This window comes from Patagioenas fasciata, chromosome 17 (assembly GCF_037038585.1).
Source record: "Patagioenas fasciata isolate bPatFas1 chromosome 17, bPatFas1.hap1, whole genome shotgun sequence".
NCBI lineage: Eukaryota > Metazoa > Chordata > Aves > Columbiformes > Columbidae > Patagioenas > Patagioenas fasciata.
Genome location: NC_092536.1, coordinates 7,680,194 through 7,746,587, shown reverse-complemented (window position 1 = coordinate 7,746,587; position 66,394 = coordinate 7,680,194). Strand labels below are relative to the sequence as shown.

The 66,394-nt window shown below is 48.4% G+C and overlaps 2 protein-coding genes across 6 annotated transcripts; both read left to right on the top strand.

Annotated features, from left to right (window-relative positions):
- Window positions 1-8,711: 8,711 nt before the first annotated feature.
- Window positions 8,712-50,652, top strand: SEPTIN5 (septin 5). 5 transcript variants are annotated; one of them, XM_065851425.2, is made up of 12 exons: window positions 8,712-8,852; window positions 8,986-8,996; window positions 40,059-40,155; window positions 40,614-40,700; window positions 41,249-41,372; window positions 41,545-41,679; window positions 42,290-42,407; window positions 42,751-42,852; window positions 43,739-43,835; window positions 44,851-44,986; window positions 46,875-46,977; window positions 47,159-50,652. In XM_065851425.2, the coding sequence occupies exons 1-12, from the start codon at window positions 8,810-8,812 to the stop codon at window positions 47,213-47,215; spliced, it is 1,110 nt and encodes a 369-aa protein (XP_065707497.1). In that variant the 5' UTR covers window positions 8,712-8,809; the 3' UTR covers window positions 47,216-50,652. The 5 variants fall into 5 exon arrangements, with proteins under 5 accessions (XP_065707497.1, XP_065707499.1, XP_071672009.1 ...); XM_065851427.2 differs by lacking the exon at window positions 8,986-8,996 and having other exon boundaries at window positions 8,747-8,852; window positions 47,159-50,610; XM_071815908.1 differs by lacking the exons at window positions 8,712-8,852; window positions 8,986-8,996 and adding an exon at window positions 9,291-9,365 and having other exon boundaries at window positions 47,159-50,624.
- Window positions 50,653-50,819: 167 nt separating this feature from the next.
- GP1BB (glycoprotein Ib platelet subunit beta) lies at window positions 50,820-54,924 on the top strand. The gene is made up of 2 exons (XM_065851634.2): window positions 50,820-52,511; window positions 53,276-54,924. Exon 2 carries the CDS (start codon window positions 53,436-53,438, stop codon window positions 54,048-54,050), a length of 615 nt encoding a protein of 204 aa, XP_065707706.1. The 5' UTR covers window positions 50,820-52,511; window positions 53,276-53,435; the 3' UTR covers window positions 54,051-54,924.
- Window positions 54,925-66,394: the final 11,470 nt, after the last annotated feature.

Sequence of the window (66,394 nt, the reverse complement as noted above, 5' to 3'; positions counted from 1 at the left end):
TGCTGGTCTTCTGGAATGTAAAGCTTGAATAAAATGGATTATATTATCCCTTATGACCCTGTGGCAGCTGCCAACATTCCAAGCCTAAAATAAGGAGATTTTTTTGTTGCCTTTATTTGAACCTTTGGTCTTCCTGTTTATATAAAACAAAATAAGAGAAGAAAAAAGTCTCCTAAGAAATAAACTTATTCACTGGATTCTTATTTAAACAGAAGTTGATGGTTCTGCTGGTATGTGCACTGTGCTCTTTGAGTTAAGTAGTTAAGGGGGGAAAAAAGTAATTCAAACTCAGGTTTCTTACTGTCACAGTTCCAAGTCTTGCAGATAGAGGAGCCTTCACATCGTGTCTTCCAACTTCCATACTAAGATGTATTGTCCTAGGGCTGGAAATGTAAACACTGAGGGTAATTTTGTGGCTGACCATGCAGCATATGCAATAGTGGTGTCTGACATAAAGCTCTCACTTTCTCAGACAGGAGCTGGTCATTAAGAAGCCTGCTAAGTATTTGACTCTGAACTGAAGGTCCCAGGTTTGCATGGTGGCTTTGTTATCCTGCAACCAAACTCTGACCACGTGTGAAAATGGCTGTTTGATGCAGGAAACGTATATAATGTAAATTATATTACTGTTTGCCTTTTTTTTTTTTTTTTCCGCAAAAGAGCTCAATTCGTTCTGTGGCTTACAAATCCCGTTTGATCACATAGCATCCTTTAAACCAATACTCTGTAAGGACCCCCCCCTAAATCTAACATGCTTGTCTGTAGCTGTTGCTTGCAGAGCACAGGATGGCAAATGATACAGATATATTCAGAGCTCTTTCTTCAGTTCCTACATCCTGGATTTGCTGTGAAATCAGTATCTGAGGGCTAATGGTGCGCAGGATTCCCACCAATGTTTAGCCAGGAATGGCACCAGGTTCTCTGTGTTTCACAGCTTCTGGCAATACTGGACATGGTATTTATAAAAATGAGTTGGAGCATGGTTTGTCCCAGGCTGAATTTGCAGCCATGGATACATAAATAAACAGAGTTCTGAGCGTGCTCATGTGCATCCAAGTGAAATGTTATTTTATAGATACTTTACATTGCTAATCAGGAATAAATCTCAGACCACTAAATGTGTTAAGCAGGAGAGCTTTGCATATTTAGCTAAGTGTCCGCATGATCTTGTTGTGATTTAGTTTCAACTAACTCTTGAGAAAATTAATTGGTCTGAAATATTGAACGTGACCAAATTTGAGAAGGATATGAATGAGATCTTCATATGTGGAGGTCCTGCTGTTGTTTTTTTGGAATCTGCTAAACAATATTTCTACAGCTGCTATGGAAATCATATTGTTCAACAACTTGCTTTCAGGAAAGACTCTTGAACCTTTTTTACCCTTGAGATATTGATAGATAGCCAACAAATTATTCTAAAAGTCTAATACGCACAGTCAGATCTGTAACTGCAGCCCTGCTGAACTGGAGCGTTGCTGTATGAACCTGTCAGCATGTTGAAGTGACTCCTCACCTGGAGCTTGGCCTTAGGGGAGTTTCTCTCGTGCACGTTAACTGACTTTGCAGTTTAGGAGGAATGATGATTTCAGCCTCCAGCATTCCCATCAGATTTATTTGCTGTATTTTATTGAACTCACTATTTCCAGAGAAACGAAGAAACTTCTAATGAACACAGTAGTTAACAGAACCAAACTGCTAACAAATTTTAATATACTTGATATCAATCTTCTTGTTTTATCACAGCTTATCTTGAACATGTCTCAGGCTCTAGTCTTACAAGAACTTAAAGGATCAACTCTGCTACTGAAAGCACAGTCTCTCCTCCAGCTGCTCTTTTGCACCTTTATTTATCTTTCTGCTGAGAAAAATATGTAACTTAATAGATAATTTATGTAGAAATTAACATTTTCACTCTTTTTATTTTAAATATGCACTTACCGATTTTCTTCAAAAGTCCCTTAAAAATAATTTCCCCTTCATAAAGCACAGATAAAAGGATGTTTTCAGATATTTGGGGAAAAGTATGGTGTAAATACCTTCATAGATAAGACCTGGAGAGTGAATAGCAGGATAATGAAATGTGGTAATATCCAAATATGTGAAATACTCCTGTTTTCAGATGTATTTGCTGAAAGCTTTAGGGTTTTCTGGGAAGAGTCTGGCATTGCATAATGATTAAGAAGTGCTAAACTCAAATCCTTGCCAAAAAGACTAATGAATCTGTATTACCATAAAGTGCTACACAGATGGGATGACTGGAAGGTCTGTTTTGCCTGTTCATTTTTGAGTGGGGGCATCTTTAAAGGCTTAATGGAAAGAGCAAAGGGAGAATTTACTTCAAGCAGTTTCCTTTACTTTCAAGGCTAGAGTAAGAGAAGCATAATGGGAGTGACAAAGGCAAAGATTATACGCAGGAAATGTTCAAAGTTTCCAAAGAGGATGAACTGATTTCTTGCTGTAGAGAAGTGGAAACCTGAAGGGGGGTGAAAAAGGGCACTGGTGGAGATGGGGTTAGAAGTAGGAAAGGAAGACGACTTTGGAAACAGTAGGGACCACTGTGCCAGCTGCAGTTTTGGACAAAAACCTGTGAGTACAGACTTATTCTGACCCTAACAAGGTGTGTTAACCTACTTGTCTTGTTTCCTCTAAGCATTTCATGGCTTCTGTGTACAAGCAATGTGTGTGGAGGTGCTTCTAAGCACAGTGCTGTGAAGTATAGGAGCTTATTTCTCTTATATCTGAAGGTTCCAATTGAAGGATTAGAGAGGAAGGACAGGGAGGGGTGGAATAAGTTACCAAAGCAATAACAGATTTAGGTTTGTTTGGATACTCCAATAACAGATGCTTTTGAAATACGTCTGCAGTAATTCCAACAGCACATTTACTAGTTTCTGAACTCATCCACCTCAGATGAGCAATTATTACGAAAAGCTGGAATTATTTTTTCAAGTGAAATGGTTATTGATGGGTGTTTCTTCCTTTTCCTTCTCTGTTTCTGGAAATGTATCTCTTTGCAATCTGTTTTCCTCTTGTTGTTCTTGCAAATCTGGATTGTCTGTCTTCCACTCGGCTTCAAGATCATACTGGGACAAACCAATAACAGAAGCCAGACTATGGAAAACAGATATAGCCAGCTGGAAATGTAGTTACGGTTAGGGAAATGTGTTCAGAAAAAGAAAGGAGAGCATCTTGCACTTATAATATCTGTAGGATGTTGAAAATTCTTTTAATATAGCTCATGATCTCCACAAGTATTTTAAAGCCTCCTGAGCTCACTAACGCTGTTCTGATTCTTGATAAGAACAGTATTAAAGGCACCAAACAACTGGTTCTTTATACCAATGAATTGACATCATTTAACAGAACACCACAAAGGATTGTCATAGCAACCAGCCTTCTAAAACGATGCTGCTGAATTGATCAGAAATGTCACTTAGGGAAGATTATGTTGTAGTTTTTGGCAGCTGAAATTGAGAGTCTAGGGAATACAAAGCCTGGGCAAATTTAGAGTATTTGGAACAATTGCCTGGCACTGCCAGGGGCTGTTTCTCTGGCTAGAAACTGGAGGAGAAGACCACCCACCATCGGTCTCCCGGTTCAGCAAACATTGGGGGCTTTGGAAACTCTCACAAATGTGGGATTCTGAGCTGTGTGACCACGTGCATGTGGTGCTGGTTACGCCACTTACTGGGAAAATTTTGTTTTAATGACATGCTGGAGAAATGGATTGTCTTTCTTAAATGATGGTATGAATTCACGTTGTAGATTGAGGGGCTTATTAAACCTGTGTATCAGTAAAAGGAGTATAGGGGACTGATGTTAGTCTAATAAAGCTGGAGATCAAATTTGTAAAGAATGGTATCAACCTAGTAGAACATACTGTCTCATAAGGAGATTAGGAAGAAAGAGCAGGGGAATGAATCCACACTGAAATGCACAGGTGTATTTGCCCAAGTGTGTTCACTGAGCATATAAAATGTGGATATTATGTTGCTAATATTGGTAACATCAGCGCACAGCTGTGCTTATAAACCCAAACCTTCATGTTTATTGGAAATTCCAGCCTTTTTGTGAGTCTGAAACATGGGATATGCTTTTCTCTTGAGGGATCTTCTCTCAGTTAGGCAGGCAATGGCAGAAATTGAGGGGTTTTTGTACTCAGAAGTAGCAGTGTAGCACAATTTGGTTAGCAATGTGTGAACTCTGGCTTTAAAGCCTTAAGGCTGGCTTGCTTGTTCTGGGACTTAATGGCCTCCTTAAAATGTTAAGTAATTGTGTATTGGGCAGCTGTGAGGATGATGCAGAGCAAAGGACCCTGTTGTCAGCTTTCTCTGCTCCTTATTCCCCCTGTAATCAGCAGCTGTAGCCTGAGTGCTTCACTGGACTTGACAAGTGAGTTGACACAACAGTGTTTGTTAGGATATTTAGCTTTTCCATCCAGATGAATGTTTAGATTAAGCTATTTTTTCCCATTGGGAATGAGTAGTTTGGGGACTGGAGAATTCAAGGCGTCTCCCAAGTTCCAAATCTGACACAGCTTCTTAAGCAGGGTCCATTTTCCAGGGAAAGCTGGAATTCTGCTTTCTGTGTAGCAGCCTGTTTGAATGGCAGACAACTAGAGACATCCAAAACTGGTACTTATTTTGGAATTACAGACTGATATCCCTTCTTTCGGCTATATGAATGCTGCTGTAAGAACGTTTGGAAAAAATCTGTTTGATTTTCTGTTTTACCTAAGCAGTGTCATAAGTGTGTTCGTGCACAACATCAAACTCGCTACTTGCTTTTAACCCAGTGTAGATAAGCGGTTTTCGGTTTCCTCACCAGCAGTAACAGGCGGACTGAGGTTGGTTTCTTGCATGTGTTAGAGTTGAGATGAGCTGTAACGCAGTTCTTGTATTCTTGCAGATGGAGGGGGCTGTGGGTGTTTAAGAAATTGCATAGGTAAAAATAGATTCTAATTTATGTGCTTGTATTAGACATTTGTGGTAAATATTTGGGGCCAAACTGCCTCTGACTCAGCCGACCTAGTGGAGGTCCCTGAGATGCTGTTTCTGGATGATGCTGCGTTGCTCAGAGAGGCTCAGGCCACCTCAAACACTCCGGCACTGCTCAGAGTTTGTCCTTTCTAATGCTCTTTGTTTTCCACTTCTGTTCACAGCAGTATACGGTTCTCTACGTGGATGGGTGCTCTGTTTTCTTTGACCGCATGGTAACGTTCAAATGCAAAAGCTGGATGCTGCAGATCAAGACCTGCGTTAAAACGAAGTCTGAAGATTGTGTTGTAAAACGGCTTGTTTTATATCTTCAATGTTAATCAAGTTATAATGTATCTTTTTTGATTCTTTTGGTAATGCTGTCTTCATACTTATAAATGTGGTTTTATTATCCTTCCTATACCTTTTATACCAGAACTGATAGAGTACACTGTTTGGACTAGTAATTGTGGTGGGTTTAAGGAGTTAATCATGTATCTGCTACGTTATTCTGAACAGTTTCATAATTAATAGTAAAAGATATTGTGGCCTGTTTACAGTAAACGTATGTGTGTTTGCACAGTATCATAACTTTCACTTGCCATTTTAAATCATTGTGTATCGTATCAGTTTTTCATAACTTTCTCTGTGCTTTGGTTGCTTTTGAAGCTTCATCTCTGGTGATGGATATTTGTGTGATGTATGAGACAATGTACAAAACACTGATGATTCACCAGTGATGCAAGAAAGCTGACTTTTCTAAATCATCGTGCCTTAACGTATCATAAACACTACACACGCCAACAACTTCTGTGGATGCCTCTGAAGATTTGTCTTCAGGTCTCAAGTATTGATTGCAAGAACTTCTGTCACAGGCATTTTTATCTGTCAGCTGAGCGACGGCATGTACTGAACTTTTTATATACCACAACACTAATTTTCATTGAAGTTTTGTAATAAATTGTACGAATGTGGAAAATGTTGAATTTTGGGGTAGTTTTTCTTGGTTTCTGGATTTTGGCTATTTTAAGCTAATCTGTGAAATGTTGTGATGGCATCGTGCACAGTGCATATTCAAAGGAATTTTGATGATTACCCTCGGGAATGAAGGTGATTTCTAGAATTTGTCTACATACAAACTGCTTTGATTTCATATCAAAACAACTTTAAGAGTGTTTTAACTGGAAGTTAGGTAGCAAGACTTTGCATCCACTTATTTTTTTGTTTTGCAGAGTTCATTAGGCGCCTACCGACATCTTTTACATGTGTAAATACCTTTGAAAATCTGATTGCATATCTTAGTTTATAAATTCATGAATGTTGCTGTTTCCTTTGTTATTACCGAGTGCATAGCTCTCTTCTGCATGCTTTTGTAGTCTTGCATGTATTATATATGCATAAGCATAAATTATTTTGCAAATATGGGATTGAGACACTTTGTCTTCTGTATTAAGTTAGGGTGTCTTCCTGTAATGATTGCCCCAAATTTGCTGTGCAGCAATGAGTGCAGGATTAACAAACAATGTGCATCACAGGGATGCGTATTTGGCTTGTGTTTGGAGTTGAACTGCATAAAATGGACATTGTTATCTCAGTAGCTGCTGCAATGAAGTTGAAAGAAGAAATGAAGTGACAGATTTGTGTTCATACAAAGTATCTTCAAGTTTTATGAAGGTTTTAATTGTAAGGATGTCTGTCAAGAGGGCTGAGGTGAGAGATTTAACCGTAAACATTTTGTCATGGATTGTGTGCCATTGTGTGCACCTTCCTTGTTGTGTTTCTTCCAGAATTTTCCATCATATTTTGTAACCTTCTGAAAATGATGTGCTGTCCTTTTGTGCTTGTGAAAGCACAGCCCCACCCCTCCTGAGAACCAGGACTTTGGTTACATACATTAGTACATGCTGGATTAGCTCTGTGAACAAAGGTAACATGAAAGGTTCATCTTTCAGAGCAAACCAGGACAATGGGGAAGCAGGCTTTCAAAAGCATCTAGTTCTTAATTTTATTAAAATCAGAGCTTTTTTTCCATCCCTCTTTTCAAAGCAGGGCACCTGAAGTCACTGTGACAATTCTTGTGTATGAAGCCTCAGTGAGCAGATTTTTACTAGCAGATGCTGATTGATTGTCTCTGCCTTCTTTGGGCTTGTGGATTCCAGCTGGAGCACTTTGGCTCAAACCTGAGATCTATTTTAATAATTGTCTAAGAAGGACTTGCAGTACTGCTGATACTGTATGCGAGTACTTTCCTTTCAACATACGCTTCATTTTTATGCCTTCTACCACTTCTTTGTTGTTTGATGTTGTTATAATCTTCAGTTACATTTGAACTCGGTTTTGTTAAAATTTTTGACAGCTACTGTAAACCTACTGATGGAGGACCCTGGCTGGAGTCTAATTTCTGATGTTGCATTTCCATGCCTGTCATTCAGCGCTACTGAGGCCATGGAAGACAGGTCCTGTTCTCTGGATTCCATCCTGGGCTTCTCAAGGCTCACACTTCCCTGCACTGGGCCAAAGTGCCCACATGTAACTATTTTAATGACAGTTCCACAGGATCAGGAGCAGGTGACTGCAGTCCTGTCGGTCTTCGTGAGATTTAAAACACTGGCAGGTGATAAAACAGCTCATGAAAGGTTGATTTGCTTGTTGGTGCCTTTGATTGTGGTGTAGTCTGTAGTGGTCTGTGGCGCTCTAGCATTTAAAAACAAGCAAATATGCTGGCAGTTACCTGATTTATATTTTTCCTGATGCTTTGAATCAATGGCTAAAAGTGGACTCAGGATGAGTTAATGGGTTTTTAAAACACACGTGCCTGGGATTGCCAACCTGTGGTTTTGGAAGTGTCTCCTCATTTTAGTATGAGGCATGTTTTGAATGAGATGGTGGAAGAAATGGCAAGATAAGCGCTGCGGTGACTACAATAATTTGAAAAATTAGTACTGTGGCATCAGTGTCAGTTTTGTGCCAAGGCAGGGGCTTGTCCTGGCATTTGTGCACCTGTCACCATGCCAAGCTTATCCTGTCCTGCGTTCAGGAGAGTTTCAAGTCTGATAATTTACCTGTCCTTGAAATGTAGAAGACGTGACCCCTCCCTGCAGCTGTGGAAGGAGCTGGGTGTCCTGATGCTTCACATGCCCCTCTGCTTGCTCCTTCACTGTTGAGCTGAGGTTCCTCTAAGCTGTGCTTAAATCATGTGCTATACTGTTTTTGGAGTGTTTAGAATTCATTTGAGTTCTGTGCTGCCTTTCCTTATGCAGTTATACTGACAGCTTTTACCTAAAATAACTTTCTGTATCACCTCTTTAAAATGCTTTAATGGAAATGGAGCACACATGCCTTCTTTGCACAGTACAGTTGCAGTATGATTCAGGGCTTCCCACTGTATTTTGAGATGCTAAATCTGGAAACACATTTCCTATTTATTCCATTTGTGTTCGGTTTATTTTTTTTTAATCGGTGTATTCCTTCTTCTGAGTGTTGTGTTTCTATCCCGGAGCAGGGAGTGCTTCCTATTGCGGTGTTTTCAGGTGGGTGGACACAGCCGCGATTCGGGGAAGGGCCGTGTCCATCCCCGGGCCCTGGCCGTGCTGTCCGGGCGGTGCAGCGGGGCCGCTCCGGCCGGCGGGCGCTGCGGTAGCGGGGGGTCGGCGCTGCCGCCCCCGGCCCGGCTGTCGCCCGGCGGGCAGGGAGGGCGGGGCCGGGGCGGGGCGGGCTCCCGGGATTGGCGGCGCCGGGCGGCCCTCGCCGCACACACGCTCACACACTCACACACTCACACTCGCACACGGCGCCGTTGTCGCTCCCGGGAGGGCCGGACCGCTGCCGGCACCATGAGCACCGGCATGCGGTACAAGAGCAAGCTGGTCAACCCAGGTGAGGCTGCGGGGACGCGCGGCCGCTCTGCCCCGCGGCCCGGCGCACCGCGCACCCCTCACTCTCTCTTCTTTTCTCTCCTCGCTGCCGGCTCCTGCCGCGGGCATCCCGCCCTCGCCGATCCGCCCTGCAGACGAGAAGCAGGTAGGTGGGTCTGCGGCCGCTGCAGCCCCGGCCCTGCTGGCTCTGTGCTCTCCCGTGGTGCTGCGGCAGTGGGGGGTGTCCTGCTACCTGGGCACAGCGGCGTTTCAGCCTGGGGACTGGCGTGCTGGCCCCTTTTTAGCTGGATCAACCCGGGAAACAGGCATTTTGGCAGCTTCGCGTCCATGGGTTTTGGGTTGGGTTTCTCCTTTTTTCGGTGCCTTTGGGTGTGTCGAGTAGGTTCGGGTGGAGAAAGGCAGCGCAGGGGCTGGCGAAGGCATTTCAGTATGAGGAGCACGTCTCCCATCGCTCGCTCTTCCCTCCGCAGCACAGATGCGCAGGCACAGCCCCGGTCCCCGGCTGCTGTGGCAGGTCAGCACCTCGCCGGCCGCCAGCATTTGGGCGTTGGGGAACGTCTATTTTGCTTTGCAAAGCTAATAGCTATTTGGAGAGATACCTTTCAGTCCTGGAGGTGGGGGGGGTGTGATGCAATCGGATGACATCGACAGGCTTTTTTGTTTGCTTTTGGTATTTAGAGGGATTTAGGGTGTTTGACAAGAAGAGGAATCCTCCCCTGCTGAGCTTGAATGTCTAGGTAGGAGGTTATCAGCAGGATTTCATGTGTTCCTTAGCACCCATCATCATGATGTAGGCAATGTCTGCTGTATATGGAGGAGCTCTTCTGTCTTACAAAGGTGGGGATAAGGTGATGGTTACCAGAGCAGGGCAGTGCAATGGGTCCCTGCAGTGGGAGATAGTGCACCCATTCACAACCTGGCTTGCGCTTGCCTTTGGGTCCAGTCTTTCTCTGTTTGGGGCTGTAATTCCTTATGCAGCAAACACCTTCCTAGCGTAGACAGTGGTACTGGACAGCTGTTCTGGACCACACACCAAGCAAACCAATTTCGTAGCAACTTGGGCATTCACCTGGCCAATGCAGGTGATGGTGTTTCCTTCTATAGTGCAGACTTGGGCACTGTGAAAAGACACCTGTGCATTTTTTTTACCCGCTAATTGTAGTGATGACAGGAACAGAGTAAATCCAGGAGCAATAAGATAATGGGGTCGTCAGGCGCATTTTTCCTAAGCTACTTAGTTTTGCTAGCATTTTGTAGTTATTTGTGAGTATTGCTGTTAATTTTTGTTTTATTTCTGGGGGGAAACAATCCAGAACGTGTTCTGAAACTGTAGAAAACTCAGTGTTAGCTGTGAACACCCCAAAAACATGCTGTTCTCTAGTTAATTTGTTTTTAAATAAAGTGGGAAGCATGTTATGTATAAGGCTTGTTTCTGCTCGTTCCCCAAGGGAAGAAGTAAGGTGGAGATCAGAGTAGTCTGTTGTAGATATTACCATAATTCCCAAAGGCCTTTGTCACACCTTATAGGGGAAAAGTGGGCTGGAGTCTTTGCCCCAAAGAGCTCGTGTCAGCAGGAGAGCGTAGTGTTCTGCTGGGGCAAAGGAGGGGCTTTGTCAATGTGTGTGTGTCCGTGGATCTTGTGCTGAGAGTGTAGAGTGGGTCTTGCATGACAGAGCACAGTTCATTATGAATTTGTGCCAGCCATGTTACTTGTGGATGGCGGAGGGAAACCAAGCTGTGAATAAAAGCAATCTGTTAAAATGAAAGTGAATATACAAAAACACAAATGGTCTTTCTTTAGCATCCTTTGAGATCAGGGATTTTCCTCCTGTGCTGCCTTGTTCCAATCCACCCTCATCTGGCAGCAGGTAACAATTTAAAAGGGTTACTAAAGCTTTAATTCTTGCTTGAACCAATTTTTCAAAATTTATCATAATAGCTATGTTTTATGAATAATTGAGAAATGAAGTGAGCTTCACTACAATAGATTGCATGTAAGTAGAGTAGCCTTCAGTAAAATCTTAATCATATTGATGGCTTGTGGAGACCAAAAAATGGAACAATGTAGTTTCAAAGAATGTCTTCATCTTCCCTCATTGCCTAGTCAGGGCTGATGCACTGTCTGGGTCCAGGAAACTCTGATTTGCAGGTTGAACTCCTAATTGGTACCATTTATGAAGAAAAAATAACGGTAGATTCTCCACCTCTCTGATTTCCAAGGAATGATCTCCTACTTGGTGTATTTGGCGTGGAACTCGTGTCCCATTGAAGTCAGTGGAGGTTTGATACTGGTGCCTGTGTGCAGAGCATCCAGCTTTCCAAGGGGAAGGGCTGTGGTTTAAGACCCCGGACTGGGGGAACCAGTTTCTGGTTTGATGCTCTCCAGCAGGTCACCTGGTGAGACAAAGCTCCTTAGTCTCATTATACCTCAGTTCAGCACCTCTCAAAGAGGGATGATTTCTCTCCTGGCAATGTATATACCACTGGAGCCCTTAGAGGGATTCTTGTGGTGAAGCTCAGTAGGCAAAAGAAGCAATGACTAATGTCCCATGTGCAGAAAAGTATGCCCTGTGTAAGGAAAACATAGCAATTTGTCAAAAGAGTATTGACTTGAGAACCAAACAGGGCAAGTGCAGCGGATGGATGCTCTGCCAAAGCCTGAGGTGTTGCTGTGGGAGGAGTACTGGTGAAACCTCCCAAATACCTGGTTAAACTGGAGTCTCCTGGCACACTTCCGCAGAACATGCCTCCTAGCTCCTGTTGTTGGCATGTGTTTGTTTGGGGTGTTACATGCCGTGGCTCTGAAGCCAGCTCCTGCTCGCTCAGGCCCATGTCTCTAATGTTCTTTGAAGTCATCGTTTCTTTTTAAATCGGGAGGATGGGAACCTCTCCATCCCAAGTTGATCTCTCCCCGCCCAATCAACTTACAAAGCTGTTTGGGTGTGGGAGCAGAGACTACCTGGTGGATCCAGTTCTTTCAGTGGGTTTGAAATTACAGGGCTGTGCCTTTTGCATTAAGCTTGGTCCTTTTTTCTACATAAGCACATTTTGAGGTGGTCTGCTTGTCAGTAAAAATATAAATGGGGGGGTACTGTGTGTAGAGAAGATGCTGTGCAAAAGGTAGTTTGGCTGGGGGGAATGGTTTCACCGTGATTCTAGGTATTGAGAACTTCTGAATTCATTGCATTTGTGTCTTGGTTTTTGAGAATATGGGGTTTATATCTTAAAAACTCAATTGAAACTCCTTTGCTTCCTTCTTAGAAAAAAAGAAAGAAGCAGAGATTTCCTGGAACAGTAGATATTACAAGAGCAGAGATGTCTTCCATCCTGTGCATGTGGAGAGATAAGCCCAGATGGACTTCAGAGAAATGTTTAACCCGCTGAAAAGGCTGTGCTATGCATGGTGCAGAGGTACCCGAGGTATTTCTAGATGCTGCCCTTGACACACTGATGATGACTCCAGTGCTGGCAGCTGCTGATGACAAAGAGCAGATTAAGAGGAGGAAGGAGTGGGGATTCCTGTGTCTTGAGCTGGTTGAGGATGACCTTAGTGTGACCCACGATTTCTGTGTAGACACCTACGTGGTGAAAATTGATTATTTTGTGAAATATGTGGTGAAAAATATAAACAGGTTCCCTTGCAAATTGTTCAACAAAGATCAGGTCCTTACAGAATCCCCTCAAAGTGTGCTGGAGCAGCTTGGAGGATTCATACCTGTATTAAATGTTTATAGTGTTGCCTTCTTTCATCTATTTTCCTTAGATTAACACTTCTTGTAAGGTTGTGACTAGGGGAAAGTTCTTTCTTGTGCTTATGCTTGTGCAGAAAAGCATGGAACCTGAAAGGCAAATAGTACCACTCGGAGTTAAACCAATTATTTTATAGTCCTGGTTCTTTGAGCCGCTGGGAGTGGCAGTATGGATCTGTGCTCCCCTGCTGTCTGTTGTGCTCTGTATCAGTTCAGGCAGGGTGGTTGTGGTGAGGTTTCTTTCACTAGGGGAAAACAAAATTCTATTTGCAGCTGGCGAGTGGGATATTTCACCACAGCTGGATAGTCTCTCACTGTGTCATAGATCGCCCTGGGTGAGGCTGTTTCTCTTTGACTCCCCACGTTAATGTTTCTTCCAACCTCTGTGTTTTCCAACCGTGGTCGTGCATCCTGGCTACCAAGATGCCTCTGCCAGAAAGGGAGTAGCGAATTAGTCACAGAATCTGGAGGTAAATACTGGAAACACTCTTGAAGCAGCACATCTCTGCTTGTTTTTCTGATGTCCCAGTGTATCTTGGCCAGACGTATCATAGGAGTGGAAGCTTTTACTTCTCTGTAAAAAGCTCTCTGTAGTTCATTCATTTTTTTTGGCCCATTTCAAAAGACAACCCTGGTCCCTTGCCCTCTGAGCTGGGCAAGGGCTCAGTGCTCAGAACAGTGTCAGGAGCTGGGTGGAACTGCAGCAGGTCAAGAGGTTCAGCCCTGCCTGTCCTTGTGCTCTGCATCTGTCCAAACAGTCCTGCGGGAGGAGGTCCCTGTGTCGCACAGGCGGGCTGTTCTGGGCTGGGGAGGGAAGTCCATCCTGGGTACTTCGGCTTTTTGTTTTGTTCCCCCCATCTTTGTCTGCTTGCCGCCTTGGGAAAGGGCTGTAAAAGGAGGTCAGCACATGGGCTGCATGGTGAAACAGAACTGCTGGAGAGCTGGGCGCAGAATCTGCCGCCTGCTGCTGCCGATGTCTCTCTTCAATTATTTATGCTCCAAATGGATAAAATGGTCGTTAGTGCAGGGCAGGGGAAGAGGTTGAGCCCTCTCAGTGCGAGCAGCAATCTGCAGTTTAAGAAAAGGAGAAGTGTTTCCTGCACGGGGATTTTTGTCACTTGAATTTCCACAAACTGCTCAGCTACTCGTGTATGAGTCCAAAATTCTGCTGCTCTCGTGTGAATTGCGCAGGACTGTTGTGGGCGTGTTAGCCAAATGTGCAAGAGTGACAGATGTTGTGGCCTGATCCTTGCTGATGCTGAGGAAGTAGGAGCAACCTTCATTTAACCCTAAGAGGTGCTTGTGATACTTGCTCAGCTGCTGGGTTGCAGCCTGCTGGGGCATTCATTACAAAAGAGCTCACAGCTGCAGAGCTGAAAATGTTGCTGCGGTCTGAATGAAGGACAAACCCAGTCCCTGGATGCTTTTAGTCTGCGAAGTCAGGGAGTTTCTCACAACTGCTTAATAATCTCAAAAATGATACTGGCTTCACAGTGATGCCATTCTTCATTTGATTGTTCTAGCAATAAATGCTATGGCAGTTCCTTGCAAAAGCTGAGGAAAGGCAAGTCTAGGGGGAGAAACAGCTGGTGGAGTTCAGTGTCTTCTGGAGCCCTTATTGTCCACCCTCAGTTCCAGTCTCAGTTGCTGTTCATTAGATACCCAATAAAATAGACATCTGGGACATCCAGGAGAAATTCCACCTTCAGCCAGCTGATTGCTTCCCGTGCCAGGCCAGGCTGAGTCCCTGCTGCGTATCCTCAGAGCTTTGCTAAATTCATTTTAAACGTTGAGTCCGAGGGCTTTCCCTGGCAGTTCTGGGACACCACGCTGTCACAGCGGCGGCTCCGCTGTCCGCGCTGCAGCTGCTGCTCACGCGTGCTGAAAGCAAGCCTGGAGAGCTCTGCTCTATCCTTAATACTTTAAGTATTTCTTGCTGAGATACCTCTTGGCCAAGCCAAGAGGGTTCCTCTCCCATTTTTCCTCTTCCAGTTCAAATGGCTTCTGTGTTACTTCTTTCCTGGATAGCAGAGCACAAACTGGAGGGCAGCTTCTTTGCTTACCTGCACAGCTTTCTTCCCTGACCAACACTAAGCCTTTGTCACCTTGTTGCTCAAGGCAAAGATTTCCCAGAGACGGTGAAACCACACTCTAATATTCATGAAAGAAACATATGGCATCTCTAATAAATTGTGCGACTTCAGATTTTTGTGAAGCCTATGCATGTTGTTTCATAGCTTGCTGGAATAATTCCCATATGGGCTGGCTTTATTCTGTGTGTGTGCGCGTGTGTATGTCTACAGTGTGGTTAGCCTCGAAGCGCAGGAAAAAATGTTTGTCTGCTGTTACACATTCCTTTTCTCCCAGAGAACTGTCCCTGGAGCTGTGAAGAGGTTTGCAGTCGTCTTGTTCCCACAAGGGTGTTCAGGAGCTGGATTTGTGTGTGGTGCATCAGAAAAGCTGGAATCAGATCCTGGAACGTGTTTCTCATGCAGTATGTGTGCTGTTGTTCGTCCGCCTCTTGGTATCCCAGAAACACTGTTTCAAATGAGTAGAGGAAGGTGGCACAGAGCTTGGGAAGAGGAAGAGTTTGTATGTGCGATGCTGCAGGGACTGGGCTGCAGAGAGTGGAAGAGATCTGTTGCTCCCAACTCAAGTAAGAGTCCTTTCTGTTTCAAGGGCTGAATGGGTTAATGTTCTTAATTCCTTCTCTATTGTCGGTGTATTTCCAGTGCATTAACTGAAATCTATTATGGCCTGTTAACATTCAGCTCTAGACTGCTGTGCTGTCCCATGGTCGGTCATTCCCAGACTTTACCCATGGGGCTGGTACCCCCAGCAGTGTCACGGCAGTCATGTCCTGGATGTGGCTTGGAGAAGAACGTGCTGGAAGGCTACAGGGCCTGGCTTGCTGATGAGCAAAACTTGGCCAAGTGTTGGTCAAGAGCTAAAGAGGAAGTGAAACCCTGCACAGGCATCTGCAAGGGTGTAATGCCAAGAGGGTGAGGAGGGTTTAGTTTCTGGTTTTAGTACAAATGTCCACTCCCAAAGTCAAAAAAAAAGAGAAGTTGAGGCTGCAGTTCAGCTGTTGAAGAGGGCTGTAGCAGTGTGTGCAGGGGATGCTCGAGATGGCACAGGCGTCTCTGGATGCAGATGCGCAGCCTTCAGATCGCACCAGCCCTGTGCCGTGCTGTGGCAGGGAGGGCTCAGGGAGGCTCAGGGCTGACCCTGAGAAGTGCAGTGAGCTGGAGCATCTCGGGCTGTGCTTCACACCAGCTTGGGACTCTCTGGGGTGGCAGCCACTGTAGTGTTAAGTCAGCCAGAGGTGGGAAGCAGAAGTCCAGTTCTTTACTCACCTCATCAGTTTGACCTGATTTTCTGCACGGTGGCAGCATCTGACAGCGGTTTTGGCCAGTGTCAGGACCCAGGTGTTGGCTGATGGGGAGAGAGGAGCCATGCCATGGCTGCCCTGTCCCCGTGTGCCACTGCGGTGGCCGTAGTGTGCGACTGCTCGGAGCCAAGGAGCAGCGGAGCTGAGGTCTTTACTTGCCAGCTTTGTTCAGCTTAGCTCTTTGCTCTTCCTGGGAACACTGGGAGTGCCCCGTTTGTTTTGAAGCGCGTTATCAAGCGTGTGCAGGGTGTGTGTGTGGAGCTGGGATGGCCCATCTCTGCTGGACCTCGCCCGGGGCAGCTGGTGCTGTTCTCCCAAAGTGACTCCTGGCAGGGAAAACCAGGAGCTGGGAGTGCAGGCTGAGCAAATAAACCGCAGGATCATGAGTGCTAGCTCCTGGAGACTGGCCATGGGGACCAAGCCTGTCCCGCTGGCCTCTGGACATTCTCAGTGCAGAAGCAAGGGAGGGGAAAAAAAATCCACTCAGCTTGTGGGAAAAGAGGCTCCAAGGGCTTAACGTCTTCCTTCTGCTTTCTGTGAGGCAAAGCCCGTGGTGGTACAGATGTGATCTGGGCTCCAGTGATGATGTTTCATTTTTCCTCGCAGACCCCTGGTGCTTGGAGCTGTGTGAACACACATGAGAGCACAGGCCAGGCCTTTTACTGCTTTACTTTGTATTGCAATTATTTTTAAGATGACTTCCCAGGCAAGTCGCTTTGCTTTCAGCCTTTTGTAATGTCTCCTGGCTATTTCCTTAGTGTGGGAACTATTCTAATCCTGCCTGCTGCACTGAGCTCATTCTTGCTGTGATACATACACACATGAAATCTCTTTAGATCCTGCAGTCTTACATCCACTTTTATTTTCAAATAAATTACATGCTACATTAATTATATATTCAGGTGAAGTATGAGTCACAAAGGCATCTGCTGTCTGCCAGCCCAATATACATGGTCACCTTGGCTGGGCTTGCTTTTTATTTTAAAGCTCTCCTGAGTCTCTGCCTGGGGTATGAAGTGAAGTCCTGGAAATGTTGATTAGCAGTATTGGAATTGCCCAGCTGGACCAATAGTAATTTCCCTCTGCCCAAGGTCTGCTGTAAAAAATGTCAGGGCTGTTTCTGACTTTTAGGATTCTACAAATTCTCAGAGGAGCTGGTGCCAGCTGGGATCAGACAGCAAAGGAAGAAGCATCACAGCCTTCAGGAGCTGGTGTGTGTTTACCCTGTTTTGGAGGCGGTGGGCTGCATCAAGGCAGTGGGATTAAACTGCAAATGATGCAGCTGGCCTGCAGCAAAGTCTTGCTGCTGTGATTGCACAGTGCTGAGATGAGCAAGAGTGTCTCATCACAACAGCAAGAGAGGTGCTGTCTGAGATGATCTCGCATCTCCCAGCAGCTGCGCTTACCATCTTGACTCCGCGTAGATGATTTCTGCGACGCAGCCGGAGCAGCGCTCTGGATCCCTGAGCTGGAGCACACAGAAGGGAAACCACTCATGTCTCGCTCCTGAGATTAATACCTTTGCTGCTCCTCTGCCTACTTTAAAGAGCTCTCCTTCCCTTAGAAGGAGCCCTTGGCACCGCATGTATTTTTGAAGCAAGCGGATATCAGACAGGACAGTTATTTAACAGGACTTGGTGCTTTTTCCAGGCAGCTAATCCAGGCACATGCTTGGGAAGGACTCCAGGTCCACTGAGCACCCAAATGCTCTGGATCTCTTCTAGTCTGCTGGCAGCCCTGGGGCTGGCACTTCAGAAGCTCAGACTAGGCCCACAGAGGTGAGCAAGCTAGAAACATGTTTTCTGTGTGTGCTCCAGTGCTGTCACATTGATCTGTTTGGGATGCTCCTACCATCGCTGTGCAGCAGGAGTGTGTCCTCTTTTCACTTGGATAAGCCTCATCTGTCCTGCCCCACCACACTCAGCTCACACCAGGTTCAGGGCATTTGACTTCACAGCAATTTAAATAAACCAGAAGTGACTGGATGGAGCCCAGCGTTCCTTTTCCTCAGTGCCTGCTCTGTTCAGCCTGCTGGTCGTTGAACAGAAAGGCTGCATGCCATCTCGTAGCTGTGTGATGGCATTATTTTCAGCAGCCCTCATTAATGTCAGTGAAAGCCTTTCTGTTTGAGGTGGTAGAGCTGGTCCTTAGCAGCTGCTCAGAGGCTCTGGCTGGTGCCAGGCGTTTTGCTGCCTTGTTTGAACGGCCAGTGTCATCTGAACATCTCCCTGCTCCTCCTGTGGTCACACTGTCACAGGCAGGTGTCAGTCAATAGTAGAATTGTTCTCTTGGTAAACAAGTGATGGTGTTATTGGAGCTGCCCTTCGTGTAGCAGCAGTGCAGTATGTGCATGGGGTTGCTAACGAGGTATATCATGGGGCTTGTTAGTCTGAAAGCTTAATGAACCATCTTCTGTTTCTTTGCAAAGTGTGTGGATGCTCCTTCACATGTGCTGTTCCTCTGCTGCATCTTGCACGCAGGTATGTTTGGTACTGACGTGTGTCCCTGTGAGGTAGAGCTCACACCACAGATGTGGGTGACTTGGAGGGCTCAGATCTCATCTGTAATGACATTGATGACAATGGATGTCTAGGAAATGTCTGGGTGAGACCTCTGCACTTGCTTCTTCAGACACCGTATGCCCGAGGGCTGAGCTATAATAATTTGTGGCTCCAGTGAATCTGTGTGTATCGAGCACCCAGAACCTGTCCCCTAGGGGATTAAGGCTTTCCCTTTGTGGCAAATAACTATTTTTCTTTCTTAGTTTTCAAAAAATAAAATAATTAGGGCATCCACCCACCTTTTGGCTAGCACCCTGCAGTACTATGCCAGCGTGTATTTTCTCTGGTGGAGGAAAGCAGTTCTTGCTTTGTATTTGCAAGGCGATGGTTTCTAAATGAGCCTGAAAAACTGATTTCCCCACCTATGGCAAAATTACATAATGAAAGAGTCACATCAAAATTTCTTATAGCTTGGACGTGAATTTGGCCTGATGCTGTTGATTTGATCATGTGGAGCGGGAATAGTCCGCTCCAGAGGTGTGCGGGTGAGGGAGCACGCTCCCTTTGTGCACATTGTTGAACCAGGCTTCCTCCGTCCTTGCCCTGTCCCTTGACACTGCAGCTTACAAACTTCACATTACAGTTCTTTTTTTCCCCTGAGGCTGGAGATAAGGGAAAAAACCCTTGATTTTCTGTAGTCAGAGGGCATGTGAGGCAATTGTGAGCCAGGCGGATGGCATTGGGGGCAGAACCTCATCTCTGGGTTAAGCTGCTTTTGTTTGGGTTGGCGCCTTGGAGTAGGGCTGCCGAGTCTGGACGGAACGGTGTGACATCGAGCATGGCTCTGAGAGGATGGCACGTTTCTGACAGACCTGCGAGGTGCAGTGAGGGGAAATCCCACAGCAAAATATGACTAGAGAATAAATCCCTGAAAATAAATCTCAAAAGGTCGCTGTTTGACCTGGTGAACTGAAGAAAATTCCTCCTTGTTCTGCATGTGACATTGGTTCTGGGATTTGCTTGGAGATGGCTACTCTTGAATTCTTAAGAAATATAAAGGTTTGGCTTCATGCTATGCTGCAGGTCTCAAGAACCACTTGTGAGTATCTAACCTGATTTTGCACCCCATTCTCGTTAAAGCGCTGTGAATGACAAGTCACTGCGGGCCTGCTGTGGCTGTCACTTGTGCTGATGTTGCACAGGGGTGCTGGCTCTGCGCTAACCTACTGACTGAGCTGAGCATTCCGAGTCCTGCCCCGCTCGCCCTTCTTACCTACGTGGCTGTTTCCGTTTTCTCTGGGTTGCCTCGTGGGGAAGGACAATCCAGCAAATGCAATTTTTCCACTCCATTGCTTCCGAGTTCTTTCTAACATTGGATATTGCTGTGCCTTGTGTGTCCAACAACCACAGTGTTTACAGTCAAATGACTTTCTGTCTTGTCTAATATCTTCTTTAGTCCAGTTTCCTTTCTCTGACTGCCAGAAATCCATTATAATCATTTCAAAGGTGACATTTTCATGAACTCTGCTCGTCCAGCACCTGCTGTGTTAGCATTTCCCATCTTATATCTTGCGCACTTTACCATTTTCATTATTTTCAGACGGAGCCCAGAAAGAAATTGGTTGAATCAGCAAAACCATTAAAAAAATCCACAAGAGCAAGGAATTTACAATTATCTGTTCCTTCAGATCAGAACTGTATTTAATGAGTTGCTGTTGACAGTTTTGCTGGAGGGCAAGTAGGGATCTTATTGACGACTCTGGGATGAACTTTATAGTGGAAATCGTGACTGAAATAGCAGCAAGACCAGTGTCACAGCAAAGTTACCTGCAGAGAACAGATGTTATCAAGAACCTGGTTTGTTCTGTGTGATTGGGCTGTGTCCCTGAGTTAGTGATGTTAGTTTTTCAGTTTGGGGCACTAACGTTTTGTGACTGCTTCCTCACTCAGTTTTTGAGGGGAGAGAAATTGTTACCTTAAGGTGCAAAGGATTTGAGGAGCAGTGGAGCAATATGATTCCAAATGTGTGGCCTTCATGACCTTCTGTGAGATTTAGGGCTTTGTTCTCTTGTCTCCTGCAATCCAGTTGGATGCTAATGTTTGTTCCTAAGGCTGTGATGTTTTTGAGAGTGGAAACGCTTCTCTCAAATTGGGTAGAAAATTCCATCCCAGCTCTGTCCTGGTCAAACTGGGTTGCCTGGTCTGGCCACAGTATCTTATATTAATTATCACTGGTGAAATTTGCCAAATGGCAGAGCTGGGTTGTAAAACCCCCTATACCACCTTTGGAAGATCATAACAGCTGCTCTGATGTTCTTGTTCCTAGTGTGAAGCTCATTGGGGCCTCGTGGCAGAATGGTGGGGTTACTGTGTGTCTGCGTGGTGGTGGTATCTGTGAAATCTTCTCCTGGCCCTACAGTTTTGCATTGTGCCAGCCCAGAGCTGTGGGCTGTCCCTGCCCCAAATTAGACGATCCCCCTTGCAGTGCCTCTGAGATTGTCGGCATATTCTGGGTTAACCCAGGAGCTGACACGTTCCTCTGGTCAGGTTTGGTGGTGTGGGGATGAAAGACAATAGGATGAAACATCAGCTTTTCCACAGGGCCATTGTACAATATAGTTATTTTTAAAGGCAAGTTTTTTAGGCAGTTTGCAATAATACAAACCAAGGGCCAGCTTGTTTTAAATATGGATGAAAAGTGCCCAAGTCCTTTGAAACTGAGAGGGGCTGGGCACCACCTGTATTTTCATACATTTGGCTCTGGTGAGCAGCTTTGCCACTGTTCTGCCCCCACCACCACTCTCTGCGATTTCAGTTGCTCTGTAGCAAGAGCTTTTGCGCTGTCCCATGCGCAGGCTGCTGCAGAGGAGTTTACACACCTGGTGTTAGGGTTAGAGTTGCCTTTCATGTGCTGCGGTCCATGGATTAGATCCAGGAAAGGGGTTGGTGAAGGAAAATAACTGGAAAAATACTGCAGGAGGTAGGTTTTGGGCTGCTCTGAATGGCCCTCTCATCTTTGTCTCAAAAAAATCAGTAAGAGCAGTAGCTCTGTGAAAATGGCTCTAAAAGAATCAAGGCCACGCTCAGGAGTGATAGACCCATCTAAAATTTAGGTTTCTTTATTGGAACTGAAGCTTTTACAATGCTGCTTCTTTTTAGGGACTTTGTTTGGCAAAGATGCTCCATTGTGGGTTAGTGGTCTTAACATATCATCCTACCTTGTTTCTTTTGAAAATTGTCCTCTCTATCATTTTCCAAAGCTCTTCTTGTTACAGCAAGAACATCAGTATTGACTGGGCTCCCTGCAGTTTGGGAGTGGGTGCTTTCACCTTTAAAATCCATCTCTAAGGCTCTTGTGTAAGCAGTGAAATAGGATCTGCTCCCACAGGAATGGTTTATATAGTTAAATCGAAGTATTACTGGAATAGGAAAATACAAGCTTCGTCATCTCTAATTCTGCCAGGGCATTGATGTCCTTACGTCTGTGGAATTCCGTTGCACAGAGGAAGCCTGGTTTGCCTGGGAAGAGTGTTGTTTGTCTTTTTTTCTTCGATTGGCTTACTTTCTGTTGCTCTTAATATTCTAATAATTTCACGGCATCTCTTTAATATCCTCAGATCTTACTGTCTACGATATTCAACAGTCCCTCAGTACATCTTTCCAGCCTATAGCTTTGGAAAATATAGGATGTGGTTTTGCATCTGAGAGTTCCTCAAGAACAGTACAGTCTGATTCTTATTAAGCTGCACTTAAGTGAAGCCTTTGCTTTCAGTCTGAATGGCTTTTACCTGTAAATTGAGCAATTGAAAAATTAAAAGCAAACAAAAACCCAGGAAAACAACAATATATAGGAAAACTCTGTAGGAGCATTAGTGCATGGCTGCTCTCACTTGCAGTTGTTTGCAGACACAATGGCTGTCCATTCCTGCACACAGGGAGCAGCTGAGTACCGGAAAAGTGTGAAGCTTATAGCAAGCAGGTGTCTCCTGCAAACAGTGTTGGTGGCATTTTTATTGGAAGAGAGAACGTGGCTCAAAGCTGTCCAGGGTGTCTGGATGCAGGGTGAAGAGCACAACCCTTTCTGGATGCTCTCCAGCCCAGGATCCTCGAGGGGCTGGCAGGCATTGCTGGCCCAGCCAGGGGTGTTCGTAGTGATGTTCTCCCCACTGCTGTTTTGGGCTGGCAGAATCTAGCCCACAACATAACCCCTCTACATTTCTGTCTGGAGGCCATGATTTTTACGGATATGCAAGAGCTACTTTGAAGAAGTGGCTTCACTCCTCTGTGAGTCACTGACACCACAAATGAAGCTTCTCAGGGGCGATGGAGCCTCAGGAGTCCCCTTAGTCCAAATGTTCAACTTCAGACCGGCTCCTTCCTTGTAGTGGTGCTCCTCGGGGCACCGGGGTGTGACACGCACCCTGCTCAGCTCCTGGCTGTTGGAGCTTTCCTGTTGGGAGCTGTCAGGCACTGCTCCTTATCTTCCCAACAAGGCAACCTGTCTGTTGGACATTGGCTTCCCCACTGGGTCATCACAGTGTTGATGACTTCTGCTGGCATCTTACCAAGTTACAGGTGTGAGGGAAGGTGTCATGCCCAGGGTTGCTGTGGCACACGTGAGGCCAAGGCCATGTATGTGGGCTGCAGTTGAATTGGGTCCAAACAGCATATGGGTTGCAGTAGCTGTATTTGCTGACGAAATGGCCCCATCCAATAGCTGCCATTGCAATGAGACTGGGAATTCTGGAAGAGACCCATAAACCCTCAGTGCCTTCCTGTGTAGAGCAAAGTCTGGAGTGAGAGGAAAAAAACACGACCGTGTAGGAGGGAACTGTGTGACAGTGATGTGTCTTGGCCGTTACTGCTTGAGGCACTGTTGGATACTGTGGTCAGTTTAGTGCTTCCAAGAATGAGACACTGATTCATCTGTGGTCAATGTGTTTTTAAAATGATGCCGCTAAACTTGTCTGTTTTCTCCTCACCAAGTGTGGCTGTTGCAAGGCTCTTTTCCTTAGGATGCCTCTGTGCTGGTGACCTGAATTTCCATCCTCCTTGCTCAGCATGGTTCCTCAGGTGTTGGATTAAGTATCACCTGCTGCTACTTTGGCCACTGTGGTCACCTGGACAGTGGACTGTGTGGCTGTGCTGGAGAGGCCACAGGGTTGTGGTGTTGGTGCTCAGTGCTGCATGGATAGCATCAGTTGCCAGCACAAACAATTTCCAACACCTTGTGCATGGAGAGAAAGAGTTGTGCTGCTGCAGTGCAGGTGCTGGTGGGCCAGCGGCTGGAGCTGGGCACGAGGCAGAGCGACGCGGCTGAGCTGGTCTGACAGCACAAGCTGTGATTTCTCCCCAGTGCTCTGCTTGGGTTGGAGTGGGGGAGCTGGAGGTTAGGGCATAGTCCTGTGCAGCTTGTGCCATACCCTGTTATTAACTCAAAGCAGTTCTTGTAGGGGAAGGAGGGAGGGTGGAGGGTTCAGATGGCAGCCAATGGGGAGGCAGAGATTAATGAAGTGTTGAACTCTTAATGAGGAACATGCTCTGTTGATTTAGGTTTCCCTCCCCACCCATCCCACTCTTTTCAGTCTGTGGCATAGTCTTGAGAGCAGCTTGAGAACGGAAGTGATTTCAGACTGGAGGTGACCTCATCTGTCTCCAGCTCTGAGGTGGAGCAGCATTTGGAGCCACGGCTACAGCTTACACCATTTATTGAATGATGCAGGCGGGGGGCCGAGGCTCTGGGAAAGCCCTGTGCCTGCGACTCAGCAGAGTGCTCTTGGCATGTACGGGTGGTGAGATGTCAGCCTGAGGCCTCCTGTGAGGTCCTGGCATCTCACCCCAGTTACCAAGATTTAAGGGTGCTTGGCGATGTCTGATGTCTGCCGTGGATGGAAGAGTCTCTGCTGGGATTTTTCTGTCTGATGGCCCCGTGGATCGAGGAAAAGGGGATCAGAGGCCTCCCGGAGGCTTTGCTTTCTAGGAGTGGAGATGTCAGTGGGAGCGCTGAGGATCTGGAGCGTGGGGCAGGAGCCAGCTGGGGTGTCAGCTCCAGGTCCGTAGGTAGTGGTGGGGAACTCAGGAGAACACCGACAGAAGCTGATTGCAGAAACTACCAGAAAATTCTCCTTCCTGACATGGCAAAGGGCCCTTCGTCCTTCTGCCCTGATGTCTGCTGCTCTGAGATGGCCAAGATTTTCTCTTGCACAGTTGGAGCCTGGAGTCCTTGGACTTTGCCAGTGTCCAGAAAGCTCAGCTCCACCCTGGCTGCTGGAGCTGGTCTACCAGGCGCAGCTCTGGACTTCAGTAAATGGCCATGTGCTCCAGTAAGGACAGAAGGACAGCTTCCAAGTGCCGTGTCACAAGCTGTGTGGGGGAGTCCAGCCACTTCCCCTTGAGCCTCGTTGTCTTCTGGCTCGAGCTCAAGCTGAAGAGATGCTGGGCTGTGGCGGGCTATGAGTGGGAAAATAAAAGCAGTATTTTCTCATGTCCCTGTGGCTGTGGAGGAAACTCCCTGAAGCTGGGTTGGCAGTGTTGGAGGGGGGATAAGTTCACAGGAGGAATTCGCTTTTCCCTTGGCCTCATCCCAGATGGTATCAAGACTCTTGCTTGGAGATAAATCCCCTCCCACCACTGTTAAATAGCGAGATTTTAACCATTCATAGGATCTAGCAAGAGATGACCCTCAGCCCTCCTGCCCCCCTTCCCTGTTGCACTGGAAGCATGGACTGGAAACAGATCCCATCATGACTTTATCACAGTGAAGACAAGAGTTTACAGTCCCATTTTCCTCCTTCCTGCCTCAGAGTTGTCTCCATGCCTGTATGTGATGGAACAATCTGAAAGCAGGAATTTTGCTCCAAAAATGTCCCTTTTGTTCCCTCTGCTGGGCGGCCCGCAGCTGTGTGCATGACACTAGAGTGCAGTGGCAGGTGACTGTTGCTGGCTGGGTGACAGAGGAGCTCTGCCATGTCTGTGAGAAGGGCTTTGGGTCAGCGGAACCTAAGGGAGCCTTGTGCTGCTGCCAGCGGTGAAGGACACGCAGTGCCAGTGCTCGTGGCTTGGCAGGGCTCAGGTCCTTGGCAGCCCCCTGCAGCACCCCAGAAAGGGGCCATTGAGCCTGTTGCCCGAGTCAGGAGGGCACAATAAAGAAGATGTGTCCGGGCGGCAGCCTGGAATGGGCTCGTGTGTCGGGAACAAATGAGCCTTTGTACCAGGCGCTGCCTTCAGCCGGAGATTTGTCAGCTTGGGAGCTGGGATGCTAATGCAGGGCTCTGTGCCCAGCCCTGCCGCTGGTTCAGGGCTAACCGGCAGCTGGCGGCACACTCACCAGTTCTCCCTTCGCTGTGGGAGGTCTCTGCAGCAGGTCCTGCTTGCCACGGTGCGCTGAGTAGCTGCAGGAGACAGGACTCCCCTGGCCTCTCAAGTGCTGGCATCCAGCAACCCGGCCTGAGCCATGAGCTCTGCATATGTGCGGGCTCTGCGTGTGTGCAGGCTCTGCGTGTGCCTTGCAGTACGGCCAGTCCCCAGGAATGGCTTCAGGGTGACCGGGACAGGGCTGTAATGGATCAGGATGGCAACGTCACTGTGTCTGGGGCTTTGAGAAGTATCTCTTGGAAGAGTTCAGGGCTGAGTGGGACTGCTTGAGGTCTGTCCCCTGGGGTTCCTCTTCCATCTCTGGGTGCAGCATTGGTGCGGAGCTGAGGGTGGCTGTGCCTGCCAGGTGATGGAGTGCTGCCCTCTCCAGAGCGGTGTGGTTGGTGGTGGGGTACGCAAAACCACAGATGGGCTGAGAAGCTGCTGATAGGGTTGGGACAAGATTGTGTTGGGAAGGATCGCCTGCGCGAAGTTGTGTAGGGTGCTCTAGGCTTTTGATTTTGTGGTGATTTTGTCCATCTGCTTGCTGCTACTTCAGCCTCACAGGGAGTGTGCTGCTGCTGCATTTTGTTCATGGTATGTCCTGATATTTCATCCTTTCTGACCCAAGAGCACTGTTCTCCATGAAAACTTTGTCCAGCTCTCTCCAAGCAAGACTACAAAAATTTGTTGAGAAAGAAAGGAGAGCTTAGTGCATGTTCTGCCACACTCTGCCACAGTTGCAAATCCACCACAGACACCAGCTCTTCCAGAGGTGGGGGGTGCTAAGGGGCATTGCAGGGCCCGGGAACAGGCTGGGATGAGTGTGACATCTCTTCTGGCTCTGAAAAACACTGTGTACTCAGAGAGGAAGCAGCAACCACAGGAAAAGGGTAGTTGCTGAACTCAAATTTCTAAGAATTAAGCAACCTGTTTCAAAGCATGAAATCTGTTGAGCAAGAGAACCATTTACCCTCATGAGGCAGGTGTGACCGGTAAAACAAGGCAGCAGAGTCCTGCAGTTCAGCTGCCAGACAGGGCAAATACTTCCTTAGCCCTCCCCACACAGGGTGTCCCCCGTTTTCCTCCCTTTCCTCCTTCTGTTTTCAGAAGCCATCTAGTCACTCCTATACCACACACTGCAGTTTTTATCCCTGTTGTCTGCTCCACACTTTAGTGTGGGCTTGGGCTGCGTGGGCACTGCTGGCACATCTTGCCCAGTTTTGGGGGAGGTGGGTACATGGTTGCCTCAAGCAGCGTATACATACAAATGAATACATGAAAAAGGAGCCTAGATAAGGATTGCTTTGCCCAGCGTTTTCTCCACAGGACCCTGATATGGAGAGAAAGAGGGCCTGGTAGCTGTTAATTCTGGGATCCTGGCTTATCAGTGGCAGATGCTTTTTGACTTCATAGAGGGCAGATCAAGAGATGGGGGAACAGCTTAGTCAACCCCTCTGCTGCTGCAGTGCCATGCAGAGCAGTAAGTGCAGCTGTGCTGTCTGCTGGGAGCTTTCTGTGCCCCAGGGAAGTGGCCTGTGGGTGGGTGTATGACGGAACTTGGTAGCACAACCCAAGTGGGAGGGCTGCTGTACCTCCCAGGTGTGTACTTTGCACAGAAGGGAGTACTAGGTTGCTCTGGGAAGAGTGAATTCAGACTGTGTGTCTGTCCCAAGTGGCTGCAGTTCAGTCCCTCTATGCTCAGGAGGGCAAAATCTCTCTGAGTCGTTTGCTCTGTAGCTGCTTCTGCAAGCCAGCACGTAAGTGGAAACAGATGGCGTCGTCTCGGCGGTTAGTAGGAATCTCTCACTGCTGGAAAACTGCTAATGAAGTTTGGGGCCGGACTGAAGAACACCGAGGCTGCTGTGCTGATGGGGCATGCCGGCTCCTGGCTCTGTGCTGGGGTGCCAGTTGCCACTTCTCTGTTGCAGAGCAGTGGGATTGCTGAGCAGCCTCCCAGCCCAGTGAGCTGCAGCGTTTCCTGTAACAGCTTCAGACAGAATGTTCCTCTGGGTACCACAGAGCCATCAGGACCTATGAGAGTCCGTCAGTCTTGGTAAATAATCCTTATGGGCATCGTTATTGTGAGCTCTGGACCTCGCACCTGCATTATGGAAGGGCATGGGTAGCTCTCGTATTCAACACGATCTCGGCTAAGACTCTGAGCCAGATACTTCTCCATCCAATAGGGTCTTTTGCACTATTTCTTTATGGGTCAGCATTTCTGATGAATAGAAGCAATGCTCAGCAGTTACTGACTATTCTTAAACTTGAAAGAAGCTTTGTTTGCATTCCCTTTGACAGCACAATTTGATTTAGATATTCAGTGACTTGAAGTTTTCTCTCATCATCATAGCATTTAATAAAAATGTGGGTCTCCAGTTGTGCTGCAGGGCACAGAGAAGTGGTGACTTGCGCAGCAAAGGTGCAACCAGGCGTGATGTTTGCTGGAGCAAGTAGATGGGGGAGAAGGGAAGAGAAAGGTGTTGGAGAGCATCTCTTTATTCCCTTTTTTATTCTTCTGACAGCATCCTCCCAGACATGGCTTTGGTGTCTGCACTGGCAGGGTGCAAGGAGCTGGCATGGACACTGGATGGCTGCACAGCCACGGGGAACTGGGGAATAATCCTGGTCCCCAGGTTCTCTCCGTTAACCTCAGCTGCACCAGCCTTGGGCTGTAAAACATGTTGATAGCCTTTGAAGTGTGGGACTACCCCTGCGTTTGCTGCCTTGCAGTCCTCACTTTTTCTTCTTTCGTGCAGCAAACTCCCAGGCTTTACATCTGCATGGCCAGTGCCACAGCCATGTTGGTGGTCCAGCAGGACCAGCTTCTCCTCTACTGTACTCTGTCAGGTGGAAATGGTGTGTCTGCATCTCTGCAGGTCCTGGGGATGCTTTTGCAACCATCATGGCTTCAGGGATCAGCACTGCTTCCCAGAGAGCCACTGCTTCATAGCAGGGGAGGAGGACAGACAACCTGCGGGCTCAGTGAGCATCTCTGCAGATACTTCATGTGAGCATATGCTCCTGTGACACAGCTTTTGTGTTGATTTACTCCAATTTCGTTGTTCTTCTATCTCTTCCTCAGATTTCCTGCAGGAGAGTGTTATGATCTTTTTCTGAGAGCATCTCTCACCATTGCTGATAATCGGGTGTGCTTTTTTAGGCACTGCCTGAAAGCAGTGTTTTGCACCACAGCTCATAAATTGAGGTGTGCTGATTAGCTAATTGCTTCTAATTGCCAACAACATCACATTAATTTTCATCACACACATTTTCCGTGTCATTTGGGGAGAAGGGGCAGGGTGCAGGTGTGGGAGGGAAAGCCGTGTTTGCCAGACTGGAAAGGACAAATGCTTCTGCAGCGAAATACTCAAACTGTTGTGCAGCTCACTCTGCTGTTTATATCGAACCAAGAGCAACATCCAAGGGAGGAAAGGAGCAGAATTTCCCTCTGACTAATGCTGCTGGATCGTACAGAGCTGCGGGGGAACTGCCAGCCAGAGGAACCATCAGGAGGAAAAAGGAAATGGAAAGGGAATCTAATTATCCATCTGCAAAGACAGACACTAGTCATGAATCAGGGCCCAGCCCTGGGCAGGCTGATGTGGGCAGAGAGGTTTGCGCAGACTGGTGGCGCTGGGAAATGGGCTCCCAGGGGTCCCCTCTGGGGTGGCAGATGGTTGAGCACACGTCATGGGGAGGTGGGTGAGACTGGAAGCCACGTAGCTGTGTTTGATACTGCCAGGCTCTGAGGAATGGCACTTTGCAGCCAGGTATGGCTGTGTCTCCTCTCGGTGGAAGAGGAGGGTGGGTAGAGCCGTGCAGGTGCACAGGGAGGAGGGTAAATGCCTGGCACCTTCCAGCAGGCTCTTCTCCATTAGCTGGGCTAGTGGTGCAAGTCTGAGGGTGAGGGAAGGAAGGTGGAAGGTCCCTGCGAGCCTCTGGCGTCTCAGTGAGCGTGCAGCAGGACTGTGCTCAGTGTTACTGCAGAGTGTCTGCACGGGAGCAGGGAGGGAGGGTGAGAGAATGGAGCCTGGGGGTCTGAGCACTGTGGGGAGACCTGGAGGAGACCCCCTGGAAAGGAGAAGATGCCTCTTCCTCCTAGTCATGAAAAGCAGCAGTCTGTCTGTCCTTGAGGGGTGCAGTCTGCAGAGCTTGTTGGGGTTATTCATCACGCGGTCTGGGGCTGGCTTTCCTCTCCTTGTGTGCTTCCCAGGGCTGAAGGTTGCTTTAGAGAGCTGCCTTTTTTTCTCCTTAACTAATGGAATTAAAAATGATCTACTGAGCTAAGAATGGGCTCATTCTCCTCTCTTGTGGGCATCAGCTACTCCTAAAGTTATGTTAATTGTAGCTGAGAGACCCAAACAGAGGTTGGGAGCAGCCCCAAGACAGCTGGCTCATGTTCTCCCACTATTGTTTTCAGGAGCCTGCTGGGAGGACAGCAGGGTTAAGAAAAACCTCCTTGCACAGCTGGGACTATCCATGAGATGGGTGTACTGGGGATGAACCAGGAGCATCCCTGCTTGGGTGGAGCATCCCTTTTCCAGCCTTATTTGTCCACTGTCTTGCTCTCCGTGGTCCCTGCTCGGTGCGCTGTTTGCAGATGTGGTGCCCCAGCCTGGACTGTCTTCCCCAGCGATGCCCTTGGATTAGCCCCGCTGGACCAGGCGTGAGTGTCTCAGGCTACTCAGAGGCCATGATGTCCTTTTCAGGTCAGGATCCAGCCTCTTTGGTAGACAGGCCTGATCCTGCATCCCTTACTCACGTGAGCAGTCGTCTCTATTTCATGGGACTACTCGGTGAGTAAGGATCGCAGGATTGGGACCACTACCTGTAACTTTAAAGTGGACCTTCTGTAGGATCCTGTCCCCAGCCTTTTGCTGTTCATGGAAGTTAATGTGCATCAATAGCTTCCAAAACTGCTGATGCTCTTGTCATTTGGATGGAGAACCTGAAAGCTGGAGAAGCAGGGCCCTACCATTTCTGAGGTTAAATCTCCATTATTTTCCACCCTCTCCGTCCAAACAGCTCCCAGTCCAGCCAGCTTCCGTGCCTTGGAGCAATGTGTACCTGTTCGTCTCCGAAGTGTTCCTGTTCCCGGCTTCCTGAGGCTGGCAGGGCTCTGCTCTGCCTCTCTCTGCTTTTCCCAGCTGTGGCTTTGAGATGACAGGAAGGGAATCAATTTAAGCCCGATTTGTGGTGCAGAACTGGAGGATGAAGCAGAGGGAAAGATGAGTAGCAGTAGTGCTGAGAGACTGCTGCAGGCCTTTCTGCACCACCTGGTTTCTCCTGAACAGGCTAAATTTGGAAACCTCTTGTTCGCTAATGTTTTGAACATGTTTGCAGTTAGAGATGCCAGTGCCTATGACCCTACATGTGGCGAAAGCAATGAGTATTGCATGTTCAATCTGCAGATTTATTTCTTCTGTCCCTGCTTAGGGGGAGCTGGGGTGGGAGCTCACAGTTCAGAGCTGAGCCCTGTCCCCCACAGGACCTGCTCTTCTGCGGGACGGCTTCTCCCTCGCGTGGAACTCGTCGGTACCGCACCGAGAAGATCTGGCCGGAAGTGACTCCTCCTGTGCATCTGCAGAGAGGAGAGCAGCCAAGCGTCAAATGGAAAAGTTCCAGCCAGTTCTACATCTGCCCTATTTGTTACGTTTTGCAGATTATCCTAAATGATAGGAGCTGGGTGTGACGAGCTGTGAACTTGCTCCAGAGGCAGTCATGAGTTTAAACAAGTGGGAGGCAATTTATGGCTGTTGATCCTTTTTCAGAGCTGTAAGTGGAGGCATCGGGTGCGTCACATGGTGCCTCTTGGGAAGTGTGAGGCACTTCACGTGGAAGCAGGGGACACAAATGCCTTTAAAATGGAATTTGATTGATTTTTGGAGGGATTATGTGGCAAAGCAGCAGTGATCCTTGAGCGGAAATTAAAACTTGACCTGTGGGGTAGGTAAAAGTGAAGGCAAGACATCTGGTTGCTGTGCTGATAGTGCTTGTACCACTGTATGTACAGGAGATTAATCCTGTGCTTTGGGATCCCTGCAGTGCTGGTATGGTTTCTTGCTTTTCTCTGAGTATCAAAGGATGAAGCCTGTCTGAAGTGCCAGGGCTCTGATGCTCACAGTAACCACTTACCTAGAGCCTTGTGTAACAGTTCAAGGCTAAATTAATCATGAGAATTTAGCAAGGCATTTTCTCTTGGGTCAAGTCAGCAGGAGCCTCAGGGTGAATGTGTAGCTCTCCTGGTGATAGAGCAGCAGAGTCTAAACCTTGTGACACCCATGAGATTCACCTGTCTGGAGTCAACACTGATTTCCCATGCAGTGGGAGCGGAGGCAGCAGGAGGAGAAGGTGGGAACTGAGCCATGGATGTTCCCAGCTGCACACCCACAGGGGTGCTCCTCAGCCTCCGGTGCCCTGGTCCAAGCTGGGACCGGGCCTCCTGCTCTGTTCCAGGTTTATTGCCTGTTGCTGCTCCTGTTTGACTTGAGCAAGCACCTCTTGAACTTCTCCTCCCGTCCTGGTAGAAGACAGCCAGGAACCAAATTTCCTTTCTATGGGGAATTCCAAAAATAGCTTTGTCCACTTCAGAGGAAAAAACATAAATGTTGTCATGGCATGACTATACTGACCTTGCCGACGCATGGATATATCAAGTTTCACAACCCTCTGCGCAGGTCAGGCCGGCTGGGTGCCTCCCTGACAGGACCCTATTGCCTGCTCTGTGCTGCTCAAGAGTGTCTGTCAGGATGAGGCTGAAGATTTTCCTGCCGCGTCCTGAGCACTCTAAGTTTTTTTTAAATGGGTGTATCACTTCCACATCTGATGACTGTGCAATAGCACAGCCCTGTGTCTGCCTTCAGTTAGTGCTGTTGGTGAAGCCTGGCTCCTTGTTCTTTGCTCCTTGGGCTGGCGGTGTGGAGGGCAGCATGGGGGTTCACCCCCGCCTGCTCTTACAAGGCTGATGGGCTACTCTTGAGGAGCATTTCTACGCTCCAGCCAGCTGCCCAGTGCTGAATTTCATGTTCTGTGAGATTACATCTAAATACCTGAAATAGTGTGTTTTCTCGCCTCTTCCCAGAGCCCATCTTCAGTGCTGCAGGCTAGAAATTTCCTCTGACAAAAGAAGTAGGACATTGCTCCATCACTGCTAGTGCACAGCCACAGCTCTTCCCACACGTGCTGTGTCCCTGCCAGGAGCAGCCCTTGAGGCTGTGCTCACCCCACGCTGGCTTTTACAAGCCAAAGGAGAGGGGACATTGCAGAAGGATGGGTGTGCGGTTTTGCTCTGCCCTGGCTCCATTGTTAGTAAGCAAATGCTTAACACAGAGGGACCGGGCTGTGCCAGACAGTGGTCGCTGATTATTTTTTTTGTCTTCCTCTTTTGCTGTCACAGTTTGACAAAGAAGGGCTGGTCTTTGAGGTGGAATTGGCTTGGTGTACCCCGAGCCTACCTTTCCCTTGCTGAGTGATCAGCTGGTTGGAACCGAGCAGCTCTCCTCTCTGGCAGTCACAGCTCTGGATTCTGCTGCCAGCTTCACCCCAAGCTGCTGCCGCCACCCGCCTGGAGAGGAGGTTAGAGCTACCTGTGGTTCACAAGCCAGGGGAAGAAACACTTCAGTTTTATTCTAGGTCTTGAAAGGGCAAAGATGTGCATTGCTCTGCTGCACACCAGATGTGAGATGTCCTGTGTGCTATTTTTCCTCTTTTAAGAGTGTTGTACAGGCTGCGGTTTACTCTAGGCATTTCCAGGGGCTGCGTGGAAAGGGAGGGGGACAATCAGAAAGGACAGGGGCAAAATAAGGTTGGCTTGGCTGTCTTTGGAAAGTTTGCACACAGACCAACCTGAGCCAATGGCTCTGGGTGTCTTATGTGGCACATCTGATGGACACAAACGTGTCCTCTCCATGGCCTGTCATTTCTGGTTTGGTGACTCTGGGTAGGAGAGGAGCCAAGATGAGCATCTGTAGGAGAGAGAGAGGAAGTGAAGTATGGGACCAGTTGACGCACCTTCAACACTTTGAAAGATATAGAGTTGTCCAGGCAGTCTTAAGATGCTCTCTGTAGCCAAGACCTACCCTTCTGGGTTTCTTTTCTTAAACCACTTTCTGCATTCCCAGGCATGGCCTCCTGACTGGAGTTCCTCCCTGGCTGCCAGTCCTGAGAGCGAGTGTGATGTGTGAGAGCTCAAGGCACTCAGGAGACAGCGGCTCCTTGTTCCTCTCTGCACTGTCAGCACTGATCTTGGGGCTATGATCAACACTGTGGTTTTGTTGCAACCAAATCATTGTTGACTTCATCTGTGATCCAAGTTCAGAAGAATGCTCTGATTTGGTACAGTGGGCTTGTGGGGACACAGCATGACTCTATGTACCCATGGAAGATGCTTGTGGTTGTTGGCCATGTGGCCTGTGGTCCCCAGTCAAGGATTTACCAAGCCATGAGTATTCATGGAGATTGGACAGGATTTGCTTGCAGCGATTGTGGCTTATGTTGTGGAAGGACTGGTGAAACCTCTGTGTTATCCCAAGTAAATTTGGATGCATCTTTGGGCTGCCCAGTGCAGACAGTGTGGTACCTTCATTGCTCCTTGGCCATGCACAAGCTGCGAACCACAGTGGTGGAGTCCTCCAGTGAGGAAAGCAGGGATTAGGTATTGTGAATCTCAGAGAAAAAAAACAGTGTCATGAGCATGGCTTGACCTGCTGGTGGGCTGGGAGGATGTTATAGGATTATCGTCTCCCTGAGGAATGGAGCAACACTGCAAAGCAGGGGCAGAGCTGCCAAACAGGGATGTGCTCTGAGAGGTGCCAATTCTTGTCACACCTGGGTCTCAGTCCAGACCCTCTACTTGACTGTTACAGGCAGAGATGATTGGGAACACAATCCAGGGGGTGTAATTTAAGGATGCTGCTGGCAGAACAGGATGGTTTGGAAAAAGGCTTTGTGCATGTAATATGGCAGGAGTTTTCTTGCTCAGGGATTGTTTCCCAGCTCTCCTTCATTTATTTTTCTCAGCCTTTAGGACCCTGTGCTTGCAACTTCTGAGATTGCCTTCCCTAAGTCTGCAGGATGGCAGCATAGGTAGAACACTGTTCTTTTTCCTCCTTCTTTCCTTTTTTATCAGCATGTGGTATGTTTCTAAGATCTTTCCAGTCTCACAGGTGCCACCAATAGGCCACTGGAACCCTTGCAGTAACTTGGTACCTTATAGCAGAACCTGGTGTCTGCCATGCTTGGGGTGCATGGTGGAGGCCCTGGGTGGTGGCCTGAGGTGACCAGGGCAGACCCTGCGGATCAGGTGCTCTCTGGAGCTGCTGCCAGAGACCTGTGGTCCCCAGAGAAGCAGCAGGAGCTCTGGCTGGGAGCGAGGTGGGAGTGTGGTTGCAGCCTGCGTCCTTCCCTGTTTGTGAGCAGAAAGCTGCTCAGGAACCTGTGTGGCAAGTGGCAGGTTCCTCCAGCACCACCAGTGTTGCCATCTTGTGTGACTTTATTATAGGTGGTGTGATGTTAACCCCCCAGTTTCTGGAATCATATGATTATATGAGATTATCAGCTTTTGTCTGTTTCAGATAAATTCCTGTTCAGTTTCTATGGCACCATAGAAAAGTGGGAAAGCAGGTCTTATATGTAGATTCAGAATCCAAACTTGAGATTTAAATGATTTTTCTGTGCATGCTAGGCCATTGCTGGACTGGGTACTTGTGCTTAACAAATACACATATTACACCTATTTATTTTGAAATGTCTTCAAAGCTGAAATGGTTGCTGTATGGTCCAGAATACATCAGCTGCTATTCCAATTGGATTCAGAGATGAGGCTGCAATATCGTGTGGACTAGACAACAGATGGACCTGCACTATGTGGAGGCAGATCCATGTCAACCAGGGCTAGGATCTGGGGCTTAAGTTTGGACTCAGCTTTTGGGGTGTTTTTTAGACCTTCGCACGCACAACCAGAAGCAGCACATTTTTGCTGAGAGCAGGTTTCCTTGCAGCAAACCTCTGTCTTGGCTGCATCAGTCAGGATGTCTAAGAAACCCTCCAGCTGAATAAGCCCATCTGACAAAAGGAGTCAGACTCATGGCTGGGACAGCATCCGGTACGTGCGCAGCCTCTCCGCGGGATGCTGGCAGAGTGAGAGACAAGAGACGTGTCCTCTGGCCCGCGGCCGCGGTGGCTTTTGTCCTGTCCTTGCCAGCAGGCTCCTCCCGCCGCACGGGTGCAGGCAGGAAATCCCGGGCAGCTGCCGTGGGAGCCATCGCCTCTCCACTCTCCTCACCTCTCTCCTTGCCTTGCCGGGCTGCGAGGCGAGCTGAGCCAGCCCTGCGTGTGTGTGCATGCGTAGGCGGGGGGGCTGCCGCATGGATTTAGCGAAGGCTGGGAGGGAACACATGGGTTGGGTTTTTTTTTCTTGGCCCGCGGTGGCTGTCCGTCCTGCCGGTCGCGGTTATGGATTCAATCATTATTCAGGAGCGGTTAGTGGAGCGGCTGCTTTCTCCCCGAACGCAGGCACAGCGAAGCCACCCGGCCAAGCTGAAGGTACGGGGATGTATTTATAGCACTGTGCAAGCCGGGGAGCAGCGGGGACAGGAGGGGGAGGATGGTGCCCGAGCAGACGTGTGCAGCACAAGATGAGACTTCTGAGGAGCAGAGGAGTGGAAAGACACTGGTAAGGGAGAGAGGATGGGGACAGGAGGAGGGGGGCAGCCCCTGCAGGAGCAGAGCCAAGGGGCACGATGGACAGCTGGGAGATGCGTGACATATTTTTGTGCGGTTATTTGATGCAGCGATTCCCGACTGAATGGCGTGTGTGTGCCTGGGGGGGGCTTGGGGCAGGAGTAAGAGCTGCGTATGTGCTCAAACAGAGTCTGGTTTGTGTTATCATGTTAACACTGTCCCTTGCTAGCCTGTTTTCTTTCTGCAGCAGCAAATGCTGGTGGGCTAGTGGTTTTGCTGAGACTCCCATGCTCAGCACCAGGCCTGAGGAAACAGATGTACATGGGAGATGCCCCAGGGGCTGCTTGCGTTCTGAATTTATACAGCTTCCTGGCAATGAAAGGAAGCAAAGGGTCTGCTTCTCCTCTGGGGCTGGGCTGTGCTTGTTTGTGCGGACGCAGATGTGGCGGCTGTGCCTGGCCAGAGGGGAGCAGCTGAAGGAAGGGCTGCCCTGGAGGCAGCGACACCAAGAGAGCCCACCGCAAAGAAATAGAGACACCAGGATCCCAGCAGAAGCTCCAGAATTTCTGGGATTTGCTCCAGACCTGGAGTAGAGGCTGTTGTTCAAATTTTCTGTGGTCCCATGGTGCTTGATTTTAGCCCTTTGGAATATACCCAGCAAGGCTCCATTTATCCTCAGGCTGAATGGTGAATTCACACAGGGTCTGTATTGGTTTAAACAGTGTGTCCACCAAGCAGGTGAGGAGGGAGTGAGGGATGGCAGGAACGATGAAGGCCGTGATGTGTACCCTGGCTTGTAGGTGCAGACAGCCCTGTGGACACCTCGATACCAGGGATGGCTTCTCCCCTATGCAACAGATCCCAAATGTTTCTGCCTCCAACAGGAACAGGACTTGAACCCACCAGTGCTTTGTTCCTTGGCTTGAACTCTCAGGGAGAACACTGTGGGCCAGGGGGCCTTGGCGACTTTGGCTAGGTGGTGAAGGATGTGAGGTCGTGATGTGTTGCTGTGATGTCTGGTGAACCAGTGAGTGTGTGCTGAGGGAGAAGTCAGACATGTTTTTCTTGGCATGGGGTGCTTTGGCTTGTAACAGGGCCCCAAAGATCGGCCACATCTGTTGGTGTCCTCTGCTGCGGTGTGTGGGCACGTTCCCAGGCATATGCGAGTGGGACGCTGGGGGCAACCAAGACATCATGTGGAGGAGGCGATGGGGAGAGGGGCTCCACACGCCAGAGTGCCGCAGGCTCTGCTGCCCGGGGCCCGTTCCTGACAGCTGGGGCTGGCCAGGGAAGCAAAGTACAGCGACCGGCTGTCCCAGCTTGTGTCAGCTTGATGGGAGCTGGCTCGTGAGGGTCAGGAGCACATAGGAGGGGGCTGTGATGCCTCGAGAAATTCCCTCAGTCCAAGTCTCTCATCTAATTAATGGATTTTAGCTTTTCACAACTCAGAAAGCCACCTGCATCCCTCAGTAGCCCTTGCAGCCCTCTACACCCTCTTCAGCGCCCTCCATCCTGTATACAGTCACTCTGCAGGTAGCGTCTGCGGCTGGTTGGAGGGAGGCACGGCTGGGGACAGAGCTTTTCCCCTTGCGCCTCTGGCTGCCTCCCACTGCGAGGGAAGCTCTGCTCTTGGTATCGTGCTCAGCTCTGACCTCCCTTAGTGCAAGGAAAATGACTCCATGACTCTCGGGTAAAGTGCAGTGTCCTGCGCCAGCTGGGAATTGCTAATTTTAAATGTTACGATTCCACCAGGCTATGCAGAGGTAACCAAAGGTACCAGAGGTTTCTTGGTTGGGCTGAACAGAAACGAAAGATCAGGTTCAGCCAGTTACACCTGGCTGAAGTAAGTGGAGTTGCACCAGAGCTCAGTTCCCCAGTGTCTTCATTGTCAGCCCTTAGTCATCTAGGTTAAAAACCAAAGAAAATAAGAGAAACACGCCCTGAGCCTCAGGTATGGTTTTATTAGCACAATACTAGTACTATTTCGCATATCAATTCAGCTGAGAGAGCAGGTGCTCGTTGTCTTTCCAGTCTGGTGAAGATCCAGGTGGGTCTTTTCCTGCTCTGACACCCAGCTTGGCTGTATGAGAAGTGCAAGGGGAAGGATGTTGTATATTTGTGCCCCGCACTGAGCAACACTGGTCCTTGCACTGTGGCTGAGGATGCCCAAAGATGCTCACATGGGTGGACATGCAGCCAGAGGCTGCTCAGGAGCTGCATTGCCCACCTGCAGCATGGAAATAGGTGCAAGCCAGCATTGCCCTAAGCTTGACACACTGAACTGTAATTTCTGTTTCTCTGAGAGTGTGTCCCAGGAGTGGAGATAGTTAAACTTAGGAACACAGGTCTTCTGTGCCCTACCTGGAGAACCAGTGCCAGAGAGCTGTGGGGTGAGGACAGCTGTATAGTTGAAGGCATCTGGGGCTGGGTGGGAGCTGGGGCTGGTTTTGACAAACTCCTGCCTCTGTGGAATTGCCTGTGGTGTGAATCCCAGGGGTATGTTTATTTTAAGTAGTGTTGAAAAGATGAGTCTTATGATGTCTCTAGCTCAGGCATTTGTGAACGGCTGCTTCCCCTTGGGTCTAGCTTGAAAAATACGTGAGAAGGGAGTTGTTTACCAGAGTCCATGCCCACACTCCCTCTGCGATGGGGCCTGGGGAGGGGATGCGCTGCTGTGGGGGTGTGGGCTGTGAAGGCCCGGGGTGCTCAATGGGTGGATGGATGGAGCGACTGGGCTGTGTGGCACACAGTTATGAACCATGTTCGCCTTTTGGGATGCACCCTGCACAAGCGTCCAGCAATACCATATGTAAACCCTCACCAAAAACATCTTGCCTGTGTTCTCAATTCTTTTGCATCTTCCTGTGCTCCTTGAACTTCTGTCTCTTCAGAATAACACTAGAGATTACTCAGGATTTCCTCTTACTTAGCCAGGAGTGGCTGTGACACAGCAGGAAATAATCCTGTCTGAGGTCAAACAGAAGCCAAGCCACTGTGTCTTCCTCTAGACATGGCTCAGGACACCATGAACCCAGGGATGTTGGTTACAGAGAGCTCGCCATCACGTACCGCTTGTGCCTCTGGAGGGAGGGATGCAGAAATCGGTCTGAAAGACTAGGGGACATGTGACATTTGGTGACTCTGCTGTGAAGGGACCCTGGAACTGTGCAGGAGAAGCAGAGTGAGGAAGGTTGTGTATCAGTAGCAGCCCCAGATGTGCTCTCTAGTGGGAATGGTGGGATGTGCCTTTTCCCTTGTGCTCTCCATGCTGGGAGGCTGGTGGAAGCAGCCGAGCAGGGCTGTGACTGGGAGGACATGGCGTCCGTGCCCACCTGCGGGAAGGGCAGAAGTCCCTGAGCCTCGAGGAACTGTGTGCCCTGCCCTATAGCACTGCCAGGGCAGGGACCAGCCCTCCTCCACCCCGCTCTGCCTCAGGGGCTTCTTGAGTCCAACTCTGTGTCACTGTGTGGGGCTCGAGCAGGAGGGCTGGCACACCCTGACCTCTCCCGTCCGCCTCTGCCCCGCAGGACCATGAGAAGCAGTACGTGGGCTTTGCCACTCTGCCCAACCAGGTCCACCGGAAATCCGTCAAGAAAGGTTTCGACTTCACCCTGATGGTCGCAGGTGAGACTGCCCATGGATGGAGGTGGCTGGGCCATATAGTGGGTGGGTGGAAGGGACCAGCTCTCCTCACTTCCCTTAAGTCAGACAGCTCCCTCAGGAGGAACGGACCATCCCTGACCACTCATAGCCCTCTTGAGCCAGCACAAAGTGTAGCTTCTCCTCCAACAGGGCAGCTGATCTGCATGGTGAAGGCAGGGCCAGCCAGGGACCCAGGGAAAGAAAGGGGAGGGAGGGTGGAGGAGCTGGGAGATCACATTCATATAAGGATTAAGACATCTTACAGCAAAAGTCCTCCCACTGCTGGAAAAATGTGATGCCCATAAACAGCATCTGACAGCTCATCTCTCTCATTTCCTCTGACTCAGGATTCAAAGCCTTGTTCAGAGTTTCATTTGTAAGTCAATTAGTGGGTCATGTTGCTTGCTTTTTCCTCCTCCCCTTTGCATTCTGTCAATCAGGAGAGTCGGGTCTGGGCAAATCCACGCTGGTGAATAGCCTGTTCCTGACAGACCTCTACAAAGACAGAAAGCTCCTCAATGCAGAGGGTAAGTTGGGGATAAAGAGGGGTGAACAGTTCTTGTGCCTGTGGATCTAGACTGTCCTAGGGACTGGTATTTTGGTTCCTTGCTTCAGCAGCAGCTACGAGCTTGGCCACGTTCCAGCCCTGTTTGTTGCTCTGCTCTCCTTTGGCTGCAGAGGTACTGGTATTTGAGCAAGAAGGCTTTGGCTGTGGGGCTCTTCTGTCCTTTGAAGGGAAGATGAGGTTGCAGAGCAATACTGTCTTTTTGGGTTGAGATGTTGAGATTTGTCTTTTGCTCTTGGGTGGTGTAGGGATTCCTCTTACCAAATGAATGGAGAAAATGTTCAGGGCTACAAGCACTTCAGAGGTCTGTGTATCTTCTTGGGTCTGTCTGCCTGCTGGTGTCCTCCCACAGTACCACTACCTTGAGGCCCCTTAGAGGGTAATCATGGTTTTTGGAAACCCACATTACTCCCTGTGCTCAGTGATAAGGAGGGAGCCAGCTTGTGATGGGTGTGAGCAGGGATCCCCAGCTTTACTGCCTGGCTCTAACTCATGTGTTCTTGTTCAAAGAGAGAATCAGCCAGACTGTGGAGATAGTGAAGCACACGGTGGACATTGAGGAGAAGGGTGTCAAGCTGAAGCTGACCATAGTGGACACACCAGGCTTTGGAGATGCTGTTAACAACACTGAATGGTGAGCAGGCCACTGCTGCCTTCTTCCCAGTCCTTGGCCACATCTGTTTTCTGTGGATGCTTCACAGGAAGAGGGTCTGGCAGCGGGGACGGGATGATGTTGCTTCATAGTCCCTAGGAGACACTGACCTGCTAAATATGTGATCTTGTTTTGATTGAATTACCCTTCCCAGCTGGAAGCCTATCACCGACTACATTGACCAGCAGTTTGAGCAGTATTTTCGTGATGAGAGTGGCCTGAACCGTAAGAACATCCAGGACAACCGAGTGCATTGCTGCCTCTACTTCATCTCGCCCTTTGGACATGGGTGAGAGTCCCCGCTCTGGGGCCAGGGCATGGCTCAGTCCAGAGGAAGACCCTTGTGCCCCAGGATTGCCCTGTAGCAGCTTGTACGTTGGCAGGGCTGTTGGCACATGAGAGGTTCTGTCTGGATGCTCTCCCTCAGCTGAGCATCACACCACCTCCCTCTCTTGCGTGACAGACTGTCTGTGGTAGGGCAGAGCTGTTCTCCCTCAGGCCTGCAGCCTGTTTTGGAAATAAGGAGAAATAATGCCACGTAGATTTATATCTTCTATCTAGCTAAGCCTGACTGATGGGTAGGAAAGGGAGTTTTAAGCTGTCCTCAGTCTGTGCCCCTTGCTGGCTCATGTGCCAGCCTCACCTGGAGCAGCTGGGGGATCGTGTTGTCTGCCCGCAGCACAGGGCAGCCGGAGAGAGTGAATACCATGTGCCTGTGTGAGACATTCACCACCTAAAATCTGAGACAGGTTTCCTGAAGACACAGCCCCAGCTGAGGGCTGTTGCAGTGCTACCCCAGGCTCTTGTGACAGTGCTGTCCTTTTCCCTTTGTGCTGGGTGGGTGGGGGATCTGCCCAGTCTGTCCTTGCTAACCATGTCCCTCCATGTCCCTGCTGCAGGCTGAGGCCAGTGGATGTTGAGTTCATGAAGGCTCTGCATGAGAAGGTCAACATTGTGCCGCTGATTGCCAAAGCTGACTGCCTGATCCCCTCTGAGATCCGGAAGCTAAAAGAGAGGGTGAGATGCTCTTTCTCTACAGGAGTATCCCTGATGTGCTGGCAGGGTTGGGCTGAGGAGGGAGGGGATATATATGTTAAAAAAAAATATATATATATATAAGTATATAGCATGTATGTGTGTATATATATAGATCCACATTACCTGCAAATATAATTGCAGCAGTGCTCTACTGTGAGCAGGGAGGTGGTGTCGGCAGAGAGGCCAGCTCTAGAAGAAACATCAAATCCTTTCACTGTCCATAGGCTATAGCAAAACCATGGCAGCACAAACAGGGAATAAACCCAGCATTTCTGTATTGTTCAGTGTTGCATTCTTTTGTGTTTGTCTTGCATGGACACAGATCCGAGAAGAGATTGACAAATTTGGCATTAAAGTGTACCAGTTTCCTGAGTGTGACTCTGATGAAGATGAGGAGTTCAAGCAGCAAGACAGAGAGCTGAAGGTAAGGAACCTGCCAAGTCAAGCTTGTGGATTTGGCAGTTGCTTCAGGAGCCAGAGCTGCCCTCTGTGTGCCAAAGGCCTGTGCTGCTGATACCCAGGGGACAGTCTACGTTGGCTCACATGGTAGATGGCCTGGAGAAGGTGCTGCTGTCCTTGCTGGTGCCATGAAGTGAAGTGTGGCATAAAGGCATGGCACATCTGCTCTCTCACCAGGCAGTGTCAGTCTTTCCTCAGTCCAGCCCAGCCTGTATGTTTAAGATGGAGTCTGGGTTGTACAGCATTTGTAAGCACCTATTTCTGAATGATGCCATCAGCAAGGAGGAGCACTTTGCGAGTGATGAGGCACCACTGTGATATATTAGTTGCATGGGCAGAGACAACATGATCATACAGACCTGGCTGGAGGCCCCAGCAGGCCAGGCCTGACCCTCTCCCATGCAGAGCCAGCCCTGTGCGTGCATGCAGTATGGCCTTGTTTCTCCTGTCAGAGACATGCAATGGGCTTTGACTCCATTCTGAGCAGAGAGGAGCACAGCCTGTACATGCCTGCCTCAACATTGTCCCATTTGCTTGGTGTCTCAGCCTCTCTGCTCTGGCTTCCGTGTAGAGCTTCCCCTCAAAGAAGGGATGCAGGCACCTGCAGAGACGCAGCCTCCCTCAGGGCAGCTCAGAAGGTCAGGCTGGGAATTAGGCTGCCTGCAGATCCCATGCCTTAGGCTTTTCTCTGCAACTGTGTTGTGGTGTGCTGTGACACACACGGATGTCCCCGTGCCTTTCCTACCAGCACCTTCCTCCTCCTGCTCTGCTCCACTTGAGTTTGGCCCTTGGAGGAGGGATCTGAGGGCAGCCCCCGGCTGAGCTGGGCTCAGCAATGCCTCTCATTCCAGGAGAGCGCTCCCTTTGCCGTCATCGGCAGTAACACTGTGGTGGAGGCGAAAGGCCAGCGTGTCCGTGGACGGCTCTACCCCTGGGGCATTGTGGAAGGTAAGCGCAGTGCCTGAGAACTGGCGCTGTGAGCAAGGGGCCCTCAGCCAAACTGAATCTTAAACCCTCTTGCGCTCCCTCTTTCTCTGCTGCTGCTCCTGTACGTGCTGGAGCTACTGGGCTGGAGACTGTCCTGATGCACAATGTGTTTGTCTCTATCTTCCTTTCTAAAGGGAGAAATTTCATAAAGCCCATAAGCAGAATAACCCTTGAATGGCTTTTGCTGCTGTTGCTGACTCCCTCATGCTGGCACATTGCTTTAAGGTGTTGCAGATCTCCAGTGCCTGTGTGCACCCCCATGGGCTGGTACCGGCTGCCTGGGGCTGCCCAGCTGCTGGCTCTGCCCTCTGGCTGACTCTGGAGGAGGCTGTGCCTGTCGGGGTGCTGGCATTTGGCAGTGGGATCAACTTTGTGAAACCCTGGGTCTGACACAGCCAGCTTTCCCCAGCCCTGCAGAAAGGTAAACGGAGATCACCATGGCAAACACACTGCTACTGAGCACAGCCCTTCCACGCAGGGTCCTGCTGTGCTGTCTGGAGCCTGGTTCCCCATGCTAACAGCAGCTTTTTCAGCTCTCCAAAGCTCACTGCTTTGCACCTTAGGGTCTGATTTTGCCTTCAGGGGCCTTTTGATCAGTCCTAAGTTCTGAGGAGATGAGCAGTTTGCCTCCAGCCCTGGCTATACTCACTGTGGTTATAGCAATGACATCCCATGTACCCTGGAGCAGCATCCTCTTTCAAGGCTCCGCTGCACATGCTTAATTAGTCCTCTTACTCAGAAAAAGTCCTGGGAACACAGTGACTTCAGCAGCCTGGCATCAGTGTCTAGAAGCATGGAGCATCACCAAGGCCAGGGCCAGGGGGTGACCCCCAGGCAGTGGTGGGAGGGAGCGAGGGGAGGATGAGGAAGGAGACCCGTGGCAAATTTTAGTCTAGCCTGGAGGTGGGAAAGGGGCTCCCTGGAGAGGGCTGGTGAGATGTGACATCCAGGTACTCTCCTGTTGTTGCTTCCACAGTGGAAAACCAGGCACACTGCGACTTTGTGAAGCTGCGGAACATGTTGATCCGGACACACATGCATGACCTGAAGGATGTCACTTGTGATGTCCACTATGAGAACTACCGAGCTCAGTGCATCCAGCAAATGACCAGGTGGGTCCCCACTGTTTTAACCGGAGGCAGCAGGAGTGTCTTTATCTCTGTGAAGCTGAGGTTGCTGTCAGAATGGCTCATCAGTCAGGAGGCTGTGTGTCTGCTGGGGACATGCTGGCCTGCAGCCTGTGGAATGGCACTGGGAAGTAAAATAGCAAATCCAAGCATGTCTCCTACAGTCTGAACCCTTGGTGGGGTTGCTTCTGAGAATCCATGTTCCTGTCTGAGGATTCACCATGCAGATCTTGGGAAATAGACCTGGAAATTCTTTTGAATTGCTGTTTCTAGCACTGGATGAAATATATCCAGCCTTCATGAAACCGAGGATAAACCGTGTCTCTGGTGGGTGGTAGCTGTGTGCATTGCCAAAGAGGGAGGCATTCTGCAGTCTGCAGTTCTGCCCAAACGACAGCATGACCCTTGGGATGCTGCTGTTTCTCAGACAACAGAGCTCAGGCAATTAGCAAGACTCTTAACACATCTCCAAAGATTTCTCTGCATTGTCTTCCCATTGCATCTGATTCTCTGTGGTTTTAGTCACAATTATCAGAAAACAGAAGAAAGAATGCTCATGGGTTTATCATTTGAAACCTTTTATTTTTTCCATTGTCCCTTCCATGACTGAAATACTGATGAAAAATTGTAGGTTTAAGTAGATCTTGGCTCATCTGCTGTAAACCCTCCCCTGGGCTGGCTGGGTAGCTCTGTGCTGCCACGTTGCAGAGCAGAAGTGGCTGTGCTTTACCATGGAGCAGTCCTGCATGTGTGCAAACGTGCAGTTTGGCACATTCTGTTCACACATATGTATCTGAGTACTTTTGCATAGCAGACGAGCCTATCTTTTTCAACAGCGAGGATATGGAGTCCCAAAATAACTATGTGAAATGCTAGAGATCTGTGAGAAGTGTCACAGCTGCTCTTTAGGTAGGCTATGTATCTATTAAAAGAAGAACACGATGAAAAAGCAATTGTTCAGCTTAAGTAAAGCTGAAGTTTGGTACCATTTCTCATACCATGGCTAATTCCAGTGAACAAGTCTCAGAAAACACTGTGCCCACTTCTCACAATGGGATAAGGGTCCTTGTCTAGAGAGATGTTTTGGGAGGAGATCCCAAACTCCAGGGCTGTTATTGACTCAATAACAAGCCAGTGGTGACTCCAAGTGGTGAATAACTGCAAGTAGCATCTTGAATTCCCAGTTTCAGCCCAGGTGACTTTGGATACCACCACCACCACCTTCTCACCTATGGAGAGTTCTGACTTTTGGAAGAAAGTCACCTCTTTTCTCTGTCCCCTGCCTGCACTTATATGCACACCCAGCCCTCACTGCAATGCTGCTGTGCCTTTTGTGTCTCATGTCTCCAACCTCCTGACTCTGAGGGCCGGCTTAGTCATCAGACTTGCAGCAATTAAAATGCTCCCTTGGTTTTATCTTCCTGGAAAAAAAAAAGGACCATGGTGAGTGTGTGGTACCTTAGGGATGCTGATAGTTTGTGTTGATGCTGTGTATATGTGTAGGCATATGGACAGATGAGCTGAAGGAGACCAGATAAATTGTCTGTACATGTGTCTGCTAAGCTTGCCAGTGCAGTTACAAAAGGTGGTCAGAAACATTTGCTCTTCAGTGTAAGCCTGTTTTGGGTTTTCTCTGTTAGCTAACCACAAGCTTTTATTTTGAAAACTTCTACTGACTTTTGTTTCTTTCTGTATGCAAGCGCATCCCACACCTCTGGGCTAGATTGCCCCACAGCCCCTCCACCTGGCTGGGTGCATGATCCCATCTTGCTGGCAGGTCTGCTATCGCGAGTGACAGCCATGGCATGGCGACACTAAAGCCAGCCAGCCTGAACCACAACTGACTGCATTTCTTCCCTCTCTGTCTCTCCAGCAAGCTGACTCAGGACAACAGGATAGAAAGCCCGATTCCTATCCTGCCTCTCCCAACACCAGACACTGAGACAGAGAAGCTGATCAAAATGAAGGATGAGGAGGTGAGACCCCTTTTCTGCCTGGGCCTCCTTGGTGTTGGAACTGGAATCTGAGGAGTTTCTCCCAGATGGCCCCATAGAGGCTGTCCTGGGCCTTCCCGCTCCTGCCTCCCACCATCACAGGCTGCTGGTGTGGAGGACACACAGATCCCTTTTTTGACTCTTTCTTCTCTGTCTCATGCAGTTACGGCGGATGCAAGAGATGCTGCAGAAGATGCAGCAGCAGATGCAGGATCAGTGAGAGGAAGGTACTCGGAGGGCAGAGGGAATTCCCCAGTGACCATCTGAGGCCTGGCAAGAGCTGTGGACATTTAGAAAAGGTTTCCTGTTGTATAGAGACTTGTGGGCAAGAGCTGCACCCACACCCTCTAATTTATTAGCAGCAGTGCTGGCTTTGCAGTCAGCTGGATTGTGGAGGAGGCTGTTCACTTAACAGTTTACTGATGTGTATTTCTTTTTTATTAATTATTCTTTCTTTTCTTTTTTCTTTTTTCTTTTTTATTTTTAAAGAAAATAGCCTGGGAAGTCTCTAAGGCATCCTAAAAAAGAAAAACAGAAAAGAAAAAGATCTCCCTTTCCCATGTACTAATCTCTTGTTAGGGAATGCTCTGGTATTTGAAGTCCTGGTTTCTCTGGTGTACGAACTTGAAGACTATCTGTGTCAATGCACGTAACTGTTTACTCCCAACTGAAGTGCTGTGCTCCCCTCCCCGTTCCCCTTGTCTGGGACCAGCACAAGTGTTGTAAAGGCAGCCGTACCCTCCGGTGAGTGTGACCTGTGCTGCTCGGGCTCCTCAGCCTGGGGCCAGCTCTGGCACAGAGAGCTGGTGCTGGAGGTTTCTCTGTGCACTGACCTGCTCAGGGGTCCTGATGGCTGCCTGGTTTCCTGCTTGGGTTTTTCTGAAGTGTTTTTATTTAATTGGTTGGGGTTTTTTTTCTGTCAAGAAACTCCAGGATATTTACACTGAACAGCAAGGGACAGAGTCTCTTGAGGTCAGTTAGAAGAAAATGGCTTTTAATGCTCTCAAATTATGTCTTTCTGGCAGAGAGCATGAGTTGTTGACTGTTGCCTGCAAGGAGATGATGGGAATGAGCACCTTCACAGCCATGCTCTCCTCCCACAGCAGGCTGGAGGTGTTGGTAGGAGAACCCCAGGGCCTTGCAGTAGCTGAGTGAGGATATCTCATGTTTTAGCTCTGATCATTCAGTTGCAGTGTCTCCAGTGTCTGCTCTGAAAAGCACCGTGGCAGCCAGAGTGCTTGGCTGGGACTGCTTTGGAGGGAGTAGAAACCCGAGGGCTGAAATCCAACCCCAAATGCAGAGCTGTGCCCTACCCCCAGACTTTGCGGTCCCACAAGTGCTTTGCTGGCTCTGAGCTTCTCCTGGGGAAAGGGGCAGTTTTTGTAGGCCTGTACTGGAGATCTGCAACTGCCTGTCCAGGCAGGTGTTGGCTCAGCTTGACAGGTGAAGGATTGTCCCTGCATGGACAGCAGATTTGGCACTTGCTCCCCTGCCCTTCCCTTGGGACTCAACCCTTCTCCCCCTTCCCCTGTCCGAGGCTTTTCCTGTCTCAGCGCTGGTGGATCTGCTGGGCAGAGATAAGAGCACTCTTTGGGCAGCAGCTTCTGTCCTGTGCTTGCTTCCTGCAGTATTTTTAACTTTAGTCCAGCCAGAGCAGAGCCGCGGGTTGTGATGCCTGGCAGGGCAGGCCTCACCAGCAACACTGCCGCGCTCGCAGGGAATCAGGGCTGTTGGAGGGAGAGACAATTGCCTCTTCTCTCCAATCCAGGGAGTGTTGCCATGGGCTGGTCCTTTCTACTCCTCTGGCTCCTGGCCCGATTCCTCTGTCCCCTTTCCCCCTTTGTATCTTCTCCTCCATCTCTGGCTCTCCCCGGTAAAGCTCCCTGGGTAGGAAGCAGTGTTGGCCAGGAATAGCCAAGCCCTTTATTCTGTTATTAGGTGCTGTGTTTGTCTGATTCCCCCGGTGGGGCTTTAGATTCCTGATCAGAGCTTGTCCAAGTAGTAAATAGGTTGGCTGGTTCCAGTTATTCACTGTACAGAGCCTCTGCTTAGCCAGAAAATGGGCTGCAGGGGCAGGGGAGAGACCCTGGCCGTGCGGAAGGACAAAGCGAGGATGGAAGCCCCTTGCAGAAATGTGCAAGCTGGGCAAGAGCCATGTCCAACAATGCTTTGGTTTTCTTCTTTCATTCTCTCCTGTGTTGGGTTTATGAGTGGCAGTGGCAGTGCCAGCCTAGGAGAGGGAAAGGGTTCAGCTCATCTTCAATAACATGCGGGATCAAGGTGCTTAAGGAGGAAATAAAACCTTATTTTGTGCAATGTGCTTATGTGAGCAGTGGAGTAGCCTGAAACAGGAGCTTCCTCCTGGTTCTCTGGAGCTGGTTTGCTGCTGTCTGAAGCAGGAAGACTGCTGAGTTCTCAGCTTTATCCATGCTAGCTTAATGGGAAACAGCTTGCAGAACCTGTCCTCTCTCTTTTCTTACACTTGTCTGTGAGGAGGATGTTCTATGGCGAATGAACCCTTTCTAGGTAGAGGTGTCTCTCTTTCAAACATGTTCATTTCTAGAAGATAAAGGAGGCCCTTACCCTTTAGCGTGGCCGTGGAGGAGCTGACAGCTTTTATCCTGGGCTGTGTGAAGGTGAGAGCACAGGGTACTTTGGTCCCAGGCAGGTGGGATTGCCGAGGGTGACTCTGCCCCTGTCCCTCTGGGTGAGGAAGTCTCCATCATCTCAGCACACATGGCTCCCACATCAAGTCAATGGTCACAACTCTGTACCCTACAGAGGGCTGAAGCCTTTGGCTACCAGCTGGCAAAGATGGTTCAAGTTGCACTTGGGAAAAAAATGCACAGGAGGCACTAGAGACGGCTTCTACTGAGGGGCAGTGGTACTGCTGAAATCACATCCCTGTGTAGGAGGTTTGCTGCTCAGAGCAACAGAGTTTGGGGGCTGCCTGGAGAGGGATTAGAGGTTGGCTTTGAGGGACACCATGGATTCAGAGTCTGTCCTGGAAGGTGGCATCTGTTTATTAACACAGGAATGTTTTGTACTGCTGCATTGAGCTGCGCAGTAGGCAGAGGCTCCTGAACAAATGTAGCTTACCCGTTTGGCTCAGGCAGTGCGAAGTGTGGGTAGGAAAGTAATTTAACACCCCCCCCTCACACAACCCTCCACAGCCTCACATGCGACCCCTGCGCCCCCAAGCACATTCCCATGCCTCTGCCAAGCTTTGTCCCGTTGAGTGAGCACTGCAGGGGTGGCTCCCGCTCCGCAGAGCTGTCCCAGGCTGCAGCTGGGGCTGTTGGTATCATGTCTGGGACCTTGTGCCTGGCTGGGAAGGGAGCTGTGGCATGGACTCCTTATGTCCTGCTGCTGTGCTGGTCCTGCCTGTGCAGTCCTGGCTGCCTCCCTGCATGCTTCCCCCAGAGAAGGAGGGGGTCCCACTGTTCTTCGTGCTCTGCAATGGCGTTCCCTGCTCCTCCTCACAACCCGCCCCCCCGTGCTTTAATGCTGGCTTGCTCCTGCCATGTGACTTCCTCACCCCCTGCTCCATTCCTAGGCTCTTTGTTTCCTGTCCATCTGTTGGGTTCTTACAATATATATTTTTTTGTAAATTTCTGTTTGAACATTTTGTCATTGTGAACAAAGAAAACTGAAACCTTTAAAAACATATCCATTTTATTAAATGATTATTGTTATTATTATTAATAATGTTTACTACCTGAATTGATCAGTGAAATAAATACATTCAAAAAAACCAACCTCTTTCTGTTTAATTTTCAGTCCCCTTGAGCAGCATTGGTGATATGGGCACGAGAGAGCAAAACTGACTGTTTCTCTTTTTATCCAGTTCCATCAAAGCAGGCTCCAGTCAGGGTTTCTTGCATGGGATTTCTGGCCTGTGTTTATGTCAGAAGCCGGATGAGATGATCTTCTATCTTTAAGCTTCCCCTAGGACTGGTGTCTGAACCAGCAATGGACAGCTGGGCAGGATCCAGTCCCAGGAAATCCATTTTGTGAGTAGTTAAAGAAGCATTGCAGAGTCTGTGCTGCATGCAGAGCCAGGATGGGTCTGGCTCTAGATCAGCTCCATGCCACACCTGACCTGAGCACCTGCCAGGGAATAAATGTGGCAACAGATGCATGAAACAAGGTAAGTTTGCTGAGCAAACTTACCCTGCAATAACCAAACTGCTCCCAAGTGCAGGTGCTGCAGGAAAAACTGCATTCATTTGTTAGCCTAAGATCTCTTTCCCACTCTGCCTCCCTGCAACAGTGAAACAACTGGAACGATCTCCAGTTTACTAGAAACTTAGAGCTTAATTGATTCATTTAGAGCATTAGAGATTTTCCCTTGCTTAGGGCCTATTTCTACTGTTGTTTACACCCTGAATTCTGTTAACATCAGCACATTCAGAGTGCTCATAATTTCTGCTCTGTACAATGCGCCCAGTACAAGGGTAATAGAGAGTTGGGCCCAACGGGGCAACAATTTTGCAATGGAATTCTGGTGGCCTTACCCTAAGAAACGTAGCCAATGCCTCGGGTCAGGCTGATGGCAGAAAAATGTCTGTGAAGGCGCAATGGCCTTGAGAAGACAAGATTCTACCTAAATGTAGTTTTGACCCTTGGACTTGTCTGTTCAAGTATTCGTGTAATGCGACTTCTGAATACAGGATGTGGTCAGTCTTTCTCAGTAACTGCAAGTAGCACTTGTTGAGAGCTGCCAGCTCACTTAGCTATTAAAAGAGCGATCCCTCAGAACACTGTCTTTCCCAGTTTGTCATCCTTCCTGTGAATCTAACTAGTTTATTTTGATGTAGACAGTGAAACACCAAGAGTTATATTTTACCTCTATAACAACCATGGGAGGATGCAAGTGTGTGGAGGCTCTTTCTCCTTGGCACAGCTGTTGACACCAGTGTGGTCACTGCAAGTCCATTTCTTTCAGCGGATCTTCCACTGTTCATTAGGAGTAGATTTTTTCACTGTTTCAAGGGAAACCTCAGGGTCAGCACGCTGCAAAGTGTGAGCCCTCACTACTCTGCCAAAAGATAATCTTCCTGACGAGATGGGAAACCAAAGGCCAAAGTGCTCAGGGAGTGCAGTACAAAGCAGTAACATCACCTTCCAGGTTGAAATGCATTTTGAGTTACTGCTTTGCAACTGAGACTTTGCGATGTTTCTGTTGGACTGAGCATGGTGGCCCAGAATCACAGTTGCCAGTACTGTCAGCATCTCTCCCAGCAAACATGTTCTTGTGAGCAGTGTCAGCTCCCATTTCTTGGAAGACTTGCACAATGAAGCCTCAGCTTCCAGTGCCATGCAGCAAATTTACAGGAAGGCCTCATGTGGGAGGTGTCCCTGGGATGAGCCTGACCCTTATCTGGGCAGCCAGCTGCAAGGGGATTATCCGGGAGCTCAGCTATGCAGCTGCAAACACTCCTGCACTGGCTGGACTGCCTGAAAGGTCTCTTGTGTTGTAAAGCCAGCAAGAAATCAAGGATTGAACGACTCTGGTAAGTCAACAAAGCTACCTTCTGGTTTTTGTTTTTTGTTGTTGTTGTTTGGGTCTTTTTGTTGTGTTTGTTTGTTTGTTTTAATTTTTATTTTTATTTGGCTGATGGATTGTGCAGAAAAGCACTGCCTTGTTACAGGTGTGTGTATTTGTTCTAAAGAAGTTCTAGCAGCTCGTGTTCAGCAGCGATATGAGACTGCAGTACAAAGACAGCTCATTGACCCATGTCTCCCAGCGTGGTCACAGCTCCAGAAGGAAATTATTCACCTGCTGATTATTCACCTGCTGGAACAATGTCTAGTGTGGAAAACTCTGCTGACCTCCAACCCCAGTGGTCAGCAGCCCCCAAGTGTTGGCTAAGGACTGTTTATCACTTATTTTCAAAACTGGAAAGGCTATTTTTTACTTGTGGTAACAGTAAATTTATTTCTGAATCTCCTCTTGCAGTTTGCACAAACAAAGTTTTATTTACAGATGTAATTCAGAGCTATGATAACGCATGGGCAGTTTCAGATTCTAATTTTTGATTCCTTTACATAAATTTTCTTAGCTGCCCTAATATTGTGCCTCCAGTAATGCTGAAAATTTGAGCAGCTCTTGTATACTTCTGAGTACTAGTGAAAATTGGATGGCTGCATCTAAGCCTCCCAGTAGCCATCTGTTCATATCCTTCCCCAAATCCAGGGTTGGCAGACCAGGAACATTCCTTCTCCTGTAATCAGAGACCAAGAATTTGCACACCTCTCTTAACTCTGTTTTTTTCAGAGCTCTCGTAGGACACCAAATTTACCCAGCTTTGGAAAATCATCCTCAGAACAAGCCAACAAAAGACCTGGGCTGTGGTGTCAGTCCTCGAGTGTGTGGTGTCTGCTTGCCTCAACTCTACCTTATCCAGTTTCACCAGGGGGGGCGTTTGCTGCTGAAGATGAAGAGTGGAATTCTCTTCTTGTCCCTCCTTGGCTTCCTCCCACTTGTGATACCCACATGCCCTGTGCCATGCAAGTGTGCCACCAACATTATCGACTGTACGTCAAAAGGCCTAACTGTAGCAAAACTACCAGCTGCTTTCCGTCCTTCGGCTGAAATTATCCACCTTGGTTACAACAGGCTCACCTCTATTCCCAGTGGGCTCTTTGACAACCTGAAGAGCCTCCAGGTAGTCTACCTGCAGGGCAACCCTTGGGAATGCAACTGTGACATCCTCTACTTGCGCTCGTGGCTCCAGTGGCAGCAGAACCGAACCTTATACAGGGATGTGAGATGCAGCTCCCCAGCTCACCTGCAGGACCGGGTCATTGCCTACCTGACAGAAGATGAGATCATCTCCACATGCCAGTACTGGTATTGCAACCTGGCTCTCCTCTCTCAGCTCTGCCTCTTCATCCTCCTTTTCCTCCAGGGTATCTTGGTTATCTTCATCATTGTCTACTTGCAGAAATTTCGGAGAATGACTGCTGAAGCCCGCAGTGCCACCCGAGATCTAGACCTGCAAGAAGACACTTGGGTATCTTCTTCAAGAAGCCCCTACAACAGTGATTAACATCACGAGACTGAAGACCCTCCTCACCCTTGGGTGATGCTGTGCCAAGGATATGTGGTTTGTGATATCCAGAGGGGGCTATTTAGTGCAGCATCTGATCCCGACTGCAGTCCGAAGCAGAACTTGAACTGATCAGACACTTGCTGTATTTCCAAAGACCTGATCCTTGTGTTCTTTATTGCTTTAAACTTCAATTGCTTCGCTGAGCTGGGCATGGTTCTGGTTTGGTAGACTAAGGAAACCATAAACTACAGCAATCAGAACTGACTCAAACAGCTTATAAACTCTTAGGGACTACAGTGCTTGATCCCTTCTATGCTAGCGTGTTTCAGCCATACTTTCCGTGATGCTTCTGGTTGCATTGGGTCAGGTGAGGGCAGAGGCAGGCAGTGAGCGGTTCAGGTACTGGACTAGGACAATGGACAAATACAGTTTCCTTAATGCTACCACAGGTTGCCTTAGTAACACCTGAACAAGTAACTTAATCTTCTGACTCAGTTTCTTATCAGGGTAAGGGAAAGGATGTTTCTTGTCGCCTGATGCATCTTTTCCAATGTTCTTCTGGCAGGGGGAGAAGGATGTTTGAAAACCTACCCACTTACCCTATCTTCATTCCTTTTAATCTACTAGTAGTTTTAATAGTGACTTCAGCATGTCCTGAGTCAGCCTGGGGCCTCGAATGTTTATGAGAAATTCACCCTGAAGCCAAGAGTTGCTGAGACCGGAGGCTCTTTCTGGCGATGCTTGTACAGCACCTGGCATAAGAGAGACTCAAACTGCAAAACCCACTGATGTGCCTACTGTTGGTTGTCTCTTCATTATTTTTGGAATGAAGCAAAATTGAAATAAAATAATGATGCATGATGATGTAAAAGGCTTGTTTTTCAATTCTGCACTAGGTGTCTCACACTCTGTCACCCTCCCTTATGCTTGAGCTTAGAGCCAAGCAGAATGAATACTGAAGGCACGTGGATGTGTTACCAGAAGTGCTCCACAAGGTTAAACTTGACAGTTCCCAGCTGCCACAGTGGGTCAGTCTGAATGCTGGATTCCTTGTTGTTCTCCTCAGCTGCTGCTTACTTTTATATGATGTGGGCTGGAAAGCAAAGGGTGTTTCCTGTTGCGAGCACACCTGTGGGGCAACGGCCCCTGTGCCCTCAGCCCCAGTCCATGGAGGTTCAAGTTCTCCTCAACATAGAGCTGAGCTTATCCACAAGACGAGCCCCCGCCTGGTGGCCAAGGCCAGGACAGCGGGAGGGGTGTTCAGGGGCTGTCTGAGCAGAAAAGGCGAGTCCTGGGGCTTCTCTGCCTCGGGTTGCTTCACCTCAGCGTTCCCTGCTGCCCAAGAAGTGTGATGTGCTGCAGCGGAACAAGCCCTTGGTGCTTGGGCGGAGGTTGCGCAGATGGAGGCCAAGGTGGGAAGGTGGGATCCTGTGCCGTGCTGAGGGAGCGCTGACGTGTGGTGTGGCTGATGGCGTCGAAGGCTTCAGAAGTTCACCCACCGTGCTGTGTGTGCCTGGGCCAGCCTGAAGGGAGGTGAGACCTGGCTCTGTCTCGGGGGGCTCTTTCCTCCCTTTGCCCTGTCTGCCCCGTGTCCCTCCAACAGTCACCCTAGTTAGAGCCAATGCACCTCTCAGCAGGGGTTGTGATATCCCTGTGGTATCACCAGTGGTCGTGGCCTCCAGGGGGGGGACACTCTGCAGAGGAGCCTGCTCTGTGGGGGTGCGCAGACTAACACTCCGTGAGGACACCTGAACACTTCAAATCCCTGATTTTGAAGTACTGGGGCTTTTTGGTTTGGTTTTTGTTTGGGTGGTTTTTGTTTGTTTCTTTTTTCCCTAAGGAACAAGCTTTCCATAGGAATACGAAGCCTATTTTCTGGATTTTTCTCCCCCAGTGTCCTTTTCCCAAAATCAAGTTGCAGATGTCCAAGGAAGTAGCTCAACCTACTGTCTTCCCTTCACCCCTTCCTTCTGGATTCTTTAGATCAATTATACTGTTATTTTACTTAGTTTATGCCTGTTGTTGAAGTCTATTTCCTTTACTGATACATGCGAAGGATGTGAAAGGCCCTTTGCTTCCCCAATACTATTTCAAAGTGTGCTACTGTGACAGAATGAATCCCTGGTTTTGCCTGCAGATTTTTAGCTGAATTTAGCTGGGTCGGAGGATGTTGATAGTGCACATGGGCAGGTATTGACAATGCAACAGGCGCAGGCTCAGCTGCGGGGAAAGGCTGGACTGGGAGCAGGCGCGATCCCAGAGCTGTGACGGCTCAGCCGCCTGCCTGTCAGCACTGCTGAGGGCTGCTGGAAAACCTTCAGGACTCGGTGAGCCCACAAACACACAACAACTGCTGACTCTGGTTTCACTTCCCTGGGGAGGCAGGAGGGGTCCTGACTCGGCATCATTAAGTATTAGCACATGAAAGGTAAAAAGCCTTTTTGGCATCATTTGCACCTGTGGAGAATGTGACCAGCCATAGCAATGTGATAATGAATTGCGCAGAGTGATTTGTATGCCATGGCAGCATGTCTAATCCATAAATCTAGAGCCTGCATGTCTTGGCTTCTCCTGGCTCAGAAAGCTGCACGACTCAGATGCTTTCCTGCTCTGCTGTGCTGCCGAAGAGAGAACTGGTTTTCTTTCTGAAGCGGAGGACTGTCTAAGGCTGCACAGTGGCTTCAAAGAGGGAGATGCAGGTGCTTGTTTACATGTGATACCCAGGAACTTAACTCTGTTGGTTTAAATAGGCTTTTGTAGTTTCTGCACCCTCGTATGTGGGATGAAAATATCACATAAAGAACAACTTGTTCTGATCCACTGTAGGACTTGATCACTGAGACAGGCCAATTCTATGCAACAGTTGTAGGTGATATGGAGGAAAGTCCTGCAAAAGCGTGGCATCTCCTGGTCTATCAAAATATGTTGCGAGGTATTTATTTATATTTCCACACAGCAGCATTAACCTCAGAGTTACGAAACCAAAATGTCAAGAATGCTCTCTATGTATGCAAAATGATTCAGGCTCTATAGCACTGATCTGACATCCTCATCTGTAATAACTGATGATCACCTCTAGCCTGTCCTGTCACAGCTGTTTGATGCCATAGGAATCATTAATTTTGCATGGAAACACAGCTCTGCTCATTGAAGTCTGTCTCCAGAGCTGTTACTCATACTGACATGGAATTGGGTTTGCTCGGAAGAGGGCAGCAAATAGCTTTTAATCTCCTGCTTGCTTTGACTAGTAAAATAAACGTGCCATGTGGGCCTGAGAGAGAATGAAGGCAAGTGTTATGTGTGTGTGCCCAGAGAGACTGGCAATGATGCTTCAAACTTAGTTGCCCAAGCAGCAGACGTGGCTTTTTGAACCCGTAACTACTAGTTTAACTAGTCCTTTTTGGTGTTCCAAAACCTCAGACTGAAAGTGAGAGGAGGGGAAGTTGGGCAAAATGTTCCTATGGCTATAATGGGAATAGTATTAGTTCTCTGTGGGGTGTTTAGACCGATGAGATTTGGAGGCCTGAAATCCACCCCTTGGCAGGTGGGGTAAAAACTTGCCCATCATCACTGTGCATCTGTGGGTTGGAAAATGCAGAGGGTGAACAGGCAAACATGTAAGCACCCAGGCAACTTAAATACCCCTGCACTGGGCAGCAGCTGAAATCTGGATTGAAGTACTGTGAAACACCAGCATCTCCTGCGAGGAATCACAGCCCTTAACTTGGTCGTCTCTCATGGGGTAACATAAGGGCTGTGCCTGTGTTTGGCAAGCTTTTTCCACCAGGGGCATTTACCTCTGACATTCTCAAGCTCACCAAGAGATGGTGCAGGTGCCCACACTTGCTCAGCATCTCCATTACCTGATCTTTCAACATAGTGTTAGCAAGCTGGTTTTTTTTCCCAGGGTGAGACTTTAATTCGCTCCCATTGATCATGGCCAAAGAAGAGAGCTCAAATGCAGATTTTATTCCAGAAACAATGGCCCCCTTATGTGCTGTGTTGTGCTCTCTGTGAATGAACCTGCTGGTGAAATGAAGGCTTTTCCCCAGGCTGTTTTGTACCTTTCTCAGGTGAATCTTCATATTAGATCAGCTGCCTGGATTCCTGCAGGGAGAGAGAAGGGAGGTAAAGTATAAAATCTTTGTTCCATGGGGACATGAGTCAAAATGACAGTGGGGCTTTGTATTTAGTCTCCATAAATCCCTATGTGCTGCGGCAGGATTGTTGACATTACTCCTACGAAGTGGAGGGCAGCTTCCCTGTGCAGCTCTACATGCTTTTCTGCCTTGTAACGCTTCTCTCCAGGTCCAGTCCAAAGCCTCCACCCTGGGCTGGCTGTTCACTTCAAACCAAAGCTGGCGTCATCCTTCTTGCCTCATCCTCGGTCTGCTGTCAGCTGCTGCCTGTTCTGTTGGTACCTGCTCTTTCCCACCCTTCCCAGTGCTGTCAGCATTTCCCAAGTTGCACATAAAATATAGCTTGCTACTTTCCCATGCTTGGTTCTTTGCCAGCCAAGCTGCACCAAAACCATCAACCTGATTAATTTGACAATCCAGTGCAGGCTTTCAGCAAGATGTTGTTGTTCTCGATCGCTTCCTCTACTCTCATCCCCGCTGCCACTATCTGTCAAGAATGGCATTGTTAATGATTCTTTTGCTGCTTTTCCCCCTTGTCTGAGATTTGCAAAGTACAAGAAGCAATGCTGTCACTTCTGCGGTGCCTACCCCTAAATGAAGTGCTGTGCCTGAAATTCAGCATGCAAATTCCCCTGCAATTTTCTACAGTGCTTCAGGTAGAGTGGTTTATAGCTATCCATTGCTGGTTCTTGGCCTAAGCAAAGAAAGGACTGTAATATTATCTGTTTCCATTGGACAGTGTGAGGCAGATAGAAGAAAGAGAGATGTGCTTACATAAGGTAAGGACGGAGAAAGGGAAATGTGTTGCCTGTAATTTGAAAATATATCATGAGATATTTCCATGTGTGCATCTGAAAGCTCTGCATTAAGTGCAGTGTGGTTTGAACTATGCGGTGGTGTTCACACTCTGGGAGAAGTCACCCTTTGGGTACATGGCTGTGTGTTGCAATAAACTGGTGCCCTAGTTTCTGTTCTAGACATGTGGGGGAAAAAAACAATGTGGAGATGCAACTGCTGAAAACTTGTAACTTGAAGGCAATGGAAACAGGGAGTGAAATCCTAGCCCTGCTGTGTTCTGCCTTTGACTTCATAAAGCCAGGGTTCACTGAAGGAGCCTTGGGAGTGTGTAAAAATGTGCTAGCCTGTGCACACAAACTGCCAAGACAAGTCTCTTATTTGATGAGATCCACTGCAGGAAGGCACAGCTGTGGGGCAAGGGCACTTGATTGTGTATGCCTTAGTACTGTAACATTAGTTAGGTAAAGTAAGGCAAGTATTTCTAAAACCACCAGAAGTATCTAAGTCCTGTTAGAATGAGAGGAAACTGGGAGGAAAGTTGGGCACTGTATCCCCTAAACTTGTTCCAGTGGTTAATTAGCTGTGGAGAAATTGGTGTGTAATTTCAATCCCTGTCTGTGAGTTTCCAGCATTCCTACCTTGCCTTGCCTTTATCTGTAGATGTCTGTGGGGCCCCGTGTGCTAGACACTCTACATACCCAGGGATGTGAAATTGTGAAATCCATATGGGATGGGAAATTATCTCATAAATTTCCTATCTTAGATAGGGGGAAAAGAGTCTATCTCGGAAATGGTTCAGCTGAAACCCAGGACATACAACGTTGTTCATCTTCATGCTCATCATCCTTCCTACTAGCAACCCACTTCACTTTCTAAATGAAAAATGCCTCTAATCCAAAAATTGGAGCTTCAGTATTTGTGGACTGGAAAACACACATCTGAACAAGTCCACTGACTTATATATAAACTTTTTAAAAAAATCCATGTTTTAAAAATAAATACTTATACCAACTGTTCCTTTGTCTTGCCAAGTTGGAGGTTTCGTAATAAAATAATAATTCACTGAATGGTTTCCACCTACTTTGTATCTTGCACAGTGAAGTGGGTCTGTTTGCTGGAGTGTCTTTCCTTGTGTGTGGTGAGACAGCAGAGGAACAGAAAGAGGAGGATGGGGTAAATGATCTTCGTTAGTAGGGCTCCCAGTGACCTCATGGCCTAGTGGGCTGCTGCTGTTGAGGATGTTGGTCCTATATGGAGCCAAGCTTCTGTGATACAAGTTTTCCTACAAGGGGATGGATCCTGCCAAAGTTACAGCTTTATTTTTCCTTTGCTGTGCAAGTGGATCCAGCTGATGGAAGCGGAGCAGGACTGACAGCATTTGGGGTTTCTCCCCTGAAAGGCAGAAGACTTTTGTTGCTCAGAGGCTGAGAGTTTATTAACCACGGCGATCCAGCAGAACTTGGAAGGGGTCCCAGGACCCCTGGAGGTGTTGAGCTACATGTGTTGACACACTGGGTGTCCAGCGCCTGCTGTGTTCCTCTTATTTCAAAGGAAATGTCAGTCAGAAAGGGAGCATCTCCTCTGGCGGGAAGCAGCTGGAGTGCATATAAAACAGGAGTTTTTGCTGGGGTAGGAGGGCAGGGCAGGAGACAGCCTCTTGCATGGAAAGGAAGGGAGCAAGTGGGGATCCTGATGGCTGATCCAGCACAGGGATGGCCTGGCATTAGGGAAGTCAAGGGCCTTGGGTTCCCTGCCCACTGCGAGCAGCCTGCAGCCCCAGAGATGCTGGGCTGACATCTCCTTGGACTGTGCTGTCATGGCTGGTTGGGGAAAGTGGGTGGAATGCGATGCTGAGCTTGGGTGCTGCACAGTTAACAGCTGCATCCTGCCAGGTCCCTGCATCCCTCAACATTTGCACCAGCAAGGGTGTAAAGTAACTAAGTACTGAGGTAGGTTGGTACGGAAATGGATGCCTGTGCCCAAGACAAGAAGTATGTAAAACCAAGACGTTGTGTGGAACCGCTCTCTTTCCTGCTGTTAGAGCCAGCAGGAGCCGTGTGTAAACTGTGTCGTGGCTTTAATGACTACCTGTTAGAAATGAGAACTTACTACAGCATGGGCACTAATTTGTACCCTTCTCTGGAGAACTTCTGAATCCTTGGGCCGTGAGTGGATTCATGGGCAGTGTTCCCCATATTGAATGAGATGGGCTGTTCTCCACCTGGCAGTTGCAGGGTTGGACTGATGTGACAGGGAGTTCACCAGGGCTGCAGAAGAGCAACATGGCTGGGGTGTCCTCACTAGCTGCCCGGGGTGGCCAACGCTAACCCGTGCTCAGAGGTGTTACTCCTCAGCTTCTCCGAGCAAGGAAGCTCTGAGCTGAGTGCTGCAAAGATGGAGAGGTCCCTTGTAGGTGTGTGGGAGCTGGCTGTTCACTCGCTGTTGTGAGCTGCCTGGAAAACACTTGCTCACTGCGAAGTTCAGCATCAGTGCTACTGATGCTCAAAGCAAGCTGACAACAGACATCCCTCAGGATGAAGTCTATGCACACGACTGAGAAAACCAACCAGGAGTGGTCAGAAAAAAGGGCTAGACCTGATATGCAGTTTTCTGGCAAGAAGGAGCTTGATCTAGGCTGATTACTGATTATTTACATATGCTGAAGCAGTTATTGCCTACTAAGCTGGCCTACTTGTATCCTCAGCTATTCCTGCAGATGGAGAATGAGTGGCAAGAATAACAGAGGAGGGAGGATCTGGTTACAGGCTCAGAGAGGAATGCCAGTACTTCTTTGCCTGTCTTGATGATGGCTTTCTGCTCCTCCTGCCCTGCCCTCCTACCTTTCTGGCTAATCTAGCCTGGTTCAGAGTCCAACACAGCAGGAAAGGGAGGCTCTTCTGCTGGAGTTGCTGCAGCCATGACAGTGTGTGCCAAGCTGTACATAAAATAAAACATTAAATATATTAGACCTGCTGCACTTATGCTTGCAATGGAAAGGAAAACAGCAGAACTTGTGGACTGCTGTGAGGAATCCTGTAGCTTCACAGCAAAGCAACTTTTGCTGGGACTTTGTGAGCAGAAGAAAAAAGCTGAAGTCTGTTTTATTGAGTAGAGTTATCAAGAAATTTAATCTAGGAAGATAATCTCAGAAGTATGCTAAGTTTGAACATCTGTAAGTGCTTTGAGATTAGTAAGTGAAAAATGCTGGGCAAGAGAGGATGTATCTGTGGTTCAAAGCAGGGACAAGGATATACCTCCTGCCTACAGCTTGGCTATGCAATAACTTCCGAAAAACTATTTCTTTGTTTTTGAAATATATTTGACTACACTAAGTGGCATGGCGCTCTCAAAATATTTTTCTTGGCTTGTCCAATGCCCCGTGGCCTCTATTCCTTCTCTTTTTCCTCCCTATTCTTTGCAAACAATTTTGTTCAAACCTTACTTTACTTTGCTTAGGTTTAGTATTTCCCTCAAATATTTAAGGCTATGATACTAATCTTGAGCAGCAAGCCAAGGAATCACAGATATGCTGTGTTAATGTCTCAACCTCCTTTTGTTGCACAGAGGCTTCCCTGAGCAGATTTGTAAGTTCCCCAGCTGCTGTTTATTCCATCTTAAAACAGCATAGAGGATTTGGTCTGTTACTTCTTGGATGATGGAACACTTTAAAATAGCTCCAGTCACCGTTCAACATTTTACCTACCTTGTGGTGAACCTGCTGTTTTAGGAAGTGCAGAGAACATCCTTACCAAAATAAAACCATTTGTCTCATAGATACTTCTTATCAACAGATCTCAGAGGGCTTTTCTAAGCTGGACACTAGTTGCTACACCCGTTGCAAAGATGGAGAAACTGAAGCAGTTTTGGGACATGCTCACTCTCACAGAGCACATCAACAGCAAAGCCGGGATTGAACACCCCTGTGTCTCGCACCAGCTTCCTGGGAAGTGGTAGGGAAACATGTGCAGCCCAAGGTGGCTGTCCTGCGTGTAGCTCTTACTTTCTTCTCATCTTTCACACTGCAGAAGAGGGACCATGTTCCCCTGTTCTTCATGGTTGTTAATCAGGCTTGCTGTAGGTTTCAGTAAGTCTGAGGCTGGAAGAGCTGGCGTTACAGGCTGACACCAGGGCCGCGGGGTCAGTGTCTGTCTGGTGGCCCTCTGCTTAGATGACCAACTGCTGCCACCTCACAGAAGTCTTGTAAAATGTTGCCATCAGTCTTCTCAAAATATTCAGATTGTGGGTGTTACAGGAATGGCAGAGAACAAGGGCATTTTTTGGAGTGTGGTGCAGCTGGGAGCTGCTGCACTGGAAAGAGATCTCTCTAACTTTAGTCTTGTTGAGCATGAAATGCATCCCGCAGTCTGGCAATGTGCAGAACTAGCGGTGGGAACAGCCATCTCCAGTCCCAAACACACTTTATTCAAGTGTGCACAGAAATATGGGACAGTGTTCTCTCTCATCGTACAAGAAAGGCCAAATCCTGCTTTCGTCAGATCTGCATGGCCTTGGAGTCACTTCATTTCTCTCTGCTATGCCACAGTGATTTACTTAGCTCCCCTGCTCGTGAACCACAACACTCACTGAGGGATGTGTCTTCAAGACCCTTCAAAGCCTCAGTTATTTTTCCTGGAGGCTGAGATGCAAAGGCACTTGTGATGCTCAGAGAAGGGCAGGCAGAGTGCATGCCTGTCCCATAAGATAAAGCATCTCCACCTACGCCTGGCATGGCTGTGTTTTTCTAGCTCTTTTGTGGTTTTGTTGTTCTCCCGTTGCACCCGCAAGGCCCTGCTCTGGCTGTAGCAATTGGCTAAATTTTTCTTGTGTTCCTCCCACAGGACCCAGGCACAAGCCCAGCCAAGCTTTTCATAGATGTCTGCAGATGGACCTTTGCCCCTATGGTTTGCTTGGCCCCCTCTTCACCCGTGGATAGGCACTCCAGTGCATGAAATGGACATTTTCCAGCCCTGAGCTGCCAGAGTTAATTAACCTTCTGCTAAGGCCAGGCCGGTCTTTCTGGGAAACCAGATCCATTGAGCTGTGCATTCCACAAGCCCCTCTTTGCCTGGCATCTCATGTACCTGTACAGGAAAAATACGTTTATTCCTTCGTATATTTGCATTTTGGGATTGGAGGATGTGGATACCTGGGGAAGAGAGAAGGTTCACCCCAGTCTTCCTGCTGTCAGCAGCTGCCAGGAACTTACCATGGGAGAAAACCAAACCAGAGCCATTGGAGATCCTTCGGCTCTTCCTGGGCAGAAGTTGCACACATGCAGTTTTCCCCATCTCTTCTGAGAAAGGGCCAAGTCTTTCCTTCCTTGCAGCAAAGCTGGCTTTGTACAAGGCAGCTGCCATTGTCCTAGGAACTGCTTGGTGTGACTGGTCATAACATTGCTCTCCCGCTTAGCCATTGTCCTCTTTCTTCCAGTAGGCTTGTCCCATTTTCAGAGGAAAGCACAAGGTTTTGCTCTGGGGTCTGTTTAATTTATGTGGTATTACTGGTGAAACCCCTGCAGAACAATGTTTTCAATGCCATTACCTTTTTGGGCCATGGGACCCAATTCCCTTCTGTACCTTGAGGTTTCAGAGGTCCTGGAGATACCCTTCTCCAAAGAGCCTGTGGAGATGAAGCTCAAGCATTGAGTGAACTCTCACTGAAACATGCTGGGCTTCAGTGGCTGAGTTCTTGGGGCAAACTGTAGAGGCAATTGTTGAATTCTTTCCCATCTGATCTTTATCTCAGAACAAAATACCCCTTTTGCACTGTGCCGCGTGCATCTGTATGTTTTCAGGCTCATACCACCTGTGTCGCTGTGCTTCATCTCATGATGGGTTAGTGCTGGTGCTGGAGGGAACAAACACTGGGTTGTTCAGTCTCCGGATGCATAAACGCCTGACTCCCTTCAGTATCATGTTGTATAAGGCCATTTATTGCCTCCTCTGTGGGGCAAAATACTCCCTTCCAAAAGGCTTTAATCAAGCAGAACGCTGGCCAGACCTGTTCCCGTTAACTGAGCCTGTCTTTCCTTGTAAGAAAAAGAAATCTAATTGTGCTGTCTTCCAAAAATAATAATTAAAAAGTATAAGCTCGCATGAAAGCATGTTATGCTCTGGAGAAAGAAAGATAGGGACCTTTTTGACTGGTGCTCAGGGCAGGATGCGGAGGGTTGTTTGCTTAATGTGAAGAAAGCCAGAATTTACCTGTATGGTCCACTCCTGTTTGGATAGAGGCTGCAAATCCCCCCTCTCCCATCTAGTACTGTGAGTGAGTTGTAGTAAATCAGGACAAGCTGAGAGGGGTGGTGTGTTGGTTGGTTTTATTTTTTTGAAAGAGCCTTGATTGTCCAGCTATTTTTCTCCCTTGGTGCCGCTTCACGCCACTTCTGACTTTGATTAATAGGTCTCTGAATAAAATGTTAATCTAACTAGGGGTCCTTGGCCCAGCCCCCCTGCCCTCCATGCCGTGCTCCAGAAATATCAGAGAAAACACACAGAGGTTTTGTCTCCCTGCAGAGCACTTGTAGCTTTTGATTAATGGGTGGAAGGGCCCAGCTCCAGGTTTGTGGCATCTCTCCCAACTGCAGAAAAATAAGCAAAAAGTCACCAAACATGATACAGAGAACGAAAGTCCCAGGAGCTGCAATGAGAAGAAAGAATGAAGAGAGAGCAGCTTGTAATTCAAGATGTACCCCACTGTAAGCCCTGGTATTTGTGAGTCTGAGTTCAGACACTCATCCCCAGTTTAACCTTTCTTTATAATGAGCTCAGACCATGTTGCTAGATTCAGCATTTTCCAAGCTCTGGGATGCCTTAACTTCTAATATCTGCATTATGAACTACTTTGCACATTGCCCTGGCCTGACATTTCACACGCATGTGTTAAGAGCGGCTAAGATGGCTTCATAAAAAAAATGAGACCTTACACTTCAAACAGGACATGTGTTTCCCTTCTTCCCCTTCCAACTCTTGCCCATTCTCTGAATCAAACTGCTTTTAGAGCTTCTGAAATGATCAGAAACATGTTTCATTCCGATTTTCTAGCCAGTACGGAACTCGGAAAGGCAGACCTATGGGAAATCTGCTTGTACCTTCAAGGTGGATGATTTGGTGGAACTACACATATAAGAAGCTACTCATGTGACGGCTTGTCTATATGGGGCAATTAGACTTTAGTGAGGCAAGGCGTCAACCTGAGCTGTGTTACTCTGAAATAAGAGTATCCACTGAAGGGACTTTTTAAAAAAGCTATTTCTGAGGCAAGCCTTAAGTAATGGTTTGAGATGTGCATAAAGTGTGAAGGAGAGTGAAGACTGACATGGGTACCACCTTATAGTTCTCTTTTCTTGCCACTTCTTTTGTCAAACAGTCTGTCCTGCTATGTTCTTCCATTTTGTAATAGGGT

Excerpts from the sequence above, each read along its gene's own strand:
- SEPTIN5 (XM_065851423.2), top strand. The coding sequence starts at position 36,304 with ATGGATTCAATCATTATTCAGGAGCGGTTAGTGGAGCGGCTGCTTTCT. Across the intron at positions 40,701-41,248 it reads AAAGCTCCTCAATGCAGAGG|AGAGAATCAGCCAGACTGTG; the intron begins GTAAGTTGGGGA and ends TCTTGTTCAAAG. Across the intron at positions 41,680-42,289 it reads ATCTCGCCCTTTGGACATGG|GCTGAGGCCAGTGGATGTTG; the intron begins GTGAGAGTCCCC and ends TCCCTGCTGCAG.
- GP1BB (XM_065851634.2), top strand. The coding sequence starts at position 53,436 with ATGAAGAGTGGAATTCTCTTCTTGTCCCTCCTTGGCTTCCTCCCACTT.